Here is a 60,948-nt window from a genome sequence, read left to right on the forward strand (position 1 = left end):
TCCTCCACAAAATGCAGAGCGCTTCACCGACATTGCTATAGCGGATAGAAGAAATCCGGAAAGCAGCGGGCAAAATTTGGTCAGTGGACAAGCATATCAACGGGGGGTGGGTTGGGGGAGAAGGGGGAGGAAGACAATAAGCTCTGATTCTGCTCGCCTGGCGGAGCCTAGGGGTCTTTTCAAAAGGACAGCACCAAGTGGCGGTTGTCGTGCGCGCGCCTTCCTGTTCCTTTGTACAGACATGTGGAAACAAAGGGGGTCTTGCAGCGCAACCAGATGGTTTTGTAACTTTGACGAATGGCCGAGTATCTCCAGTAAGACCCCTCCCCACTCTCTCTGGTTCCGAATCTAGGGAGCTTTGGGGATGACATCCAATGCAGCAGAATTCCACAAGGGCGGCTCACCCCCTCCCCCAATTCTGCAGACAAATCTTGTCTATGCAAATCCAGGCAAATATGTACAGCCTGGCAGGGAATAGCTTTGTCTTTAGCATGGTTCACACACTCAGACTATGCACATTTAAGCTGGGGCGAAACTACCCGGGACAAAGACGCTGTTTGGCAAAAACAAACAAAGAAACATTTGCATCCATCCACCCACAGGCGGGGAGCCCCTCGGGCAAAAAACCTGGCTACCTCCCCTAGCTACAGCTTTGGTTTAAGGGACCCCCCCCACAAAGACTTCTGGGAACTTTACACTTCACAGAGCTACAATCCCCAGCCCCTGAAGAAATCACAGCTCCCATGATTCTTTAGAGGGGGGGGATGTGCCTTAAATACATGGGGTATACACAATTCTATGGAAGCAATGGGGCAGAGCCTGGCCTAATGTGCAGGTGACAGGTTTCTGGACATACCGGATGGTTGTGATATCTTCAGACCCTTCTCTGGGGATAGGCAGATCTTCAGAAATGGAACTTTGCACAGTTTTATTTCATTTTATAGCAATTACACACACACACCCCACACCTTTTGCCCCAGAAAAGGCCCCAATACAATTTGCAATACAGAACATTAAAACACAATAAAATGCAGTAATAACAAAAGAAAAACAATAACATGAAATAGGAAATAGAAACATCAGATAAAACAGCAGGGGAAGGGCCAAACCAAATTAGACAGCGGATAAAAGGCACTTAAAAGCTCTCAAGTTCTGCTAAAAGCCACTAAAAGCATAGGCCTCATGTAATGCATTGCAATACCCAGTACACTGGGATTGGGGGCGGGGTATGTGTATGCACACACAGTGCACTGAAGTGTCCTTGGAATTGAACATCAGTGAACAGCAACAAATTCTGCAGCCTGAATCAGTCCTGAAAGTAGGAACTGCCCACTTGTCACATAAACCTTGTAGTTGGCTGGGAGGCAAAATATACATCTTCTGCCCTAGGAAATATTCAAAATGAATATTTCTACATTTGGCACTATCACATGGTGGATATTTTCCTGGACTTTAGTGCTCAGGCTACAGGTAGGAGAGGCTGCAAGGTTCATCCCTCTCTCTGTCTCTCAGAAAATCCCTGACTCCTTGCCCATAGAAAACTAGCAGTACAGTACAGGGAGAAAACTTCAGCCAAGAGGTCTCCCTGACATCTCCCCCACTGCCACCATGTCCAGGGAGTGTAATTCATGGGGAGATCATTCAAACAATGCTCTCATTCTCAACTGCAGCCTGCAGTAGTCAAGCCCCAGGAAAAACTTTACTGCCGGAACCTGGGAGTTGCATCAAGTGACCCCCTCAAGTGACCCTTCTGAGAATTCTTACATGTGACTGCAGGTAAATGGTCTTCGTAGGAGACTTTTGGCAATCTTCTTGTGTGAGTTTTCAGTATTTCTCAGTGCACTGCTAAGTTGGACTGCGAGGCAGCAGTTCCTTGTGGGAATAGCAAGCCTCATGCAAGCAAGAGTACAAGTTGGAAGAGGAGGGGTACAGGAGGAGGCTAGGCAGGAATTCCTCTCCCCAAACAGGAACTCAAATGATGCTGAAGCTCTGGGTCAAGGATTCCAAACTGATAATCTGGTGGAAATCCAGAGTCGTGTACTGGTTAGAGGGTTGGAATAGGAGCAGGGAGAGCTGAGGTCCTCATTCAGCCATGCTAAGCTCACTGGCTGTCCTTGAGCCAGGCATTTTCTTTTAGCCTGTCCCACCTTACAGGATGGTTGAGAGGACCCCTTGGGGTAGCAGGGGAACCGTGTGTGCTCCCTTCCACTCCCTTCCGCTTCATTTGGAGGAAACAAGACTGCTGGATTGCTGACAGCCTGTTACTACTGTGTCCAGTTCTGGGCACCACAGTTCAAGAAGGACACTGACAAACTGGAACGTGTCCAGAGGAGGGCAACCAAAATGGTCAAAGGCCTGGAAACGATGCCTTATGAGGAACGGCTAAGGGAGCTGGGCATGTTTAGCCTGGAGAAGAGGAGGTTAAGGGGTGATATGATAGCCATGTTCAAATATATAAAAGGGTGTCACATAGAGGAGGGAGAAAGGTTGTTTTCTGCTGCTCCAGAGAAGCGGACACGGAGCAATGGATCCAAACCACAAGAAAGAAGATTCCACCTAAACATTAGGAAGAACTTCCTGACAGTAAGAGCTGTTGGACAGTGGAATTTGCTGCCAAGGAGTGTGGTGGAGTCTCCTTCTTTGGAGGTCTTTAAGCAGAGGCTTGACAACCATATGTCAGGAGTGCTCTGATGGTGTTTCCTGCTTGGCAGGGGGTTGGACTCGATGGCCCTTGTGGTCTCTTCCAACTCTATGATTCTATGATTCTACTAGCAAGCCAGAATCTCTTCTGAGCTGGGCTGCTCTCTTCTTTTGCTTGCTCTCCTCCTCCTGCATTATAGGTGAGCTTCCTAGTATCCCACCCACCTCAGCCCACACACCCCACCTGTATCCTGCCAACGTGCCCCAGGTGCCAGGTTTCAGCTCATTCTGGGGGACTTGAGCCTGTTGGCAGAAAGTAAGTTTTGGAAGCCTTTTGAGACAGCCTGTAGATTTCTGAGCTTGGGAACAAACAGTACAAATACTGTGCCCAGTTGAGTCATATTTGGAGAAAGGCTGCCACCTGGTGGTCAACTCACATGGCTAATGGGAATCAAACTCATGACATATAGCAGGAGTTTTTATTGTGGACGATAACTGAACAAGGATTGGGTTGTTAGGGTCCCCCTGGCATGTGTGCACGTTTTTGGGGGGGATTTATTGTGCAACTTGTCATTGATGCACTAATTGTGCATTAGTGGCAGATTTATATTGGACCATCTGCACATCCTTCTGCTTTATTAGTTGTTCTCTGATGCTTCTGTAATGCTACCAAATTATTTCTGCTTGGAAGGGCACCCTTGTTCTATAGTGCCAAAAAAGTGGGATGGAAACACTCACCCCTGGGAATATTTGTGGTGTGGAAAATTATAGGATTTCAGCCAGAAGCTACAGGACAGGCATAGACTGAAAACAAAGCAGCATGTCTGTCCCAAAATATCTGCGGGAACAAGCAGCATTGAAAGCAGGAACTTGTATAACCCCCCCCCCCAAAAAAAAAAAACCCCAGACCATCCTGAATGCAGAATGGAAACCATGTCTGGAGAGCCCTTTAGTCATCTATAGGGGTTCTATGGAATAGTATTTGGAAGTTATTGAACTATTTGAGTGTGAAGACAGTTGTTGCAGTTGGTTCTTCACCCAGCCTGGCCACCTGCATTGCATACCAGCTGGTCAAAACCCTGGATCATCCACCAGCCTTGCCCCTCCTCTCCCCCCGACTGCTGGGTAGGCCACGGTCTCATTTAAGGCAGTGATGGGGAGGACACCCTCCAGGCCTCTTTACCAGGCTCTTGAGATGCTCCGCAGGCAACCCGCCCCCACTCCTTACCCACTTTTGCCTGGCAAGAATGAGTCCTTGAATTTTAAACATGCTTTCTGCTTGCCTAGATGGAGAGATGTCAGAATGTGGCCTCAGAAGTCGCCTCTTCTGCTCCCCATGCTTTTGCTTCGATTCCCATCCTCTCCTGCCACGCTCCTCTTCACCCTGAAGGCTGCCCTTCCAAGGTGGCTTAGAAAAACTTCCCACCCCTATTTTTAAAGCTATAGAGTGCACATTGATTCATGTCCTTGTCAGTGTTTCTCCTGCCACAATACATACATGTTTTAAACAGCTGGGAGCTTAGAATGTGGGTGACATGATGGGAGTTCGCCCAGAGGCCCCCTCCACACAGGGTCGGATTAAGACCTTTGGAGGAGCTAAGCATTTAAGATTTGGGTGCCCCATATATCTCTAATTCAAAATATAAACAATTTTATTTTTTGAAAGTTGGAAAATAATTTTTATTTTTGTATCCTTCCACTTTATTTATGTTTGAAAAAATCTTCTCCTACATTTTCTAATTGCAAACTCTTTGATCAGATCCTCAAAACTAATCTTACATAACACATCTGCTTCTATACTTAGTACTGTAGAGATAATGCATCCAGCCTGCTGTGTTCAGTTGGGATTTTTAATAAACTTCAGGTGAGAAAACGGACGCTCATCTGAGCAATATGTAAACATTAATGTTTAAAATCCAGCAATGGAAAATGCCCATGGTTCCCCCTTCCCTTGATGCCCTAAGCAGGTGCTGAATTTGCTTAATGGTTCATCCAACGCTGCCTCCACAGCTGGATCTCCGCAGGACCAGCTCTTTTTTTTGCTCCAGAACCTCTTCTCACCCCACTCATGAAAACAAAAGGTTACATTTGCTCTGAATCATGGTAAGGAAGCCTTTAAATTGACCCCAGTGATCTAAATTTTTACAGTCCTCTTCATTCTGAAACAATGCCAAATTCTTTCTAGGACGTATTGTGCATTGCCCACCTAATCCCATGAAGTTCCCCTGGAACACCTGAATGGTACACCTGGCTGCATTATCTATAGATTCTTCCCCCTTTTCTGCTTCCTTAGTCCCATTTTCAATCCCATCTCGTTCCACCACTGTTTGCTCAATTCCGTACCCCATGGGCCAGTCTTGGGCTAAGGCACTTGCTTCTCCTTTAATGCTTGGAGCCATTTGCTCCCTTGCAGGTTTGGGATGTCGGCTGTGTGTTGTTCCTCCTCTGCTGAGCCATGGGATCTCCAGGACAGCTTGAGATGACCCAACTGCACAAGTGACCAAAATATTGCTTGAGAACCTCATTTTATTGCCTGTTGCCAAGGCACCTCCATTTGTTCTCCAAGGTTCCATGCAGCCTGTTTATAGCTGCCACATCAACAGGGGCTGGCAACCAAGGTGAGGAGTTCTGTGTACACCTGACTGGTACACCTGATTGGCAGAAATAGAGCCAGGAGCTGCAGGGAGAAGCAGTTTCCCTTGCACCAGCTCAATTGCCCAATCTCCCACTGTTCTTGAGGGCACATTAAGAGGACGAAGGAACCAGGTTTCCATGTGTCAGATACACATGTTCCAAGCAAGGGTGGTAATAATCCCTTACCAGATGACAGAGAACCCTTTAATGCAACTCTATGGCTGTGAGGGCTCCTGGGGCATACTGCTTGGATGGGCGATTAGTGTCTGGGGCACCAAAATGTCATGGGTCAACCTGAATAACGGGATAGGTCTGTCCCATTCACTTTTGGATACATGCTGTCAGGCCCCTGACTCAGGGGGTGGAACCAGTTGGATCTGCCTGACTGGTAGTGGAAGCTGCAAAGATGCCTAACCCAACACGTCATCCTCAAGTGCCTGGGGATGGGGAAGCCTGAGACCCTCAAAATGCTGATGGACTCCAACTCCCATCAATCCCAGCCAGCATGGCCAATGGTCAGGGACAATGGGAGTGGCAGTCTTCTCCTTATCTTTGCTCCTCCACCAGCATGCTGACCTCATGGCAAGGTTCCCTCTGATAACCAGGGTTTCCAAACTGTTGTCCACGAACCACCAGTGGCCCACAAGCTTCATTCAGGTGGTCCATGGCATGTTCATGGATGTGTGGTTTAAGATGGGAGATGGCACATCCAGCGTATTAAACATTTGTCTTGGTTATTAATTGTATTCTTGTGGCTTCTTTTATTTCTTATTTATTTATTTAATAAAAAGTATACCCTGTTTGATTGTTTTTTTAAAAGTGGTTTACAAAGAGAATAAAACAATAAAAATAGCAGTAAAAACAGCAAAAACAATATTTTAAAACATTTAAAAGGGGGAAAAAACCAGCAACTGAAACCAGTTTAAAACATACACCAACATTCTACACGTCTGGGTAGGCAGGTACCAAAAAGAGAACAGCGAAGATGCCTGCCTGCTCTCAATAGTTCCAGAATGTTGTAGTTTATTGTATTACAGTCTGGATTCTATGGAATTACAGCTGCTGCTACAACAGGCAGAAAAATCATGAAGTGGTCTGCCAAGATCCTCAGCAATGTTCAAGTGCTCTAGGGTGGGGGGAGGGGATTCTGGGAGCCCCTGGCCTAGATACCCTTCTCTCGGATCCCAGATGTACAAGAACTAGTTGTGGTTTAAAGACCCTTTGCACACGCCAAAAGAAGGAAGCTTATTACATTTATTCAAATATTAAACGTCTGCATCTCAGCACTGAAAATAAAATCTGAGTGATCATAAAAAATGGAGTCTCTTTATTTCACTTTAGGACAACAGGGTTATATCTAATGCAACTGATACTCAGAATGGAGTCATTGAGACACAGCTCCACAGTCCATTAGTTTCAATAGGTCTACTGTTAGCAAAACATAATTGGATACCACCCATAGAGTCCAAGATATGTATGTCTTATTGGGAGAAATAAAAAATTTCATCCCCCCCTTTTTTTCTTGTATACTAATTGCAATTTGAGATAGGACATACAGGAATATTCAAAATTGCATTTGCCCTACCTCTTGACATTTGGAAGCAAAGGCATAAGGTTAAACATTAATGCAGATTTCCCCCTCTCAGTATCACATGAAAGATGCTATATTAGCAGTAGAATATCACCCTGATGTTAGTATCGCCAATTGCTGCTAGAAACCCCTGTTTTGCCACTGCGTTAAATTATTGTCCCAACAACCTTTAGGTTATTATCCTAAAGTATAAAAGTTATTGAACTTTTGATATGTAACTTCACGTTTTTTCTTAAAATTGTGTTTGTTTTTAGAAATGAGAGTGTTTGCGCAGAAACCTTGCAGTTCAAATGAAAAGAGTTGGGCTTGGAAGGCCGCCTTTGCCAACCTGAGCGCTTCAGATGTTTTGGACATTCACAGACCCTCCAACGTTCCTCAGATGAAAATAGGGACTTTTCTCACTCCGCCAAATGACCCCCCCGGCCCCTCATTTTTGTCCCCCACCCCCCACAGAGCATTTCCTATCAGAAGGGCAAGTTTCACCACAACTTCACCAATGGGACGCAGCACGCATGTCCTCCACCCAGGGGTGCCAGCTTGAAGAAAATATGGGGGGGGCATGTAAGTCCTGCCCCATATAATCAATTACATGACACAGCACACAAACACCATTTGAATGGCAATGCCCATCAACTTTGTGGGGGGCTGATTCCTTTAAATATTTTATTGGGGGAGCCGAAGGGACCCAGTGGTGTAGTGGGAGGTGCAGGGGGCATGGCCCTGGGCGCAACCAGTTGCCCCCCCACAGGCGCTGGCTTCTACAGGGATCCCTGCCCCACCCCAGCGAAGGCAGGAGAGCAGCCCAGGCCCACCGTGAGTGGGCATGGAGAGAAGGAGGCAGGCAAGGGGCAACCACAGCATGGCTTGGCCTGGCGCTCCTCTCTGTGGGCATCGGATGGATTTGCCTGCCAAGAGTCACGTTGGCCAGCTGGGCTCCCCACTGCATGGTCAAGCAGGCTGCACAGTGTGGCCCCCCTTGACTCTGGTGGGGGGAGCACTCCAGTGGCGGCTTACCCGCCCTGGGTGCTGGCCACCCACACTATGCCGCTAAAGGAGCCTTGGCCCTTAGGGGTTGCCTCCTATGCCTTCACCATGCTGAGAAAACCTCTCAATCCCTATTTTATTTTATTCTTTGGTAGATTTACAGAAATAAAAGCACACACCAATAAATAAATTTTAGAAAGGGGCAAGATGCACAAAGTGGACACACGAAGCATTCTTTTACAAAATGTCCTCTGCCTGCACCTCAGAGCCAGCCCATTACCTGAGGCAGCAGCAGCAGCCGCCTCTCCTCCTCTCCAGCAGCTGCTAGGAGCTGCCCAGGGGAGGAGGCCAGCGGTGGCAGTCCTGGAGAGGCCGTGGAGAGGCCCCGGGGTGCTCCCTCGCAGCCGCTGCCCAGGACAAGCACCAACTCATCTTCCTCCCTGAGCTCGGTGGCAGCGGGACTGACAGGGAAAATAGGGACATCCCAGGATCAAATCAAAAGCCAGGATGGCTTTCGTAATTCTGAGAGTCTCCCTGGAAGAAAAGGACACTTGGAGGGTATGCAGTCGTGCTGGCTGGGGCTGCTGGGAGTTGTAAGCCAAAACATCTGGAGGGCACCTGGTTGGCAAAGGCTGGGTTAAAGCCTCTGACTAAAAGACAAGAGAGCAGCTGTTTCCCCCACCCCACATGCCTTCGCCACACTCCCTGGAGTTAACCTCCCATGTTCCCTTATATGCTTACAGCCCACTGACTTGTTTTATGGCCTTCAGAATACCAAAGTGGAAAATAACACCCCAAGTGAGCTGACTCAACAGGTGTTGGGGGGTGACCGTAGAGCAAATGTCTCTCCCCCTGCCTTCCACAGAATCCAGAACTTCACTTCCGCTTTGCTTGGGCTTGGTGGCCTTTCAGCTGCTCTCGTCCCTGTCCTGACCTTTGATGCCACTGGGCTTTGCCGCAGATACTGGCTCCTCTCCCAAAGGGGCAGGTGCGGCAGAATCCTCTGAATGCAACCTATTGTGAAGGCCTCTGGCCCGACAGCAAGTTCTGGCAGGATGCACAAATGGAATGAGCCGCAAGTTATGCAGGCGGGTTCCACAAGGCAGGCTAACGTCAGCTGGGAGAAGAGCTTCGGACAGATGGAAGCTCACCATGGCAGTTCAGTATTGTTATTTCCTAGTGAATTCTCTTCAGCTCTCGGGCAGGGGTAGAAACTGACTTGGAATTACTAGGCTGCAAATCCTGTGCCCATTTACCAGGAAGTAAGCTACATTGTAAGCTGCACTGAAATCAATCTGTCCATAATTTATTTACTTAAGACATTAATATATTAAGTCATTCACATTTCTAAACAGTGTACAAAAATACAGACCACAGAAAACGAAACAATAAAATAAAAGGTTTGTCATAAAACTGAACACCATCTTAAAATGCCTGCTGGAACAAGAAAGGCTCAGTCTTGCACCCAATGTTCAGCAAGAGGGGGGTCTGTCTGATCTCAGTTGGGAGAGACCTCCACGGAATGCACAAATTCTAGGAGTTGTGAGCTGCACTCTTCACTTTGAGGGACCACCAAAAGAGACTCTTCACAATATCTCAGTGATCGGGATAAGAAATAAGGTGGTCCTCAAGATATCCTGGACCCAAATTGTGAAGGGTCTTGTAAATTAACACAAGAACCTTGAACCTGGCCCTGTAGCAATGGGACCTGCTTCAGAGCAGAAATGCTTAGGACTGCTCTGTTAGGACTTTGCACCTGTAGAGTCTCATGCTGTTGAGAATCTTTGCCTTGCTGAAATTTCTAGTTTTGGTGCTCATTTCAAACTCAGCATTTTACTTCATGTTTTTTGAATGTAAAAATTAGCCTCACATTAAAGTGCTTTATACTTGTTGGCATTGTTCTGGCAAGCATGAAATATGAAATGTCATAAGCTGTCAGCGGCCAAGTATGGAATACTAAGACATGACATCTATCAGTTTATACCTGGCATGGTGTATTGGTCAGAGTGTCCAACAGAGGCCAGGCAAACCCAGGTTCAAAACAGCACTCAGTCAGGATGCGCCCATCATATCTCTCAGCCAAGGGTGGTTCTGAGCATGTATGCTACCGAGAGCCAGTGGCAACGGGGGGCGGAGAGCAGGCAGGGGTGGGGCTGGTGCATGTCCTGGGGGCGTGGCACGCCACCTGTGGGGGCGTGGCGCCCAGCACACATGGAGGGGCAGCCACGATGGCACCCCACCGGGATTGCACTGCCGGGGGCGGTGCGCTCCCCCCGCACTCCTCTTCCTCTGCCACTGCCAAAAGCTCCTGGGAAGAAGAACAAGATGCAAGCATAATTTTAAAAAGACCAAACTCGGATGGTCTCATGCCTATCAGATTGGAAGCAAATGGGGCCATGTGCTTAAAATACACCATAAAACAAAGGCTGACACTATGAGGGCCATTGCATACTTGCACTATGGCTCTGGGAGTGACTGTGCTGGGGGGATGGAGATGGAGGCAGGAGGGCAGGGAGACAACTAGAGAGTGGAGCTGAAAGGCACCACTTCCCCTTTTCTAAAAAAGATGCGTTAGGAAGTTGGCAGATTAACGCAATGCTATATACAATCTGTATACAACTACTCCACTTGGGTCAGGAACAGATTGTGATGGATACAGCAATGGGATTAGGTCCTTTCACTCGTCTCTGACGACACCCTCCCCTCCCTCATATTCTACTTATCATGTTGGGAGGAGACATGACTGCATCCACTGCATATCTGCACACATACATTAATTGATTTAAATATATGCAGGTAGAAAATTTCTATTTATTAGCCATGAGAGTAGGCATTAAAGAGCCCAGAATCAGTTGGGAGATCAACACCTGTACCCCAGACCACCTACCAACTTGAATACCACTTCAGCTAAAATGAAAAACAAGGCAGTCCACCTTCAAACCAGTGCAAATGAGAACTTTATTTTTTGTTAAGTTGCTCAATGTACTCATGGAAATCAGGGCAAATGCTTGTCGCCTAACTGCTGCCTAAACAAAGGCTCAGTAAAGACAGAATATAATCCAACATCCACATCATCTCTGTGCAAGGAAATGAGAGGAACACTGAATAAGACGGCCATGGGAGAAGTCTTTGTTAATGTTGGTGGCATTTGTATCTTATTTGTAATGCAAATGGACAATCTTGAAAATATGTGACTTCCTTTCCCACTAGTGGCTGATCTAGGTAGTTGTATAATTATTGTTATTTGCAAAATAGTGTCATGAACAGTACAGGTGGCGACCATTTTTTGTGGGGGGTTTGTTCCTGGCCCCCACGTGTGTTGGTGGAGCATGCATAAGCCCAGCCTCTTATGCCCCACCCCTGTTCTGCCCTCTTTTGGTTCCAAAAGGACCCACGGGTTGGCTGTCACGCATCAATTGAACGCACACAAAATAGTCACTCCCTGTACTCAGTGTTTTATTCCATTTCCCAAGAAACTCAAGACAGCATACAAAGTTTTCCCCTGCCCATTTTATCCTCCCAACAACTCTTTGAGAAAGGCTAGGCTTAGAGAGATTGTCTCCCCGGCCCAAGGTCACTCAGGACTGGTTAAGTCTTTGCTGAGTGGGGAATTGGAATCCAGCTCTAGCTTACCCTTGGCTCATACTCTTACAAAGCATTTGCCAACCGGATGCCCTCCGTGCTGGCAGGCTGGGGTTGAGGGACTGCCAGTCTGCAGACTGAAATGCTTGAGGGGTGTCAGGGAACTGACATCGGAGCCAGAAGTGGAGGCAAGGCTCCGAAGCGATGCCGGAGAAGGGCCCAGCAGGGAGAGAGGGGACTCATCGGCTGGGGAAGGAAATCAGCGTAACACCAGGGATAAAGGGGGGCGGATGGGGGAATCGGAGAGGGGGCTCCAGGACTCTTCGCCGGAGACCAGCCGGGAGAGCACAGGTCCTCCGCTACCCACACCCACCCTGCGCAGAAGACTTCCGCGCAGGGAAAGTAGGCGTAGACTTGGCGTCAAAGAACTTCTTTGCTGGAAGAAGTTCAAGAAACGCCCACTGACGGATTCTGCTAGCGACTGAAACAGCCACGAAGTGAAGGGCTGTCCAGCCAGGAAAAGGTTTAACCAGGCAACCTCGCCAGGAGTGGCGGCAACTTACGCACAAGCAACCCCATATAACCATTACAGCAATCCGTCAGTCCCTGACGTTGCTTGTGCACAGTGACAGGCAGGCAGAGCCAAACCGGAGGAGCCGGCGCCACGGAGCAAGCAGCTGGAGTGCAAAATCTGGTGGAGAGGAACCGAGATTTGGAACAGCATGTGGCTTTGCTGACGGCGCGGCTAGACAAAAGGCGGACTCAGGATGCACAGGTCAGACCCACCCCCGTCGCAAGGAAGGTACCGGGACTGGTACACAAGTTTGGGGGGAAGGACTATAACGCGTTCCGAACGGAAATAGAGTACACTTTGGAACTGCAGCATAATGACTTTGCTGATGATGGGGAAAGGGTGGCCTATATTGTCAGGCATCTACAGGATGGGGCCCAGGAATGGATCAGGCCCCTAATGGCGACGCAAAATGCTGCCTTGAAGGACCTTAGGAAATTTTTTGGAGCGATGGATGCAATGTATTCCAGTGAAGTGGAGCAAAATGTGACTCGACGGGAATTGATGGGGTGCAAGCAGGGGAGCCAATCAGTTAGAGACTACTGGTCGCGTTTTGCGATGCTGATCCACCAGCTCGGGTGGGATCTGGACTCGGAACCCATTCAAATGTTGTTTGAGGAAGGGTTGTCCCCAACGGTGAAGGACGAGCTCTCCCGCGCGCCCCGCCCGCAGTCGATGGATCAGCTGACCAAGGCTGTGCTTGCGATTGGAGTGAGGCAGGAAGCGCAGGCTCAGGAGAAGTGCGAAGGGAGAGGGGAATGTTGCCATGACTACCGCATTCCTGAAATACCGAGGCAGCCTTCCCAGCTGGCTGAGCCAATGGAAATAGATGGCACGCGCGCGAGGTTTCAAACTCCAGTGAAGGTCGCAAGAAGGAGGGAAAGGATTGGAAAACCACCAAGAAGTGTTTTCTCTGCCAACGGACAGGACATTTTGCCAGGGTCTGCCCTCAAAGAAAGGCATGGCAAGGGATGGTGGGAGCCGCTGGCTGTGAGGAGGAGGGGGGAAAGGAGCAGGCGCAGGGAAACGCCAACGCTTGGCTGCCAATCAGCGGGCACAGCAGCCAGGCCAGCAACCAATAGAAGTGCCCCAGCCAGACCCCCCCCAAGGCAGCTATAGCCATAGAAGTGGTGCTAGAACTCCCGAATGGGCACCCAGTTAAGGTGAAGGGGCTGCTGGATTCAGGCAGTTCCTGTAATTTCTTCAGCAAAGACTTCGCTCTGGAACACCAACTCCACCTGCTGCCCCTGGATTTTCCCTTGCAAGTGACCACCATCAATGGCAGAGAACTTCTGGGTGGGGAAGTGATGCACCAGACCCCACCAATGAGAATGAGGGTTTCCACGCACACGGAGACCATTGCCTTTCACGTAGCCACACTGGCAGGACCCCCAATAATATTAGGGATGAGCTGGCTGGCACTACATGATCCAGTAGTGGCATGGCATCAGCAGACAGTCACCTTTGGGTCAGCTCGCTGCTTGGAACACTGTCTGGGGGGGGGAACCCAAGGATGACCGTGGCCAGGGTGGCTGGGATGGTTGTGGAGCCAAAAGGGGAGGTACCACCACAATATGCTGACCTGCAGGAGGTCTTCAGCGAGAAGGAGGCGGATAGATTACCCCCCCATAGGTCCTTTGACTGCCAAATCAACTTACTCCCAGGGGCTCAGCTGCCAGTGGGTAAACTGTATGCCATGTCGGACCGGGAAATGCAGGAGTTGCGGGAATTTATTGACAAGAACCTGAAAAGAGGTTTCATAAGAGAATCAAAGGCGGTGGGGGGCAGTCCGGTGTTCTTTGTGGACAAAAAAGATACTAATCAGCCCAGGCTCGTTGTGGACTACCGGGCTGTCAATCTGGTGTCAGAACCCGTGACCTTCCCAATGCCCAGGATTGATGACATTTTAACATGGGTAAGGCAGGGGAAAATTTTTACCAAGCTGGACCTCAGAGGAGCGTACAATTTGATTAGGATGAGGGAGGGGGACGAATGGAAAACCACCATGTTCACCCCCCTGGGGGCCTTTGAGTACTTAGTTATGCCATTTGGATTACAGTCGGGCTCCGCCTGTTTTCAAGCTTTCATGCACCACGTGTTGGGGTCCCTGCTGTACAAGAACTGCGTAGCCTTGTTGGACGACGTCTTAATCTATTCGTACAATGAGAAGCAACATGTCAGAGACGTCAGGGAAGTGCTAAAGAGACTGCAGAAGCACCAGTTGTGGGTCAAGCTGGAAAAATGCCAATTTCATGCCAGAGAAGTCGAGTTTCTGGGGTACAAGTTGTCAGACAAGGACCTAGCTATGGACCCCAGCAAGGTGCAGGCGGTGCTGGAATGGAAGACCCCCAAAACCCGGAAGGACGTGCAGAGGTTCCTAGGGTTCAGCAACTTCTACCGGAAGTTCATCAAGAACTTTGCCCACTTGACAGCGCCCATCACAGATTGTCTCAGTAGCAAAAAGAAGTTCGTCTGGACAGAAGGTGCCCAGCAATCCTTTGAAAGGCTGAAGAAGGCGTTCGCTTCGGAAGAGCAGCTCCTGCACGTGGATCTGCAGAAGCCAATGAGGCTGGAGACCGACGCATCAGACCGGGCCATCGGAGCGGTACTGTTGCAGCCGGGGGACCAGCAGAGCTGGAGGCCGTGCACCTTTTTCTCGAGGAAGCTGAGCAAGTCGGAGCAAAACTACACGGTGTATGACCGCGAACTGCTTGCAATTTATGCAGCATTTAGACGATGGAGACATCTGCTAATAGGGGCGCAGCACAAGATCCAGGTGTGTACGGATCACAAGAACTTGGAATACTGGAGGACTGCGCGAGTACTCAACCAGAGACAGGTTCGATGGGCACAGGAGTTCTCCAAGTTTTTCTTCGAGATCCGGTACGTGCCGGGAGAGGAAAACGTAAGAGCAGATGCTCTCTCCCGGAAGCCAGAGTACATGGAAGGAGAGGGACCGCCAGAAGTCAGACACGTGTTCCCTGAGAACCGATGGGTGTGTGTGGGAGTGTTGGTTGGGAAACGAGAACTAGCCGGGCTTACTAGAAACGACGAATTCGCTCAAACAAAAATCAGGGAACTCAGGGACGGAAGGGAAAACCATGGAGGGTTTGAGGAAATGGAAGGGGTACTGTACTACAAGGGAGCGCTGTACGTACCGGGGGAGACCTTGAGGGGAAGGGTACTCAAACAACTCCACGACAACCCAACAGTGGGGCATTTTGGTCAACACAAAACCATGTTGCTTGTCACCAAGCAGTTCTGGTGGCCAAGGGTGAGGGAAGATGTACGGGAATATGTACGGGGGTGCGACCGCTGCCAGAGGGCAAAGGGGGAGAGGGCTGCACCCGCAGGGTTACTGGAACCCTTACCCACACCGGGAAGACCCTGGGAGGTGGTATCCATAGATTTTATGACAGATTTGCCCAAGTCAAGGGGGAAGACAGCAGCCATGGTAGTAGTCGACCTGCTAACAAAAATGTGCCATTTCATTGCTTGCTCGCATGCGGTAACGGCAGAGGAAACAGCCAGGTTGTTTGTGGATCACATCTTCAGGCTGCATGGGGATCCCTCGAGGGTCATCTCGGATCGCGGGAAACAATTTACTTCCCGGTTCTGGAGGAAGCTCATGAGCTTGTTGCGGGTTGAGGTGGGCTTCTCGACGGCGAGACACCTGGAAACCAACGGGGAAGCAGAAAGAGTGAACAGTACACTCCAGCAATACCTACGCTGCTACGTCAGCGAGAGACAGAACGATTGGGTAGAGAAACTAGCGCTGGCCGAATTTGCATACAATAACGCTGAACATGTGTCCACGGGAATGAGCCCGTTCATGGCCAATTATGGGTGTCACCCCAGGGCCTTCCTGGGGAGGGGGGAGGAAGGGGGGAGCGTACCTGCGGCAGAGCAGTTTGTGGAAGAAATGGAGGCCTTGCACCAGCAACTTAAGATGAACTTGGAACGGGCCAAGGAAATTTACAAGAGGCAGGCAGACAAGCACCGTCGGGAAGGGGAGACCATACGGGTGGGAGACCGGGTGTGGTTGTCAACCCAAGGGTTACCTTTTAAGGGAGGGTGCAAGAAGTTGCGGCCAAGGCGGCTGGGACCTTTTGAGGTAACACAGCAGGTGAACCCCGTGGCATTCAAGCTCAAGTTGCCGGACAGCATGAAAATACATCCGGTGTTCCATAGGTCCCTACTCTCACCGTACAGGGAGGGGCGGGAATTCCCAGGGCGAGAGGGAGAAGTCACCACACACCCGCAGGTAGAGGAGAGGGAACACCACAACCAAGCCACGGAAATACTCGATTCAAGATGGCGAGGGCGCCAGGTGGAGTAATTGGTATCTTGGGAGGGAGAACCCGAGTCAGAAAACACGTGGGTTCCCGCGGAGGCTATCAATGATGGGTATCTTATGGAGGAGTTCCACAGCCTGTTCCCAGATAAACCTAAACCACTAGCGAGATTCTGGGAGGAGCAATTTGGAACCACAGACGATGAAGAGGATTTTGTGGGTTTTCCTGCCTCCGAAGAGGAGGGAGGTGAGGCGTCAGAGGAAGAGGAATCGGACTGGGAGGAATCGGACTGAGAGATCGGAGCGGGTGGGAAGCGGAGTTTGAATCCTCAGAGGATGGCGACAGCTCCTTCCGGGGATTCCCCACATCGTTGGCCGAGGAAAGGGACGAAGTTGGGTCAAAAGGTCGGGCCGGGGGTGGAGGGGGTCCTGGGGGGGAGGTGGATGTCAGGGAACTGACATCGGAGCCAGAAGTGGAGGCAAGGCTCCGAAGCGATGCTGGAGAAGGGCCCAGTAGGGAGAGAGGGGACTCATCAGCTGGGGAAGGAAATCAGCGTAACACCAGGGATAAAGGGGGGCGGATGGGGGAATCGGAGAGGGGGCTCCAGGACTCTTCGCCGGAGACCAGCCGGGAGAGCACAGGTCCTCCGCTACCCACACCCACCCTGTGCAGAAGACTTCCACGCAGGGAAAGTAGGCGTAGGCTTGGCGTCAAAGAACTTCTTTGCTGGAAGAAGTTCAAGAAACACCCACTGACGGATTCTGCTAGCGACTGAAACAGCCACGAAGTGAAGGGCTGTCCAGCCAGGAAAAGGTTTAACCAGGCAACCTCGCCAGGAGTGGCGGCAACTTACGCACAAGCAACCCCATATAACGATTATAAGGGGACATATAAAGGGTAAGGCCATTGTGCAAGGAAACTGGTCGCAAGCTCATCTGCAAGTCACCAGCTGTTCCTTTTAGCTAAAGATGTTGGGAGTTGACTGATCCTGGGACTTTCTGCAAAGCATTTGTTCTGTTACTTCCTCCCCATACCATGCATATCAGTGTTTAAAATAAATTTAAAAAATTAAAAAATTGTCCAGTAGCACCTTTAAAAAGGAATTAGCTCAAGTTCAACATGGCCAAAAAAGGAACTCATCCCAGTTCATATCTGTTCCTTTAATGAGCTGGTTCAGTGCACATTCAGCTCACAGTTAAGTTCAAGGTCATTCAAATGATGCTTGGCAATAGAAAATAGAAAATAGCATTCAGAATGTTACAAGTGTGGGAATGTTCAGGGGTGCAGGAGAGGATATATTGTGAGATTATATCCTAATCCAACTTGTGCTAACAAGTTCCCAAAATATCAGCAGAGTTTATAAACATTCCCCTTTAAGTTCACAACGGTAACGTGTGCACAGGTTCGCTAGAACCTCTATAATAATTACTCTGGTAATTTCCCCTTTGTTCCCTCTTAAAATACAAGACACAACACAGTCTTTATAAAAGTATAAAAGAGTTTACTCACGTTCTGGTCACAATATGATCCCAGAAGGCACACAGGCTTAAAAAGGTAAAATACATTTAGAATCTATCTTGTAGCAAGATAGTCCTTATCTCCTCTCTTGGCTGGGAGCCAAGAGAGCATCCTTAGATGTTTCCTCATCGAAGGAAGATGGCAGAGAGAGAGATGGCAGAGAGAGAGAGTGGCTGCCTGCCCTGTGCTTTTGTCATTACCTGCACAGGTGAGGCCACACCCACCTCTGGTCACATGCGGAGGAAGTCCGTCCCCAGGAAGTTTACCTGCTTGCTAGACAGACATCCCTCCCCATGTTCTAACATGTACACTCTAGGAATGTTGTCATTGACTGCTCCTGTGTTTACATCCCACAACAAGCTGGCTATTGAGTGGAATGTGAATTGTTTAGTTTATTCCTCCCCCCCAAAAAAAATATATCATGATCTTTAAGTTTAAAGGCCCAAAGAGTTTAAAGAGGGAGGGAAACCCCACATGTGAGATAACTGAAGATCAATTAGAAATAATTTAAAGTTCTACCCCCAAAATGAACTTAATTCATGTTCAGTTCAACGAGCAACTATGGAAACTACTATCAGGTGTAGTTAAGTATTTTTGAACTTATCCAGTGAACTTTGCTAAACTGAACTAGTTCATTCCACGTGCTGTATGAGGTAGATCCATGCACAGGGGCCCAACACTAAAAATATTACTTTTTGATTACCAAGATAGGTAAGATGTCTGGAGGCAAATCAGGGCTGACCAAGTGTTGGGGATTTTCAAATGGCATTCATCTCAGTGAAGACTATGCAGGAAAACTTCCTGCTCACAACTGAGTCCAGTGGGACAGATCCCAAAAGCTAACACCTTTAGGATATATATATATATAAAATAAAAATAAAAATAATTGTCCAGTAGCACCATAGAGACCAACTAAGTTTGTTCTTGGCATGAGCATCTGTGTTCTCATACCAAGAACAAACTTAGTTGGTTTCTAAGGTGCTACTGGACAATTTTCGAAAAAAAAATTAAATATATTTCTACTGCATCAGACCAACACAGCTATCTACCTGAATCTAGAACCTTTATTTATTTAATGGCAATTATTTATCCATTTTTAAATATCTATATCTCATCTTTCCACTTAAAGAAAAGTATTCAATGTGACTTATGACATACCATTTGATAGCACAACCATGATTAATAAAAATTATCAATATACGCAATCTCACTTTAAATTTCTGAAGTGTTGATTTGCCCTCTAGTGGACAGATGTACAATAGCACCTTATTTGAAAGGAGGAGGGAATTATTAGGAAAATTTGTGACAGCTCAGAAGAAGGTACAGAATGACTTTTATAGAATTTAAACTATATTAAAATTAACATAGAGGGATGCAGGTTGCACTGTGGTCTAAACCACAGAGCCTAGGGCTTGCTGATCAGAAGGTCGGTGGTTTGAATCCCCGCAACGGGGTGAGCTCCCTTTGCTGGCTCCCTGCTCCTGCCAACCTAGCAGTTCGAAAGCACGTCAAAGTGCAAGCAGATAAATAGGTATCGCTCCAGCAGGAAGGTAAACAGCATTTCCATGCGCTGCTCTGGTTCGCCAGAAGTGGCTTAGTCATGCTGGCCACATGACCCTGAAGCTGTCTGCGGACAAATGCCGGCTCCCTTGGCCAAGAAAGCGAGATGAGCGCCGCAACCCCAGAGTCGTCTGCGACTGGACTTAACTGTCAGGGATCCCTTTACCTTAAAATTAACATAATAGCATTCAACAGAGAGAAATTTAAATTTATACATTTAGGCAAAAATCAGGTGCAAAGTTATAGGATGGTGGAGACTTGGCTTAGCAGCAGAACATGTGAAAAAGATCTCAGAATTATAGGAAATCTCAAGCTGAATATGGGTCAACCATGAGATGCAAATGCAAAACAAGCCTAATGTGGTTTTGTCTGCATTCAGAGAACCATAATTTTGAAGTCGTGGAAAATAATTCCACTTTATTCTGTCTGTTCATACTTCAGACAGGGACCTGCTTTAGGCACCATATTTTAAAAGGAATATAAAGGAACAGGTTCAAAGAGGGGCAATGAAAATGATCAGATATGCGGAAAACATGTTCTATGATAAATGGATGGGGGAGCTAGGTATATTTAGCGTGGCATAAAGAATAATCAGAAGGTGGTGCTCTTCAGAATTGTCATATAGAAGACTGGCATAGAAGACAAACATGTTCCATCAATGGGTATTAATGACATTTGGTGTCTGGTGGCTAATTATAATGCAGCATTCCTGGTTGATTGTCTCATCACTGCTGTTTTAAAAAGCCACTGTGGGTTTTTTTTGCATACCTTCTTGGTCTAATTTAATTATCGCTATCCATACTGTTTGCATTTCATTCCCACAGCAACCAACTTGATGTGGAAAATGTTTCTTGATGGGAGAAAGTTTCAAAAGCTGTGCTGCAAGAATGTAACATAAGAAAAGTCTGCTGAATCAGTACAATGGTTCATCTCTGTTCACACAACCAGATGTCCTTATTTGAATCCAAGCAAAACCTGAGTACAACACTATCCCTAAATGTGAAATTTAGATGTTTTGCCCCAGTGTGCATCAATTTATACTTGCTTGCTTTGAATTGCATCTGCCTAATTCTGGAGAGATCCTTTTGGGGCTTTTTGTTTTTACCAGCCTGATTGTTTATTGGAGCTTGTTTTGATATTGTTGGTATAAGTTGCAGAGGCCGGAACCTTATGGTTTGAGTACTTCATACTCCTTCCTCTCAGCTTGATATCTCTAGGCTGCAATGCCCTTTCTCCAATGTCGTCTCCATGAAACGTAGCAAGTATGCTATCAGCATACTCATCCACCGTCAGTAGCCTTGGATCTGATGGGGTTAGATCAAGAATGGAAAAAGACTCCTCAATGTCCATTTCCTTCTGTCTCTTTCTCCTCTGGGCGGTGGGTAGAAGACACCAAAAAGAGCAAAGGTAGGAAAAGATAGAAGAAAGAGAAGGAAGAAAAAATAATGAAAGAGTGAAAGGAGGGAAGTAAAAAGGACTTCCACTTCTCCACCTGTGTTTCATATGGGTCATTGTGTCCATGGATGGGTCACTACTCTGCACTCGCCTCCTGCTAATCAGGAGTTACATCCAAATTAGTGACATGCAGTAACAAAGGTGCTTGGTGGGCTTCCTAATTTAGTTCAGAAGCGTGTTTCATCTATCATAACTTGGGACACCCTCACTATTAATGACTGCAGAAGTGCAAATACATCATATTAATGCAACAGCAACATAGCCATCCTATGCTTCCAAGGTCTGGTGAGACACCTTTTGCTGGATATATCTTTATTCAGAAGTTAATCCTGTAGAACTCTGCACTCCCTAGGCATGGCTGCCGGGAATAGGGAGTTTCTGTGCACAGTGCTTTCCAGTGTGTCCAAAGCACTTCCCTTGCATTCCTTCACTTGTATACTATCCCACCTTAAAATGGTTGCCTGTAAATATTTTAAATTAATAAGTTGAGGTGCTGCTCTTCCGTTTTTAGGAAGCTTTGTAAATATTTCCTTTTATAATTGAGAATTTGTTAGAGTTGTTATTGACAGAGCTGGACACAGAACAGGAGGTTGTAGCTTAGTTTGTTTGGTTTAATGAATTAGTTTGAATGAATTATTTACCCTTTTTAGTTTTAGTTTTGTTGGTGTGATAAGCTGTCATGATGTGTATATGGAAAGTTGGCATATAAGCAATTTAACTGAATAAATAATAATGGGGGGGGGAATATTCCCACCCTGTGCATGTCAGGCAGAGGCTGAGAGTTTTATGTCACCTCTGATGTGAAGTGAAATTCAGGGGCTCCCAATTCCCAGCTCTGCCCCTTATCTGGCAGGGTGATATAGTGGGCAGAGCATCACACTAAAACCTGGGAGACCAGAGTTCAAATCCCCACCTAGCCATTAGGGCTGTTCATAAAAAACTTTTTTTGAAAATGTCTGCTCCAAAGGTCTTATCTTACTGCAATAGGGATTATATAGCTATATCTAAAACTTCATGCATATCAGTTAATATCTTGACCCTCCTCCACTGAATTGAAATTTCAGCCTTCATGACATAGGAAAACGGCCAAGTAAACAGCTATTTTCGTCACTTTATGACTAATTCAGCTTTATTTTGCAGGAATTGCATTTTTTAAAAGAACAATAAAAGATACAGAATACAAATTGATACATCAGTACTTTTTAAAAAAAAAAAACTTTTAATGATGATAGTATTGACATTTAAATGCAAATGTGACTCATACGAACATACATCATTATTATTTCTACATTTAAGCAACTGGATACATGAATATTGAATACCAACTTTTATTATGACATAACTTAATACTAATAATGACATGTAAAGTTACATTTACATTACTTCAAGAACAAATTAAAAAATAAAGCTGTGAATGTGAACTATTTTTGGACAAAATCCTTCGATTCCTTTTCGGGTATTTGGCCCAATTCTCCATTGATGTCTTTATAGTTGCATCACGTCACTTCATACCAACTACATTCTGGCTTGCTTTTGTCACCTCCTTGACACCATTTATGTGTGACACTTAAATTTAGGTCTTAATTAATAAGTCTTAAAAAATAAGTCTGAATTATTTGCAGGACAAATATCTTCCTCTATTGTTTCAACTTTATCTTCACCACAGTCACCAGTATCAACAATATCAACATTATCGGCAGCAACAATTTGAAAGTGAGATTCTCGTTGTTGTCATTCCAGCGCAGCCCTGGTTCCCTCTGCTTTCTTACTTAACTCTTTCTGCTGTTGTTTCCTGGTAGCCTTTATCCACTGTACTACTTATGGTCATCTTCCGAACGGATTGCTGATCTTTGAGAAATTCACTCTCTATCTTTGGCACATTCTCATTGTCAACAACTTCGAACAAACAGGAAATTCCTTTCAGAAACACATCTTTCTTATTTTTGAAGAAGTCTGAAAGATCATAGGGATTTGGACACTTTGGATTTTTATACCTTCTGGCAGCTGGTATTCTGATTAAGCTTTGACGCTTATCATACACTTTCAGAACACGGGCCTTAATTGTGTCTTTTCGGACTGTTGGTATGGATGCACATTTGTAAACACTTTCAACTTTCGACACAACAATCTCTGCAATAATAGAATTGTCTGGTTCCTTTTTTGCAGAGTTTTCAATCATCCATTTTTGTTTCTCATGCAAGAAGCACTTAGCAATATCCAATTCTGTTGGAAGTACGCTCACAGGCAAATCGGCCGGCTGACCAAACGCCAGTTGATCTGTAGATATTCTTGTGGCTATTGATGGTGAAGCTGCCATTATCTAATATTTCTCACTCCTTAAATGTCTTTCACTTAATACAGACTGTCCTCAGACTCTTCAATCAAAATATTAGAGTTGCACACCTGTGAACAAGACAGAATATTAATATTTTGAGATATAATAAGAGAAAAACATATTAATATTAATGCTAATAATGCTAATGATAATGCTAATGCTAATAATAATAATAATTTATTATTTATACCCCGCCCATCTGGCTGGGTTTCCCCAGCCACTCTGGGTGGCTTCCAAAAGAATATTAAAATACTGTGATACATCAAACATTAAAAGCTTCCCTAAACAGGGCTGCCTTCAGATGTCTTCTAAAAGTCTGGTAGTTGTTGTTCTCTTTGACATCTGATGGGAGGGCGTTCCACAGGGAGGGCGCCACTACCGAGAAGGCCCTCTGCCTGGTTCCCTGTAACTTGGCTTCTCGCAGTGAGGGAACCGACAGAAGGCCCTCAGCGCTGGACCTCAGTGTCCGGGTAGAACGATGGGGGTGGAGACGCTCCTTCAGGTATACTGGACCGAGGCCGTTTAGGGCTTTAAAGGTCAGCACTAACACTTTGAATTGTGCTCGGAAACGTACTGGGAGCCAATGTAGGTCTTTCAAGACCGGTGTTATATGGTCTTGGCGGCCGCTCCCAGTCACCAGTCTGGCTGCTGCGTTCTGTATTAGTTGCAGTTTCCAGGTCACCTTCAAAGGTAGCCCCACGTAGAGCGCATTGCAGTAGTCCAAGCGGGAGATAACCAGAGCATGCACCACTCTGGCGAGGCAGTCCGCAGGCAGATAGGGTCTCAGCCTGCGTGCCAGATGGAGCTGGTACACAGCTGCCCTGGACACGGATTTAACCTGTGCCTCCATGGACAGCTGTGAGTCCAAAATGACTCCCAGGCTGCGCACCTGGTCCTTCAGGGGCACAGTTACCCCATTCAGGACCAGGGAATCCTCCACACCTGCCCACCTCCTGTCCCCCAGAAACAGTACTTCTGTCTTGTCAGGATTCAATCTCAATCTGTTAGCCGCCATCCATCCTCCAACCGCCTCCAGACACTCACACAGGACCGTCACCGCCTTCACTGGTTCTGATTTAAAAGAGAGGTAGAGCTGGGTATCATCCGCATACTGATGAACACCCAGCCCAAACCCCCTGATGATCTCTCCCAGCAGCTGCATGTAGATGTTGAAAAGCATGGGGGAGAGGACAGAACCCTGAGGCACTCCACAAGTGAGAGCCCAGGGGTCTGAACACTCACCCCCCACCACCACTTTCTGAACACAGCCCAGGAGGAAGGAGCGGAACCACTGTATGACAGTGCCCCCAGCTCCCAGCCCCTCAAGACGGTCCTGAAGGATGTTATGGTCAATGGTATCAAACGCCGCTGAGAGATCCAGCAGAACTAGGAAACAGCTCTCACCTTTGTCCCTAGCCCGCCGGAGATCATCAACCAGTGCAACCAAGGCAGTTTCAGTCCCGTGATGAGGCCTGAATCCCGACTGGAAGGGATCCAAATGGTCCGCTTCTTCCAAGCGTGCCTGGAGTTGTTCAGCAACCACTCGCTCAATCACCTTGCCCAAGAATGGAAGATTTGAGACTGGGCGATAGTTGGCCATCATGGCCGCATCTAAAGATGGTTTTTAAAGAAGCGGTTTAATAACCGCCTCTTTCAGCAGGCCTGGGAAGGCTCCCTCACGGAGGGAAGCATTCACCACCCCACGAAGCCCATCGCCCAGTCCTTCCCGGCTAGCTTTTATAAGCCAGGATGGGCAAGGATCAAGGAGACAGGTGGTTGGTTTCACTCGTCCAAGCAGCCTGTCCACATCCTCAGAGGTAACAGATTGGAATTGATCCCACGCAATTTGACTAGACAGGACTCTAGCACTCTCCCGCCCCGGCCCTGCTCCTACGGTGGCGTCTACCTCTTCCCGAATCTGAGCGACTTTATCTGCAAAAAACTTTGCAAAATCATTGCAGGAGATCATGTGGCCCATACTGGGCCCCGATGTAGCAGGTGGTTCCGCTAAATTGCGGACCACCTGAAAAAGTCTCCTGCTGCTGTTTTCTGCAGATGCAATAGAGGTGGTGAAGAAAGTCTTCGCCGTCACTACCGCCACTTGGTAGACTCAACATTGAGCTCTAACCTGTGTCCGGTCAGCTTCAGAATGGGTCATCCGCCACTGGCGCGCTAGCCGTCTCAACGACTGTTTAATTGCCCTCAGATCTGTGGAAAACCACGGGGCTGTCTGGGCTCCATGCAATCAGAGAAGGCGCTTCGGAGCCAAACAGTCAATAGCCCTGGTTAACTCCACATTCCAGCGGGCCACCAGGGAATCAGCTGAAAGGCCATCAACATGGGATAAAGCATCCCATTTGTATCCATTAAGTGGCGGGGGCGGACCATCCGAATCGGTCCCACCTCCCTGCAGAGGGGAAGGGTCACGGAGAAGTCAAGTTGCACCAGGAAGTGGTCTGACCATGGCACTTCTTTCATTTCGCTTTTACTTAATGTCACATCACCAACATCCATGGAGGTAAACACCAGGTCCAAGGCATGTCCACGGCTATGGGTTGGGCCAAACTTATTCAGGGACAACCCCATGGAGGCCATGCTTTCCATGAAGTCCCAAGCAGCCCCTTGTAAGGTCGTGTCGGCATGGATATTAAAATCCCCTAGGACAACCAAACTAGGTGTCTCCAGGAGAACATCCGCCACAACCTGAAGCAGCTTGGGCAGGGAATCCTTGGTGCAGCAGGGAGGTTGGTACACCAAAAGGAATCCTGTACTGCCCCTATTGCCCAACTTCCAGAACATGCACTCAGAGAACTGGGTCTTCCCAATAGGATGCCTGGTACAAACTAATGACTTCCTAAAAATTACTGCAACCCCTCCTCCCCGCCCACAAGGCCTGGGTTGCTGTGCGTAAGAGAAATCTGGTGGACAAGCAGCGGCAAGAACAGGCCCATCTGCTTCATCCAACCAAGTCTCTGTTACACATGCCAGGTCAAATCCTCCATCTGGAGGCGGCGCCATCGGCAATGGCGGATTCCCTCTAGTCTTGAGGGAGTAGCTCCGTGGAAATTGTGTCTTGCCGCTACGGCGAAGCGGGGACCCTTTTGAAAATCACAGGCGGGTGAAGCCTGTGACCGTGGGACTCGGCGGGCACCTTCAGCGCCCCCCCAATCCGCGAGGGAACCCTGCGACGGGCTCCAGAGCGTAACGGGGAGTTTGGCGCGGTGCTGAGAGTCAATTGCTTCTTCCGTGGAGTGAAGCCGCGCAGCTGTTGCCGGAGAGCGCCGACCTTTTTCCTGTGACAATTCGGCTACTAAACAACTACCCGTGAGTAGGTCAAGCTTAAAGATTGGGGATCAGAGGGAAAAAAGGATTAATTTGGCACTGAAGCGGGAAGGTGTAAACAGGAAATCCGCCTTCCGTTTTCTGTATACAGATCAAAGCAAAGACTGTCTAAGCTAAGACCTGGAGAGTTGCGTTTAAAAGTCTTAAATCCTAACGTCAGATCAAAAGAATTCCCTCCCTGAATTGCAGGAGAGGGGAGGGAAGAGGGGAAAGTATTTCGTTTGCCTGCAAAAAAAGAAAAGGAGAGAAAAAGGAATAAAGACCACCACTTAATCCTTGGGAACGGATTGCCAGGATTATTAGAACTGCTGTATTGAGAGCCGCACTATTTATGGACAATGTAACTTTTTGACAGTTAACTCTGCAAGGGAGATACTTTTTGAAGGGCTTCTTTGGACTTGAAACTGTTGCCTATTTTGTTGAAGGAGGACTTTGGAAAAGTTTGAAAAAGATATTCTATTGCAATATCATTGACTGTTACTGTGTCCCCCTAGAGGAACACTGAAATTGTTACAACTAGTTGGGGAATTTTCCACTCTTAACTAGCTTGGGGAATTTCCACTGCAAAACAAGCTTTGGCCGTGGGACTGACCTTGATTCTCAGACAAAGTGTGATGGATGAAAAAACAACAAGATCGGGCAAGGTTAGATTGCAGCAGACCAGTGCAGCATCGCAGCAGCGTAGAGCATCTGCATCCGGCCCTCCTGCACCACAGGGGGAAGATCCTGTACAAGCTGGGTCAAAAGGAATGGCCTCTGAAGAGGGATTTACTTCAGTATTAAGTAAAATTTATGAAACATTGGAAAAACTAAGCAAACAAGTTACTGAAGCAACAACTAAAATTGACCAAAATACTACTAGCATTAACAACCTGGGGCAGAAGGTGAACTCAAACACAGAATCTATTGAAAAACTGCTGCAAGAATCTACCTCAAATCGAAAGACAGCTGAGGAAGCAAGGGAAAAAGCAGCGGCTGTAGAGGAAAAGATAACACCGATATGCAAACAGCTTGGGGACCATCAGTCGCTTTTGTCTATGATTGAACTGAAGGAGAAACAGACCAATCTGAGGATCAGGGCGGTACCTGAACTTGAAAAAGATAGCCTAAGTGATTTTCTTACACAGGAATTTGCAGACTTTTGGAACTTGGATGATAAGCAGGACTTCAAGATAGTAAGTGCTTTTAGACTTGGAAGAGGAGGGAGAAAGAACAGGTCGAGAGACTGTTTGATTAACTTCCGATCAAAAGAGGAGAGAGACAAAATACTGAGTCTGCACTTCCAGAAGACCTTGGAAATAAACGAATCAAGAGTGGAGATATTTAAGGACATTCCGAAACATCTTTTGGACCTTAGGTCTAATTACGGAGATTTGGTGGCCCTGTTGAGAGGAAATAGAACCATTTTTAGGTGGGATTTCCCCCAAGGCCTATCTTTTACCTTTAAAGGGGAAAAGTTTAAAATAAGATCAGTGGAGGATAAAGAAAAAATAATGAGAGAACACGGAGAAGACCTGCAAAAAGAAGCTGTAGAAGAGCCAAGAGCTTTAAAACCAGGAATACTAGACATAGTACCACTACCTTTGGGATTGGACAAGCTAGAGAAACTGATACCACCGTCAGAACAAGAGGAATTATTGGGAGCAGTTGGAGGAAAAGCAAAATAAATACACCATGTCCCTGCAACTATTAAGCTGGAATATTCATGGACTTAACTCCCCGGAGAAAAGGAGGAAAGTCTTTCATTTACTGAAAAAGGAACAATTGGACTTGATTTGTTTACAGGAAACACATGTGATAAGGCTACACAGGAAAGTATTGATTAATAAAAGATTGGGTCAAGAGTTTATTTCATCGGACAAGGTTAAAAAGAGAGTAGTTATTTATGCAAAAGAGAGCCTATCACCGAAATTTGTTTTTAAAGATGATCAAGGAAGATTTGTGGCAATCGAAATTCAAACACAAGGAGAAAAAATTTTGATAGTAGGAGTATATGCACCAAATGAGGGGAAATCTGATTTTTTTAAGAAGTTGCATGAGACATTGTTAGACTATATGGATTACAACATTATTATGATGGGAGATATGAACGGAGTGGTATCTACAAACATGGATAAGTTACAAAGACAGGTAGTTACCAAAGATGGCATATTACCAAAAACCTTTTTTGAATTGACTGACAATATGGACTTGATTGACATTTGGAGAACTAAGAATCCCTTGGGTAGAGAGGGAACCTTCTTTTCTGAAGCCAAAATGACATGGACAAGGATTGACCAAATCTGGATAACTAGAGGACTGGCACCTAAGACTCAAAAAGCGGAAATTTGCCTTAAAACTTGCTCCGACCATAATGCTGTGAAAATGGAGATGAAATTAACACCAACCGGTTCCTTCAGATGGAGGATGAATGACACCTTGTTTAGAGATCAAGAGGTTATCAAGAAGGCCCAAAAAACCTTGAGAGACTATTTTGAGATAAATTTGAACACCAATACTGAAAAAAGAGTAATCTGGGACGCAAGCAGTTATGAGGGGGTTTCTGATTCAACAGAATGCAATAAAGAAGAGAGCCCAAAATGAGAAAAAAGAGAAAATTTTGGAAAAAATAAAAGAGGGTGAGAAGAAACTGAGAGCGAAACCAAAGTCACAAGAGATTCTGAGCGATATAAAGCTATATCAAGTGCAATATATGAAGATGATGAATCAGGAAATTGAATGGAAAATTAAACAAATAAGACAAAGGACATTTGAATCGGCTAATAAATGTGGAAAACTGTTAGCCTGCCAAATGAGAAAAAGACAAAAGCTTAATACTATTACTAACTTGGAAGTGGAAGGAAAGAACATTCAGAATCCAGTGGAAATTAGAAAATGCTTCCAGTGGTATTTTAAACAGTTATATACACAAGGGCCACAGAAAGCGTTTGATATAGACCAATTTTTAAAAACAAATGGATTACAAAAAATCTCTCAAGAAAACAAGATAATGCTAAACCATAAAATTACAGAACAGGAGGTAGAAGGTGCCATTCAGAATATGCAGTTGGGCAAATCTCCAGGGCCGGATGGCTTAACCTCAAAATATTTTCTGGTTCTGCTGGATCTCTCAGTGGCCTTTGATACAATCGACCGTAACATCCTTCTGGACCGTCTAGAGGGGCTGGGAGCTGGGGGCACTGTTATACAGTGGTTCCGCTCCTTCCTCCTGGGCCGTGTTCAGAAAGTGGTGGTGGGGGATGAGTGTTCAGACCCCTGGGCCCTCACTTGTGGGGTGCCTCAGGGTTCTGTCCTCTCCCCCATGCTTTTTAACATCTATATGAAGCCGCTGGGAGAGATCATCAGGGGGTTTGGACTGGGTGTCCATCAATATGCAGATGATACCCAGCTCTACCTCTCTTTCAAATCAGAACCAGTGAAGGCGGTGAAGGTCCTGTGTGAGTGCCTGGAGGCGGTTGGAGGATGGATGGCGGCTAATGGATTGAAGTTGAATCCTGACAAGACAGAAGTACTGTTTTTGGGGGACAGGGGGTGGGCTGGTGTGGAGGACTCCCTGGTCCTGAATGGGGTAACTGTGCCCCTGAAGGACCAGGTGCGCAGCCTGGGAGTCATTTTGGACTCACAGCTGTCCATGGAGGCGCAGGTCAATTCTGTATCCAGGGCAGCTGTCTACCAACTCCACCTGGTACGCAGGCTGAGACTCTACCTGCCCGCGGACTGTCTCGCCAGAGTGGTGCATGCTCTAGTTATCTCCCGCTTGGACTACTGCAATGCGCTCTACGTGGGGCTACCTTTGAAGGTGACTCGGAAACTACAACTAATCCAGAATGCGGCAGCTAGATTGGTGACTGGGGGCGGCCGCCGAGACCACATAACACCGGTCTTGAAAGACCTACATTGGCTCCCAGTACGTTTCCGAGCACAATTCAAAGTGCTGGTGTTGACGTTTAAAGCCCTAAACGGCCTCGGCCCAGTATACCTGAAGGAGCATCTCCACCCCTATCATTCTGCCCGGACGCTGAGGTCCAGCGCCGAGGGCCTTCTGGCGGTTCCCTCATTGCGAGAAGCAAAGCTACAGGGAATCAGGCAGAGGGCCTTTTCGGTAGTGGTGCCCGCCCTGTGGAACGCCCTCCCATCAGATGTCAAAGCAATAAATAACTACCTGACATTCAGAAGACATCTTAAGGCAGCCCTTAAGTTTTTCAGGGAAGTTTTTAATCTGTGATATTTTACTGTATTTTTGGTTTCTATGGAAGCCGCCCAGAGTGGCTGGGGAAACCCAGCCAGATGGGCGGGGTACAAATAATAAATTATTAAATTATTATTATTATTATTATTATTATTATAGATCTCTGAAGGACTGGATAATTCAACCACTAAAGGAGGTTTGTAATGAAATTTTGGAGGGGGGAAAAGCGCCAGAGTCATGGAAGGAAGCCTATATTATGCTTATACCGAAAACTGAGTCTGAAAAGACACAACTTAAGAACTACCGCCCCATATCCCTGCTCAATGTGGATTACAAAATATTTGCTGATATTTTGGATAAAAGATTAAAAAAAGTATTAGTGGAAGAGATACATAAGGACCAAGCTGGCTTTCTCCCAGGTAGACACTTGTCTGACAACACGAGGAATATAATTAACATTTTGGAGAAGTTGCAAGTGAACATCAATACTATAGCAGTTTTAATTTTTGTAGATGTGGAGAAAGCCTTTGATAATATTTCTTGGAGTTTTATGAAGAAAAATCTTCAGGGGATGGGGGTTGGTCAAGGGTTTGAAAATGGTATAAGTGCAATTTACTCAGAACAAAAGGCTAAACTAATAGTTAACAATGTGGTGACAGAGGAACTCAAGATAGAGAAAGGGACACGACAAGGCTGCCCAATTTCCCCATTGCTCTTTATTTCGGTCCTGGAGGTTTTCCTAAATATGATTAGAAGGGACCGTCTGATTAAAGGTATATAGGTCGGAGCCAAACAATACAAACTGAAAGCTTTTGCAGATGACTTAGTATTGACGTTACAGGAGCCAGAATCTAGTACTAAAAGAGTATTAGAACTGATTCAAGAATTTGGTCATGTGGCAGGATTTAAGTTGAACAAGTTAAAAACTAAAGTTCTTGAGAAAAATTTAACACCGATTGAGAAAGAGAGGTTTCAGAAGGAGACAGGTTTAACATTGGTTAAGAAAGTAAAATACCTGGGGGTTAATATGACTGCTAAGAACTTAAACTTATTTAAAGATAACTATGAGAAATGTTGGTCAGAAGTGAAAAAGGACTTAGAAATATGGTCAAATTTGAAGCTTTCCTTGTTTGGTCGAATTGCTGTTATAAAGATGAATGTATTGCCAAGAATGTTATTTTTGTTTCAATCATTGCAAATTTTGGACAAAATGGACTGTTTCAAGAAGTGGCAGAGAGACATTTCTAGATTTGTCTGGCAGGGCAAGAAGCCCAGAATAAAATTTAAAATACTAACTGATGCAAAGGAAAGAGGTGGATTTGCCTTGCCAGACCTTAAACTTTATCATGAATCAGCAGCATTCTGCTGGTTGAAAGAATGGCTGCTTCTTGAGAACACAGACATTTTGGATTTAGAAGGTTTTAATAACGTTTTTGGGTGGCATGCATATTTGTGGTACGACAAGGTTAAAGCACATAAAGCATTTAAAAACCATATTGTCAGGAAAGCATTGTTTAATGTCTGGATAAGATATAAAGACTTACTTGAAAATAAAACCCCAGGGTGGTTATCACCGATGGAAGCAAAGGCTCAGAAAAAGCTCAATATGGAGGCCAAGTGGCCAAAATATTGGGAAATTTTGGAGCAAGAAGGAGACAAATTGAAATTGCAGAGTTTTGAGAAATTAAAAGACAAAGTGCGAGACTGGCTTTACTATTATCAAATAAGAGAGGCTTATAATTTGGACAAAAAAATTGGCTTCCAGGTGGAAAAATCAAAATTGGAAACAGAACTGTTAGATCCCAAAACAAAGATACTTTCAAGAATGTATAACTTGCTGTTAAAATGGAATACGCAGGATGAAACGGTTAAATCTGCTATGATTAGATGGGCACAAGATGTTGGACACAACATTATGTTTGCTGACTGGGAACAGTTGTGGACCACTGGTATGAAATTTACGGCATGTAATGCCTTAAGAGAGAATATTATGAAAATGATATACAGGTGGTACATGACACCAGTCAAGCTTGCAAAAATCTATCATTTGCCCGATAATAAATGTTGGAAATGTAAAGAAAATGAAGGTACATTCTTTCACCTTTGGTGGACGTGCCCAAAGATTAAGGCTTTCTGGGAGATGATCTATAATGAAATGAAAAAGGTATTTAAATATACCTTCCTGAAGAAACCAGAGGCCTTTCTCCTGGGCATAGTCGGCCAATTGGTGCCAAAGAAGGATAGAACTTTCTTTATGTATGCAACAACAGCAGCAAGAATACTTATTGCAAAGTATTGGAAGACACAAGATTTACCCACCCTGGAAGAGTGGCAGATGAAGGTGATGGACTATATGGAATTGGCGGAAATGACCGGCAGAATCCGAGACCTGGGAGAAGAGTTGGTGGAAGAAGATTGGAAGAAATTTAAAGACTATTTGCAGAAATATTGTAAAATTAATGAATGTTAAAATGACGCTGGATTGAAATTAAGTGGCATTAGCAACAAGGTCAATAAGAATATGCAAAAATGGATTGACAATGGATGAAAACATATAGCTATAATATGTTAAGATATAGAGTTAAATGAAAGAGGGTAAGGATTTGCTGAATTGATTATGTAAATAGGAATACAAAAAGGGGAGGTGTGAGGAGGTCAAGGAAACAAGCAAATGAGCTTAAAGATATCAAAAGAATGGATTTGTTTTTAAGTTTTTCCTATTTGTTTTTTGTATTTTCTTTTTTTCTATGTATTTTTGTATTTTTCCTTATTTCTTCTTTTTTTGCTTTCCTTTCATTTTGTAAATCTCTGTTTTTTGTAAAACCTTAATAAATATTTTATTAAAAAAAAACAACCTCCATCCATGATCAAGTCATGGATGGCAGTGGTCTTATGAATCATTGACCTGGCATTGCACAGCAGCACCTTCAGGTCATCTGGGTATTCCTTGCTGATTTTAGTATCCGTTCAGTCAGGACCAAACCCGGAGGCAGGGATAGTCCTCAGACACCTCCTACCCGAGATCACTGAGATCGGTTGTCCCAGCGCATCCCCCTCTGTGGAACATGCCCCAGCCATTTTGTTGGCTGGGACCCACTCCCCGGCAGCCCTGACCCCTCCCCTTAAGAACAAAATAAGACCTTAAAACAATAAAAACAAAAACAAAAAAACCCCGGAAAACAAAAAATACAAATAAAAAACTATAAAAATTACAAATCCATCAAAATCAAACAAATTCCCAACTAAACATCCATCCCACCCCCATCCCCGTCTCCGCATATACAAAAAAAAAAAAAAAGGAAAAGGAAAAATTTAAAAACATTTTAAAAAGAACTCTGCGCCCCTCCGGATCCCCCTGGGCCGCAGCAGCAACCGTCCCTGTGAGGCCTGTCAGGACCTGCCCTGGGCCAGGTGGTGAGTGCCAGGAGCAGGGCCCTCAGGCACTCACACAGGGGAGTATTGAAAATAGCTGGAATAAAGGAAATCATATTCAGCATCTTGTTCTTTAAAAAATGCAATTCCTACAAAATAAAGCTGAATTGGTCATAAAGTGATGAAAATAGCTGTTTACTTGGCCGTTTTCCTATGTCATGAAGGCTGAAATTTCAATTCAATGGAAGGTCAATATATTAACTGATATGCATGAAATTTTAGATATAGCTATATAATTCCTATTGTAGCAGGCTTTTTTTTAAAAAAAGTTTTTTTTATGAGCCACTCTACTAGCCATAAACCTCATTGTAATTGGGCCACTTGCTCTCTGCCTAACCTACCTCACAGGGTTGTTGTGGGAATAAATGGGGAGAAGCACACGTGCCCCCCTAGTATTATTCCTGTAATAAACCGACCAGATACTTTTTCAGCTCACAGGATGCCCCACCAAGCATGTGTATGTATAGAAGGGTAGGATAGCAAGGATGCATGCGTTGCGCATTTTCCTGGGAGTAAGTCTCTCTCACTTGACGCTACACGTGAGTAAAGCCGAACCGGGCTGCGCCGGAGGCGATGGGCGCAAAGAGAGCCTTTTCCTCAGCAGGACCTTGGTGGGGGCTTCCTTCCACGGAAGAAGGCGCGGCAGGGGGAGCTGCTGCTGCTGCTGCTACTACAGTTCTACTCTGCCCTTCATCCAACCGAGGATCGCAGGGCGGCCTACAAGAGAGACCTTTGCGAGGGGCTCTGCCAGGCGCCCGCGCGGTCTCCCTCCTGCGTCAGGGGAACCTTTGCGCCTTGTTTGTGCAGTTTGGCGGGGGGGGGGAGTGGAAGCGCCTCCCCCTGATGTCTTCCGTTTTCAGACGAAATAGAAGGCGCGATTGTCTTATGGCGAGACTTAATGAGGTCTTCAGGCTAGAGACCCACCGAGCGCTCGCCTCGAATATGAGGGAAAGAACACCCCTCCCCCGCGCAGGCCGCCACCTCCATTTTTCTCTCTGCGCGCAAACAAACAAGCAGGGGAGGGGGAGACAATATGGGCGGGAAACTCTCCTTCCTCCCGATTGGTTCAAAGTGCTGTTATTCAGTTGATACCGCCTCCTGTACGACCGCTTTTGTCGTTTACTGGTCAAAAGGGTAGTCACTCCACACTCTTCCCACCTACGCGGAGCGACGCCTTGTCCCGCCCCCTTCGCTCTCTACGTGCCGTGTGCAAAGGAAGAGGGGGGTGGGGGGTTGATGATTGTAAAAAAAAAAAAAAACAGCCGTTAAACGGACCGAGGGGCGGAGCTTACGCGAGGAAGTAAGAAGCAGTAATTGGATTGGTCAAGGCGGGAGGTTCAAACTAGCATGGCTTGCCCTGATTGGTTCGCGGTGGCCGCGGCAGGCCAGGCTCCCTCCTCGCGCTCAGGCGGGTTATTGTCTGTCGACTTTCTGAGGCGGCTCTAGCTCGGAATCGGGACCGGTCCTCACAGGGCAGCGACGGAACCATGGTAAGCGGGGAGGAGGAATAAGGACGCGGGGCAGGGGGAAGCGAACCTCGCGGAGAAATAGCTCCGGACCCCCAGGCAGGAAGACCGCGCGGGGTCCCGACTTATTTCCAGCGCCGGCGCCAAGGGAAGGGTGTCGGGGGCGGGGAAGGACCCGCGCAAGTTGCGCTCCCGGCTCCTCCTGCGGCGTCCTGGAGCTGGGCTGCTTGGCGTGTCATGGGGCTGGGACGCGTGAGCTGGAACCCCCGTTGGCAAGGGCTGGTGGGGAAGCGAGGGATGACGCTGCCGCCTGCCTTTATTTTACGAGGCGCCTTGGAAGCCCCGCCTCCGCCGGGGCCTCTTCCCGCTTCGGAGTGTACCTCGTTTTCTGGTGGTGGTGTTTGTTTTTTTAAAAGGAAGGTGTGAACGCGCGTGATGCGAGTCTCAGGCGGATACTCTTGGTGGTGGCGGGATCCGAGAGCCGCGCGCAGCAACTTCCAGAGTCAGGGATGTGCGCGCTTGGTGGCAACCCGGGGTCTGCCTTGTGTCACGTGTGAATCCTGGCTCTGGGTCAGGGAGGAATCTTGTGGAGCATGTGCCATCTTCTCCTGTCCCAGACGCGCCGGAGAGGACAGGCCGAAGGGCCTCGTCGCTTCTCCAGGCAATTGGAGCTGATAGGGGGCAGCTGCCAAGCGGTGCCAGCAGGCCGGCTCGTCACCACCTCCTCGCCTCTCTAAGGCGCATCTGGGAAGAGATTTCCTAGCAACGTAATGCTGTGTAAACGTCAGGCGCTCCGGATTTATTTCCTGACGCGGGCTTCAGCTTGAGTCTGACGGGTCCCGCCAGAAGCGGCCCTCGATGTGACAGCCTGGCGCACTGGAGCCCCTGCCTGCCGCTTCGGGAAGTGGCCTTTCTGCTCCTCCCCCCTCGCCAAGTCAACGGGGTTGTAGGCGAATGACGTCTGAAGATGTGCTGCCTTCCAGTGCAGCGTGAGCCTATGCGTGTTTACTTAAAAGCAAATCCTACTGGTTGCAGGGGACATAACGCCCATCTTAACCATGTTTAGGGCTGTTTAATTGGCGCTAAGTCCAGTTGGTCTCAGTGGGACTTCATTTTTATAAAGGCTGCAAATGGGCAGTTGACACTTCCCGCAGGCTAAAGATTAATTTTAAGTTTCACTGCTGATGTGGTTGCAGTGCTACTTTAAGGTTTTAGTTTTCCAAGCAGGAATTTTTAAAAGTATTTTACTTAATGGTGAGATACCTTCCAGTGAGCAGGTTAATAGGCTTTGGCTGCAAGTGACTTGATCTGTTCTCTTTGTATTCAAAGTTAATGTAAACTGTTAAATGATACAATATAATTTATATATTCTTATAGCTGAATGCCCAGTAGAAAAACATTTTAATCACGGTTATTTGCATAATAAACCTAAGGTAGAGAATGTCCCAGTAAGATGGCACTGAAGTTTGCCTGTCTAGTTTAAAAGCTATGCATGTAGAGCTTAAAAGTTTTTCTGGCAGATCTGGCAATTATTATTCATTCTGCTCAGTTCTTCTATATCACTTGGAAATAACTTAATATATTTCAATCTTACTTTACAAGTCTGCAGTAAACAAGTTTGATATAGCATTCTAAATTCCAAAGAAATTGCTTGCAGTTTGTTAACTTACTGTCTGCATACAGTTAGCATTGTGTCCTTAGAGGAATCTCAGGTAAGATTCTAACTGTTGACTGTTTTTGTCCCATAATATAAATATAATCTTAAGCATAGCTCATAGGGAGCATTGAACTTGGGGCAGTTTGGACTAAACAGGCTTAGTACTGACAGTCTGATCTAAGATCTTATCTTTCTACTTCATCATAAGCTTACCATAGAATACAGGGATCATGTTTTTTGGTGCAGCTGATGTGACTGGGTAAATGGTTAATTCAACTGCTGAATGTAATGTGACAGGACTGATAATTGGCAAAATTACCAATTTTGGTTTTATAACTCATTGAGCCTGACTTTTATTACATAATTGGCTTTCATTTTTCTTTAAAAAGCTATAAACTAATCGTAAAGTCAGTCTTTCAGCAAGCTGTAAGATATATTTTGTACTCTGCCTTTTGATTAAACATGTTTAATACAGCTTAAAAATAAATTAAACAGTTCAATACAGACACTATAAAAATAGTAAAACATTGAGAAGTGAAACCAACACCAGGATTTTAAAAACTAGCAACTTAATAAGGTTTAATCTGGTGATAATTTAGTTCTAGGTAAGCCTGTTAAGATATCCCTTAATTTACACATCCCCTAACACATAGCTTTGCTTGTACAAGATGCATTTTGACTCAACAGAAAATTCAGATTTAGTTTTGAGAAGTCTTGGGAAATATGGATATAAAATATACAGCTTATTTAAAAAAAAATGTATGGAGACAAGGGAGCAGCAAGACATTAACTGCAGTTAAAATGCCCAAACAGTTGGCAAGGTTCTCAAAATGTGCAGGTGTTTACATGCAACACCTACCCGTATCTGAGGGTTGCACACAAGCAATCATCAGGAATGAGGAGCCTGCGTCTGTCGGCTCCCATCAGTCTCAGTCAATATGACCAATGATCAGGGAGATGGGAATTGGAGTCCAACAACATCTGGAGGGCAACAAGTTCCTAATCCCCTGGTTTATGCAATATGTGAGCATCTCAGTGCTGTGTCAACAGCTTTTGAATAGCTATTTGCCTCAGGTTGTGAATATGCCCCATTGAAACAAGTGGTTGTTTTGGTGTAGGGTTGTTTGACCTGACACAGAGGTAATCTGAAATGATTATTGAATGAAATAGTCTTAAATCACATGTTCATAAGTTTCAGTAGCATTTAAGTGAACACAGTCTAGTTACGGCCATGTAGTTAAAAGGTACTGTATTTACATGAATCTAATGTGCCATCAAATCAATTTTCAAAACCTTGAAACCAGAAAGGTATTTGCTGGTGAATGTAAATGTGCCATCAAATCTTATGCACGCCCTAAATTTTGGAACTTATTTTAGTAAAAAATTGTGCATAAATACGATAAAATATCTCTGGTATTATCATTTGGCATCTGTACCACTTTTCCTTCTTCAATAAAGTAGATAAAAATAATTTCCTTTGCTAAAAATATATATGTGTGTTCAGTTAGATTATCTAGCTTGATTGGAGTCTCTTAATTGGCTTATCAGTACGTAACTTGAGTGCTAGGGTCCCAAAACCAAGTCCACATCCATCACTGCTCCTGCTGTGGTACCAGCACAGATGTGCTGCCAAAGGTGGAGAAAATATATGGTTCTCATACATTTCTTCCTTACAGAGCTTGTGGTAGCCCTTTAAAGCTTGTTGGTGGTCAGTGACACCCTTCATTAGCTAATATTGGGGGGGGGCTTGTTTACAGTGCAGCAGCTAAAGCATATTTGTAGGATCGGGTTGACTGTTATACCTTGTGGTTTTGAAGTACATCACTGGCAGTGTATTTGACATAGATTCTGATTCATTGTATGTAAAGCTTCACTTGGTCCTGTCACAGCTTTTCTCCTTTGATTAGTAAAGGTAAAGGTACCCCTGCCCATACGGGCTAGTCTTGACAGACTCTGGGGTTGTGCGCCCATCTCACTTAAGAGGCCAGGGGCCAGCGCTGTCCGGAGACACTTCCGGGTCACGTGGCCAGCGTGACAAAGCTGCATCTGGCGAGCCAGCGCAGCACACGGAAACACCGTTTACCTTCCCGCCAGTAAGCGGTCCCTATTTATCTACTTGCACCTGGGGGTGCTTTCGAACTGCAAGGTTGGCAGGCACTGGGACCGAGCAACGGGAGCGCACCCCGCTGCGGGGATTCGAACCGCCGACCTTTCAATCGGCAAGCCCTAGGCACTGAGGCTTTTACCCACAGCGCCACCCGCGTCCCTTCTCCTTTGATTACTATCTGGATAAATGGGTCTGGCATGAACATTATTAAGTTAACTCTTGTGTAGGCCATATGTTCTCTTGTTGGCACTAGAGTTTTACATTATAAAATGCCCAGATTATTAACATTCCTTAAAATATAGGGTCAAAACCAAGTAGTCTAAATTATTCACTTTCCTTACCTTATTTAATTCAATGTATAAGTTGCCAAATATTTTATAGGTGACTGAAGTTCATGAATGCAACTCTACACCCTCTTGGCACTTGTGTGGTCCTCAGAAACGTAATAAAAACCTGGATATTTTATAGTGTAATCCTATGTACAGTGGTACTTCAGGTTACAGACCCGCTAACCCAGAAATATTACCTCAGGTTAAGAACTTTGCTTCAGGATGAGAACAGAAACCGTTCTCCGGCGGCAGCAGGAGGCCCCATTAGCTAAAGTGGTGCTTCAGGTTAAGAACAGTTTCAGGTTAAGAACGGACCTCCGGAACGAATTAAGTACTTAACCCGAGGTATCACTGTATTTTTATTCAGAAGTAAGTCTTTAAGTGTTCAGTAGACCTTTTACCTGGACAAGTGCTTAGGAATGTAGCTATTGGGAGACCGCTGCCTCAGGAGAGTGAGGAAAATTCTTAGGGATACCCTGGCCAGCACTTCTTTAATCTCCTACCTTCAGGCAGGAGATACAGAAATATAGTCAGCCGCACCAACAGGTTAAAAAACAGTTTTTATCCATGGGCTGTTGGGCTGCTGAATGGAAAAAAATAGTGGTGTAATTGACTTCTGACAAGCACACAGAGCGCAAACAAGATTGAGTGTATGTGTCGGGGGGAGGGGGGCTTGTTTAATTTCAGTGCACACAGGTGTAGGGACAATAAAGATTTATTATTATTATTATTATTATTATTATTATTATTATTATTATTATTATTATCTTGTGAAAAGAGAATTTCTAGCTTTCAAGATTCCCAGAAGCTCTTTGTGCAAACTTAATTTGATTTGAGTATTATAGCACACAACTAAAGTCAGCTTGTTTGTGAGCAATATTTTTAATCCTGAAAAGTGTGTATAATCTAAAACATTTAGTTTCAGGATTTGAAACATCCTAGAAAATATGTGAAAAAATACACAAATCAGGGTAGTTTGCATTAAAAAAATTCTGATGTCCCAAAGAGACATCTAATTGAGCATGTTTATTTCGCTTGCATTTGGTGAACAAAATAAAAAACTTTGAAACTGCCAGACTTAACTAATAGAATTTGTAGTTGTCAACTACATTTTGTTACTATTCTAATGAATTTATAAAACAGAACACTTTCTAGAAAATTTTCCGTCCCACACCACTGAGATGTATTAAAATGAAAAACTCCATATCGGCCTGTTCACACCTGTGTTTGCAAACCACTTAACAGCTTTACATGTTCCTTCTTATGCATGAGATGATTTGAATGTGCTTCTCTGTGAACTAGGCTTCATGTAGATACAGCCAATAGCTGTCATTCTAATTACAGTAGCACTTCTGGGACTACCTTAATAATGCTGGCCACTGCAAGTTGTATCCATGCATCATCTGTTCACATGAACATGTCTTCATATGATCTTGCATGTAGAAAATAGCTGCTGGTTCAGTTTTATTAATATCAGGCATGTATGACATTTTAAATTTGTAAATCACCTCTTGCCATTTGGTAAAGGATGGTATAAAAATCCCCCCTCCCAAATAAATTAAACAAACTAGGATTGTAGCCCTAATTAGATTTAGTTAAAAATGTACGGTATTTAAAAGTATGCTTAGAATTGTGGCCCAATAGCTTGTATACTCTACATATTGACATATTTAAAAGCAATTTAGAGTCTTTGGGTTCTTTTAAATTTCCTTCCTGCACTTGTTTTAACAGAGAATGACCTGAAGAACAAAATTGCATTCTAAATATTCCATCAAGACTGCATGTTTTGAATTCATAGGAGACCTATAATTACATTTTTTACCTCAACAACCATGTATTATCAACAGTGGTGATAAGATAGGATTTTAAAAGCTCTTCTCTTTTCAGCTGACTTGTTCAATAGATCTAGTTCATGTTTTTATTTCTTATTTAGGCTGGAGGCAAGGCTGGCAAGGACAGTGGAAAGGCTAAGGCAAAGGCAGTGTCTCGCTCACAAAGAGCTGGACTTCAGGTAAGTTCATTTATTGTAATAACTATTGCAAATGCCTGAAGATTTACCAAAGCTAATATAAGGTTTTTCTATGGAAAAGGGGGCCAATATGTTCCGGCAGCCTCCCGGGTCTTTGCTGCAAAAATATTAACACATCTGACATATGGCTCTCAGATCTGCAGCTTCTTAAACCTTGCTCCCTTAGAATCATTCCAAACTAAGTTCTATCGCTGCCTGCTAGGGATCCCTTCTTGTGTGTCTAACATAGCTGTCTGCCTGGAGGTCCGGCAAATCCCTGTTAGCGCTCGGATATGGATTCTGAAGATCCATTATTGGTTAAAACTTATATTTTTCCCTGTTGGGTTGGCACCCTTAACCCTACTGGATTTCTACCAATCCAAATGGAAAGCTACACTGCATGAAGAGCTAAGAGGCTTTGGGTTTTCCCCACAGGCCCTGATAGCTGTAGGTTATGAGAAAGCTAGAGCAATAATCCGCCAACGAATTTGGGATGTGGAACTGCAATGCCACGTGAGCAAGATGAATAAACACCCAGTAATAAAAGATAATGGGAGAGGATTTCCCCCAGCACATTATTTGTCAAAATTACAAATACCTAAATACAGATGGTCATTTACCCTCACTAGATTGAATGTGCTGCCATCTGCCTTATGACAGGACAGATTTGAGGGTAAACCATACGCTGAACGAGTCTGCCCCTGCGGCTTGATGGAGGTAGAAACTGTCTCACGCCTTGTTACGCTGCCATTTTTATGGGGATATACGCTCGGTATTTATTACCCCTGCTATGCAAAAATCTCCAAATGAATCCGAACTTCAATGTCTAAAATCCCTGGTAGAGGACAAGGATCCTGAGATGTTAAGGGTAGCCAAATTCTGTGTGATTGCCATAAAACTTAGGGAACAAGCTGTGCTATCATAATGATTAAGGCTTTAAATGATAATTTTAGGTTATATGTTAGTGACTAAGTTTTAATTTATATATATATATATTTAACTGTATTGTCCCTGTTATACCTAATTGCAAATTCAAATGTATCCCTATCATGTTTTATGACTTCCTTGATATTGTATGTGGGGTGGAACTGGTCTGTGACCGAAATAATAAATTTGTCATTCGAAATAACTATGATGTATACTGTACATCATAGTTGATGGCACTGTGGGTAAAAGCCTCAGCGCCTAGGGCTTGCCGATCGAAAGGTCGGCGGTTCGAATCCCCGCGGCGGGGTGCGCTCCCGTTGTTTGGTCCCAGTGCCTGCCAACCTAGCAGTTCAAAAGCACCCCTGGGTGCAAGTAGATAAATAGGGACCGCTTACTAGCGGGAAGGTAAACGGCATTTCCGTGTGCGGCTCTGGCTCGCCAGAGCAGCGATGTCACGCTGGCCACGTGACCCGGAAGTGTCTCCGGACAGCGCTGGCCCTCGGCCTCTTAAGTGAGATGGGCGCACAACCCCAGAGTCTGTCAAGACTGGCCTGTACGGGCAGGGGTACCTTTACCTTTACTTTTATACTGTACTAGCGATCTTGAACTTGTCCAGACCCAAAACCCACGTTAGACTCCCAACCAGGAACATGGGACCCACTTTCACATTTTTGTGTTTTAATATTATAAACTACCTTGTAATCCTTGGATGAAAGGCAGTATTATTATTATTATTGTTGTTGTTGTTGTTGTTATTTGTTTCATTCTTGATACTTAATAGTGCTAGCGTCTCACCACATACCATGCACCAATGTGCTTCATTTCTCTTTCTACTAATGCCTTCTTCCACATTTTCTTCTCAGAATTTTTTATACTTTCCTTTTCTCACCTTCTGTATCATTCCACCTCCTATTTCTTCCCTCTCCATCTCACCTCACCTTGCTTTCTTCCACCTTGTATCATCTTTAATTCAGTTCTGCATGATTCTTGCTCCCTCCTAATATCAACTTGCCTGAAATAAAAATGGATAGGATTTCTGGGAAAGCTTTACCATACTTAGAACCTAATATAGGTGGCGGCTGTTATCTGTTGCCCCTTGGTTGTATGATGAAGTTTGAGGAACCTCCCTAGATTCTCCCACACTGAAGAAACATACAGTTTTAGTTGTAAAGGAAAACAAAAAGGGTTCCTGAGAGTTAGCAAAAGTTTTGTCATTTTATAAGTCTTTTAAAAATTCAATTAAATAAAACTAATTTTCATTCCAAATCAACCCTGAAATATTAAAGTTGTAGTCCTGTGCATGCTATTTGAGGGTAAATTCCTTTAAATTAAGTGGGCTTTACTTCTCAGTAGACATGCATATGATTTGTACATTCATTAAAATTAACTTGGTTCCTCCTTCCCTGGGGAGCTGAGTCTCCCCTCCCGTTACTGCATTTTTTTCTGTCACCTTCCACGATTGCCTTTCTTTCCCTCTCTCACAACCACCTGTCTCTCTGCTCTCTCCTTGTGCACATTTCCCTGAAATCAGAAATCAGGGTTGTAAGGCAGTTCCATCTCTTATAAGAGGAGGAAACACAAATCAGACCATCTGCACATTAAGCATTTTCTAGCAGGAGTTACATGATGCCCCCTTACAGTCCATTGACTTTCAGCCTGGAACTTGACACTAGTTCTCTAGTTTCTGACCTATTCAGATTGTTAGGGGCATGCTGTCTAAGCTTTAGCCTAAAAGACTGTTTCTGGTATTTTTAACACCAGGTAGATGTGTCGTAGAATTGAACATGCTTTGAGTAGCTAAAGAGATATTGTGTTTTCCCCTAATCCTTACTGTAAAGTGCTCTGACTACAACCTTTAGCTATATTCCGTGTAAACTATCTTTCCTAAGTCAAATGAGCTCTTTATTTCCCTTTTGCTGAGATCCAAAAACTGATAAGGATAGGTCTGGTACATCTTGGATATCTAGAGCATCCTGAAGTTTTGTATTGACCACACGTGGGTTTTGGTGTGGTGTTTTGCAATACTGTATTATTCAGAGAGAAATCTTTTGACAAGCTCAGTTTTGGCAAATGGTTCATTGAATGCATTTAAGTATAAGAGTAACAGATACAAGATAATTATCTTAGTAGCCTTCCAGGTAATATTCCTGCCATGGACATCTGTAGAGTAGAAACCATTAGACACCTGAGTTTTGGCAGACGCAGCCTTAAATAATAGCTAGTGATACTGCCATCCATGAGAATCTCTCATCAGAGCTGCTATTTCAGTTCAAAATGTCTTATTGCTCCTAATATGTGGAAATCTTGTTCACTTACCTATAAATCTTGTTAGGAGCAAGACCTAACCCACCAATATCTCATTTGGAGGCCATGGGAAGCAACTGAGTCTAGCTTTGTAAAATGCTAAGTGAGCTCTTGGGGGCTGTCATCTTTTTGGTCATGTTTTGCCTGTTTGTTTAAATCATGTTTTCCCTTCTCCAGCTTGTTTGCCATTTTGACTCTTTTTATAATCCTAAGTTTTTGACTTGTTTGAGGTTTTCCATGTGCTTCCTCTGGCTTTGGCAAATAAGCACCCTTCCCTGTGAGGAAGTTACCATTTTTTCCTGCCTCTTCGACCAGAAGAGGCAACTCTTCTGTCTTGTCTCTTCTGCCCCCAACTTCCCACTCCTGGCAAAAATCTGTTTTTTTGTTTAGTTTTGTTGAGTCATGTGTTTATTTAAGGAGAAGTTAAGCTTCTTGTATTAAGGAAAATAATAGTGTGTCTGATTGGTCAGCTGCAGGGACTTCGTTGTCCTTAGCCTTTGCCAGTTATTTGAATGCTTGCCCAATGAAAATTTTTAGAATTTTATTAAATTAAGAATATAATACCATATACACTGTGGAAGCTGTTACACTGCCTTAAGAATAAGACACACAGCATACTTTCTAGTGCTGAAAATTTGTTTTTACATTTATGAATGACCTCATGGAGCTCATTACTGGTTTGCAAGCATTCTCAAGAAGCCTGGTGCCAGGCAGTTTGGCCTGTGAATCCCAGCTTGAACTGCAACGCAGACCACATCACTCCCTCCCATTTCCAGTTTAAGATAATGCAGTGCAAGAACTGTGTGTGACTTGGCATTTGATGACCAGTCTGTTAAAAAACAAAACTGCAACTCCAATCCTGACTCTAGTTCTATTAGATGAGGTGCCTGTATTAAATGCACCCTCTCTCTCTCTCTCTGGAAATAGTTCACTGAACCAGATGTCAGAATTAATTACCTTTGGAAGAGCCGTGTTGGCTTTGACCATGTATGCTGAACAGGTCCTTCTGCTTTCAGTTCCCAGTGGGTCGTATCCATAGACACTTGAAGACTCGCACCACAAGCCATGGACGAGTTGGTGCTACTGCTGCTGTGTACAGTGCTGCAATTCTCGAATACCTCACTGCTGAGGTAGGTTCTGAAAATTGATCTTGTTAGACTACATGATCTGAATGTAATCAAAGACCCAGATAATAGATTGGTCTGTGGAGCCTGGCAGGAACCTCCAGAGTAGCATAACCTAGCTGCTCCTGCTCTCTTTAAAAACCTGTGTTTTAGCTACCCAGATCAAATAATTCTGCAAGAGCTTTAATGGTTAACATACTCTATTGATTATGTTTTCTCTCTGGCTTAGTTTTTTTGCGTGGTTGAGTTTGGGGTGAGTATGTGTTTCTGCTAAATCCAGAAAAAAAGAATTGCTTTCTTGCCCTACACTTTTAATTTAGTTGTTTACTTTCCATCTAACATATTCCTGGGGTGGGGGGGGGGAATATGACACACATTAGAACACTGTGAGGAATACTGTAGGTGTGTGTGTGAGAGAGAGAGAGAGTGAGAGTGATAATAAAATGAAATTGTGTGTTTTAGGTAAAGGCAGAATCTGACCCAGAGATTATTTGCAGTTCTGAACACTTGATACATTTGTATCCTGAATATGAAAGCAAAACATTTTATGGGAAAAGCTCACTACCTATGGGGGAAAACATGCAGCAAGGGGTGGGGAACCCTTTTCAGCTCAAGAGCAACCTTCTGTGCCAGTGGTGGGTGGGGGCCAGACAAAAGTGTGTTGTGCAAATAATGTAAATTTTACATGCTGAGACACCCTTCTTCATTTAGACAAAAAAGAAGCATTATCAGAATTCAAGGACATATTCCAGTCAGGCAAAAGCACTTGAGGTATGGCACCAGGCCTATGAGGGGTGTGGCCCAGGAAGAATTGCAAGGGCCAGATCTCTATCTGGAACTGATGTCCCCCACCCCAACTTAAACTGACTTACTTGTTTAGAATACTGGTCCTACTTTATAGCCCCCAAAGGCTCTTGAAGCGGGTACTGAATTATGTGGAGTCATAAGCATAGAATTGTAGGGTTGGAAGGGACCATGAGGGTCATCTAGTCCAACCCCTTGCAGTGAAGGAATCTTTTGCCCAATGTGGCTCAAGATTATTCAGGCAGCACTGCTGCCCTCATCCTGGACCTTCCCTGATCAAGAAGAGAAATAGTTCCCACCAAACTCATCTGAGGCAAGGGAGTGGGGCTGAGCCTGCTGGATCATGTTCAAGGAACAGTAGTAGATGGTCATTTTTTAAAAAAGAAAAAGAAAATTTAGTTTTAGGTACCTTCAGTATTTTCAGTATTTTACTGTTCAGTATTTTCCTAGGAGGCTGGCATACAAAGCTCTGTTTCTTCCAACAGGTTTTGGAATTGGCAGGTAATGCCTCCAAGGATCTCAAGGTAAAACGTATCACTCCTCGTCATTTGCAGCTTGCTATTCGTGGTGATGAGGAATTGGATTCCCTTATTAAAGCTACCATTGCTGGTGGAGGTATGTAGTATTAGAGCTTCTGGAAAGCTTGGATATGAAAAGTATATTTGGAGACAGGGTGGCTAAACTTAAATGTATCCCTTTAAGTACTCTGCAGGATATTATAGATAAGCAGTTTGCCAAGTGATAAGTAGAATCGTGATATGCTTCTTACCTGGATTTCTGATTATGCCAGGGTGTTTGGAAAACTGCTTATTTTGCTTGGCAGAATGTTACACAGTTGATTTACGTTGTAGTTGCATGTACTGCCATGGCAAGTTCTTACCACTGTATGAACCAAATGGGTACTTATCAGTATAGTTTTTAGTTCACTGACTTAGTAGTAGCTTTGATAGTGATGGGTTCTTGTATTTCATCCTGACTGCTGTACTAGGTGAATCTGGTATAGAGTAGGTCTCCTGTAAACTGTGTTTTGCACCATCTGTTTTTTGTTGTTGTTGTTTTTGTTTGTTTGTTTTTTTGGGGGGTGAGCATTCTAAGTACTCCTCCCCAGTCATTTATAACTCTTTAATTGAGGCTCCAAACCAGGCCAGGGAATACAGTTCCGCTTCTCAGTATGTCCCAGTAAATCTTCACATCCATCTTGGTAACATGAGGGAACCTAACCTGAAGAACACAATCCAGATTATTCCCTCCTTCTCCCCACCCACACCCCAGAGTATAGTAACTCTGTATGGCACCATTTAGTTGTTTTTGTAACAAGAAAATTAGGCCTTGAGTCAACATTTGATCTAATACAGCTACATAGCTGCACCCCAGTTCTCCTCTTAGTGTGTTCAAGTGGATTTTTATTGAAGGGTTTGGTAAGCATAGTTCTAACAGAGTTAGCAAAATATGTTATTTGAGAATGTATTGATATGAGTGCTGAACTATTGTGTATTCTTCAGTTCTAATCCATTATTCTCTTTACAGGTGTAATTCCTCACATCCACAAGTCTCTGATTGGAAAGAAGGGGCAGCAGAAAACTGCATAGAGAGGAGTTTTAAACAGCCCTCTTCCTCCCTGTCATTGTACTGTAACTGGGACAGAAGAAATATGGGGATATGTGGAATTTTTTAAAAAAAATAGTTAAATGGAAGAGCATAGACAATTGACTGTAGACTTAAAACATTTGTATGTTCTTTAGATTCAAAGTTTGACACAAAAGTACCTTGTTACGTGGCAGCAATTTGTGTGTTGATTGGCTAGGTTTCTCCCATGTGTTTTATACAAAAATGGAACTGATAAAACCATTTTTTACAAAACTTGTTCTTGTGTATCATTCTGGGGTAAAAGGGTCATTGCAGCAAAAAGATCAGTGCCCTAATATCCTATTAGAGATTTTAAAATAAAATAAAATATTTCCAAATTATAGACTTTAATGGTGGCCGTGTTCATAGTTAACTTCTGTGTTCTCTAGCTGATTGATTGTTGTTGATCTAATACAGCTACCACAATTATCTAAGTCCGGCATTTAATTTAAACTTAGTAGAATATACAGAGTTTAATGCAACTGAGGCTGCTAAAGCTCTCCCCCGCCCTGGCCCCAGGATAGAAGTACTGTCTGAACATGTGAACGGTGTGATAATGGGAAAGGTGTGGTGATGTGTATAGTAGGAAGAAGCCAAAATGCATCTTTTCTGCCCTCAGCTGGGGAACTGCCCATGGGTTGGTTGCCTTGCGCTGAATTATGCTGTGTCCTTGAGCTAGCACAATCACTTGCTTCAGTGTCAATGCCTTGTTGTGCTATAATGTACAAAGTTTTCTGTAACACGGTGCTAAACCAGCAGCGCTGCCATGCTTTTATTAGCAACCTTGTCAGTGTGTGATTTGAGCCCTTTGTGTAGTAGTTCTTGGGCTGGCTGTGCATAAGAGTAAGGTTGGAGAACTAATAAACTACTGTAATGTTTTTAGCTCTTGTTAGGACTGCTTCATACAGTGCAATTTCAGGCAATATGGTGACAAATAATAATAAGTGGAAGGTCTCCAATCCTATTCTCGTGTATTTGCTTGAGTGCCTTCCAGGTTCTTGGCATGCCTGAATCAGTTCTCAATCTGTATCCTGGGATTATTGTTTCAGATTGGGACAAACATTCACACTCACTCTGACATATATATATACATGTTGTAACCTTTAAGCTAGGGCATTGTAGGAAATGAATGAGGCTCAATTATTCTCAGTTATATAGGACTCTGATTGTTTATCTATTCCTGTTAGTGATGTGCATGGCTTTCATGAATTTCTGTCCATTGTATCCTGTTCTTTTTTTAAACAATTGCCAAATTGCTGGATAAGGCAAATAATGGTTTAGGTGGGTGATACATAGGGCAAGGCTATCAATGGTTACTAGGCACCATGGCTGTGCTCTGTCTCCATAGCCAGAGATAGTAAAGCTTCTAAATCCCGGTTGCTGGAAACGACAGGAGGCGGGGAGTGTTCTTGTGCTTGTGTCCTGCTTGAAGATACCCTACAGACGTCTGGTTGGCCACTTAGAACAGGATGCTGGACTAGAGGGGCTATTGGCCTGATACAGCAGGTTCTTACATTCTTCTGCAGTTGTTCATATGAATAAAATATGAGATTGGGAGTTTTGGTCATTAGTAATATGGATGGATGTTGGACAAACAAAGCCTAGTTTATTTTAGCATGCATGTGCCAACAAAAGAAGCCAGTGAATTGGACCTGGTTTTATTTCAGTTGCCCCTTTGCTAGAAGCTGTGCCATAATAGAGTAAGCACAATGGTAGAGGAAAGAAAATAAAGTGGTGCAGCACACTTGGTACTGAAGGCTGTAACTGGGCCAGTTAGTTACGTGCAAGTGACATCCTTGGTACTCTTGGCCTACCCTAATCACCACTGTATATTTGACACTTCTCTATATTCCCTCATTGAGCATGCTCATTCTTTCTTGACAGATTATATCTTGTCAGTGAATGCATTTCTATTAGAAAGGACTTTTTCTAAGCAGATAGAGAAGGAAGGAAGACTTATGTATGTGAATCAATGAGAGGAGAGTGGATTGAAATGAAAATTGCCCTTTATTCTAGTTGATGGGCTGACTATAAGGACTTGATATATTTATAATAGATTCAAGATATCCAAATGGGTATATCAGACTTATCTGTCCTGTATTCAGTTACACAAGTCAGATCTTACGGAGTACAGTACTGTACTTCAGGAACTCTTGTCTTTGGAACTGCTGCCCTATGTTGAACAGAAAAGGAATTACTTGGCTTTCAGGTGTTGGGCATTAAGTGGATGGAACAAAAGTTCCTGCAGCTGGTTGTGTTGTGGGAATATTGGAGAGGCAGTAAACGCTGAGAACAGATGGCTTTTCACCCTTTTTTCACACAATTGCTGGGAATAGACGCCAAACAAGATGTGGATTATATTTTGGACTGCAGTTCCCACTAGCCTCAGCCAGCATGGCTAGCGGTGAGGGATAATAGGAGTTGTAGTTCAAAGCATCTGGAGGGCACCAGCTTGGGGAAGGCTGGCCTAGAATATAGCATTTCCTGGGCACACAGCTGCAGAGGATATAGCTCCACTTGCTGTGAATTTTTTTTGTCAAAGCTCTCTTTCCAGTCTCCAGTGTGAAAGCTACTTCTGTTGTGCTGTTTTTCTCTAAACATGTGTACCACTGAGCAAAGCCCATATTGATAGAGCTCTTTTCCCAGCCCAGTCAAAAGAAGAGAGTACAGACCTCTACCACAAAAAACTTTTTCTAAACATCTGGAGGCCATTCTCTGATTTTCCTCTGTCCCAACAGAGCACCCCTGTAAGCCCCAAAGCAGAACTTAGCACCAGTTGAACGTTCGACCCACCATGGCAAAGAAGTTCTCGTTGTGCTCACTGAAGTAGGTGCAGAGTTGCTCAAGCAGTACTTCATCAATGGTGGGATGAGGTCGTCCTTTGGATTGGTCTAGGCAGTGCTGATACCCCTTTGCTTGTAGGCAGTAGAAGCCCTTGGTCTGGTTGAAGTAAAAGTTGTCTGGGCCAAGGTAAGGCTCCAGTCCCAAGAAGTGCTCTACGTGGCGCATCTCTGAGAGAGGCTCCCGGATCAGGGTGCCTCCATCCACCACGTGAATCTGTGACCGGGGAAAGAACTCCAGCCACCGAGCCAGGTGTAAGGCATACAGGCTGCGCTGCATGGCTTTGTACCGGGTGTTAAGTTCCTGGCCCTGCCTCAAGAGAATGTGCTCTAGAGCTTGGTAGGGCTTGTGCCGTGCCTTGCGGTTGTGAAGGATTTGTGTGTAATCAGACACCAACCTTTCCACAGGGTCCCGTACAATCAGCAGGAGCTTCATTGAGTTGTCCATAGCATGGATCCTTTCCGGGGCTTTGAGAGATGAAAAATAGCCTGGTGTCTTTTCCACGGTGATTTGAGTGGTGTGTGAAATAGGCATCTGCTGACTGTACCAACCAAGTCCTTTGCGGTAATTCTCCTCCACATTGAAGAAATGCACCTCGGAATGGGCAGCTGCCACCTGGGGGTGCAGACTCAGCATCTCCAGCAGGGCCCGTGTGCCTCCTTTCCGCACTCCAATAATTATGCTTTGGGGCAGTCGTTGCTTCCAATCTTCACTTGAGACCTGAGTGTTGTTTCTTTTCCATGGGGCTTTCCAACCCCAGGGGATCTTTGTTTCCTCCTCCGTGTTGATTCCACACATCTTCAGAAGCAGGAGCAGTAAGCAGGCTCTAGCCATCTCTAAGTCCGCTGAGTGAACGTGTGCTGAGGAAAATTGTGTGTTGTTTTTCCTATCTGAGCTATTCCATCTCCAGGCTTATTAACTGGGATTTCACTGCATGCAGGCAGTTGTGCTCTTACCTAGGCATCTTCTGTCTTCACAATGGCCTCTGCTTTTGTTCTAGTTCTGGATTCCGCTGCCAGGAGCTTCCTGCAATGTGGATCTCCAAAATCACTTCAACAAAAGGTGATTTGCTTACCAACAGCCTAGCTCAGGGAAGTTGCTGCCACCTGAGAAAATGAGAATATCATTGTGGGTGGCTCAAAAGGTGCTGAGCAAACCAAAACATAACAGGCCTTGTTTGGAAACTTTCATAATTTAAGCACACACACATGTGAATGAATAAAATCCAGGTACCCATTAGCCACTTCTTCCTAAAATGGGTTTGTATCTAGTCCCTGGTAGGTACCATCATTTTCTAATGGAAGAGGAGGGACACAGTTTGGCAGGTGGGACACAATATGGAAGGTTACAAATGTTAGTAAGGAGGGAGTAGCCAGCTGCGGTTTATTTAAATGCATTTAACCTACAAATAAGCCTGCTCCACCAGATTAAGGTTCCAGTGTTGCTTCCAGTGCCCCACTACTGGGGCTTGAAGGCAACACGGTCTTCTTCTGTTTCTATCCAGCATTCAGTGTTTGGCTGCCTCTGAAGATGGGAGTCCTAATTAGCAGTTGTGGCTCATAGCTGTTGATAGTGGCTTCTCGGTTAGGAATTTGCCTAATCCCCTAAAAGCCATCTAAGCTAGTGGCTATTCTACATCTTATGTCTACAAATTATGTGTTCAGTAAAATAAAATGCCATGCTGGTAGCAAGCATGAACTACCAGAAAGTTGGGGAGAATATCCTGTGCCCAGGTTTTTATTTATTTTTTCTTCCATTGAGATAGAGCCCAGATTTTGTGATTTACAGCTGGCCCCCCAAAATCATTGGCACACTGCAGCTGTCAGATATGCACAAAAGTCACAATCCAGAGAATCATGCACGTGAAAATTGGCACCGTGTGCAGAATTTGGCACACATTTCTTAGCATAATGGAGGGCGTTGCAAAACCAATGCATGCATCTACTGGGACAGCTGTATTTGCATGCTTATTTGTATCTTTATACAACCAGTACAGTAAGTCACACCAAATCACCCAAGTCTTGCACTTTTCATACCCTGCCATATGTTTGAATTGCAGCTGTGGTGCATTTATGGCACAGACTTGTTATGCTGGAATTGCCCACAGTTTTCTCTGTCTTTGGCACCCCTCAGTCAGAAGAGTATACAGAGCACAGAGATGTGCACTTTTTGGGGTCTGGATGCAGAACACACACAGCAGTGCTGGCTAACTGGAGGAGAGTAAACTGCTGCTATGGCACACGTAATTAAGTATATACCAGAGAGCGGGATGCCTGAGAATTTCAATATTATTTTGAATGAAAAGAAAAGCAGGTCTTGTTTGTGTTTATCCATGAGAAGAAAAAGCAGATCTGAGTGTGCGCAGGCTCTGTCTGTAAAAGGCTGTGTTTCTCTTGGGGTGTCTCTTTTCTGCACAAGCACTTGTCCCTTATCACAGCCTTGGGTTTCTATGCCCAAAGCCCCATATCATGTTAGATGACCTGCACCTCAGTGCTAAAATTCTGCAGTCTACAAATTAAACAATTTTGCACAATTTCTCTTATTTTGCATGTGCTGCATAGTAATGTAAAACAGCCTGAACATGTTTACTTCTGATATGTTGTGAGGAAGGGAGGTAGCCTAAACCCTTGGAAATCTCGCAAGGGGCCTTTCTGGCTCCTGAACTTGGACTAGGCATTGTGCACGTTTCTCCCAGATCTTTGCTATGGCCAGGCCTAGAAACTAGAGTCACCATCCAAGCCAAATTTTAGCACCATTCAGGGTCATGCTGCTTGGAAGTCTGAGCTAAAAAACTTTGAAGTGAGACATGGTTCGGGGTGGGGGGGTTCCCCTGGTGGGTTTTCTGCTTAAAAATCTCCCCTGCCCTGCAAAAATAAAAAAAATAAAAATCACCATAGAATGAGGAAGTCTATAGGTGCCTATGACTTTTCCTTAAGCAGCTGGGGTGGGAGGGTGTGCGTGCTCATTACCACCATGAACTTTCCACCTTTTAGACAATTGCGCTCTGGTTTCATTCTTTAAAATAAATTTTAAATTCTGTCTTTGTGAAGGATAGCAGAATATGTAGTTAGTTAGTTGGCTGGGGAAACCCACCCAGATGGGTGGTGTATAAATATTATTATTAGTTAGTTTAGTTAGACAATTAATGCATGCATACATGCCTGCTTCATATGACCATGGTTGATCTTTGACCATCCTCTTGATTTATATAGAGGAGTCATGCCTATAACTCAAAAGGTACTTATCTTGAGTTGGTTTAAGTGCAAACAGATTTTCAGGATGCTGAATTCTGGGAGAGGGAGCTGCTGTTGCATGGAATTGTAGCTCGCAGGCACCCCTTGCTAGTTTCTAGGCAAAGGGGAATCTCTGCTGATCTCCACCAATCCTATTTATCTCCTTAGTTTTGAACCTTTGCTCGGTCTGAAGCTCTTTGGGTGACTGTCAGTCATATTCAGCCTTGTCTACCTCACAAGAGTGCTGGGAACATGGAGGAAGGGAAGGTCTTCTATTACACCATGACTACAAACACACACACATCCTAGGCTGGCGTGTACTGAGCTGATCGTGGAGATAATGGACCTGTCTTCTCCCCACCTCATAAGAATGTTTCAGCTCTCCCTCCTCCTAAATGAGACTCAGGAGGCTGGAGCTCAGGATTCTTGGTGTGTGCATCTGTCTAAATTCCTCTCTAGGGCCTGACGTGGCGTCACTTGGTGCCATACTGCTGCTCTAAACAGTTTGATGAACTCTGCTGGAAGACTCCAGGGGCAACTCCAGTTCCCTGCACATGTTTAACTGAGCTCTGGCAAATTTCGCACTGCGGCTGCCAAGTGGCTGCTTCCTGGGGCTCTTGCAAGTGAAGGCAAGATTACTGCCTGCTGCTAATCAACGGGTGCAAATGGCTGTGCTCATACACTGTGCTCATACAGTTCAATGCATGTAAACAGGTCTTTTGCAGGAGACCAGATCTGAATCCTACTCTGCTGCACTCAGCCCACACCCCATCTTTCCTGCCTGACATGGTTGCCTCACCTTGCTTAAAAGGAGAACTGTGGGTTTCTGCAATTTCCCTGCATTTCGACGGGGCTTGCCCAGAAGATCCTCTCCACGTGTCATCCCCACAAAGGCAATCTCTCAGTCTCTCGCTCTGCCATCCCCTAAAAGAATCAAGCAGCCTGAGGTGGCTGTCTTGCCTTTGCTTAATAAGCAGGGCTGCAGCCTGTAGTGGTAGACCATACACTTGGCATGCAAAATGCCCCAGATTCGACCCTGTCTTCAGATCACAGGATCTCCAAGAGTAGCATAGAGGGAGGAGGTCTTTGAGGTCTGCCACCAGTCAGGCAATTTTACTGTGTTGGAGAGACCAACAGGTCAACTTGCTGGAAACCTGCAGCAGGCATGAGGAACCTTTGGCCCTCCAATATGTTGTGGAACTCCAGTGGCCACAGGGCGACAGGTTCCCCACACCCATTCTACAGTGTTACTTGCGTTGACTGGAAGAAGTTGCCAGGTTGTCAAGATGAGGCTGGCAATGGGCTTGGGACATTCTGCATGTGACAATGTGCTCAGCCATTGAGAGATGGCTTTCTCCACGCAGCAGGGATAGCGAAAATGTGGCCCTCTAATATTGTTGGTCTACAATTCCCCCATCTTCCCTAACCATTGGCCATGACTGACAGCAGCAGGAATCCAGCCCCACCTGGAGGGCAGCAGTTTCCTACTCTCTGCCCTATAGGAACATATGAAGTTGCCTTATGCTGTTAGACCATTAACACAGCTAGCTCAGTGCTGTCTTCGCTACACCAGCTGGAAGTGGCTCCCTTGGGCTTCAGACATGAGTCTTTCCAAGCCCTCCCTGGAGATGCTGAGGACCTAAAGCACATGCTCTACCACCAAGCTACAGCTTTTGCCTGTATATTCATGTGGGCCCTTGTGGCTGCCAACTATGCACTCTCACTACAGGGGCACACAAGCCAGTCCTGTTGGATGTCATGACCTGTTGCTGCTACTGCTACCTGCCCCTGCAGGTGGGCAGTAAGGTGGAGTGACTGATGACAATGGACACTGTTTGGAAGTTGTTTTCCTGGCACCTTGCTTTTCTGTAATGAGAAAGATCCCTCCAGTGGGGAATGATTTCCACTTCCTAAGACTTGCTAATGATAGAGTATGACATGTTTGGGGTCCCTGGGGCGGGCAGCTGGCGTACCAGGGGTTGCCAGGGCAACCAGAGCTGCAAAAAGGTGTAAGGGGACACCGAGAGGAAGGCAGGAGAGAAAAGGAGGGGAGTGTTTCTGAGGGAGATCTTTGCAGAAGAAGGAAGAGGGATTTGAAGGATGGCTGATGGACAGGGAGGGCAGCGCTTCCTAAACACCAGAAGGCCGGTGTGACATAACAGGCCACCAGGAAGAGGCAAGCCAGGTGTAAAGGAGGACAGGTGAGCATGCAGCATTTCTGCAGGCCTCAGCTCAGTGGCAGAGCATCTGCTCTGCACGCTGAGATCCCAGGTTCAATCCCCAGCATCTCCGGTAGGGCGGGAAAGACCCTTGCCTGAAACCCTGGAGAGTCCCTGCCAGTCAGTGTAGACAATACTGAGCCACATGGCCTGGCTTGGGCATAAGGCAGATTCCCATGTTCCAGCTGTTTCCCCCCCTTGAACCTGCCAACATCTCTGGACTCATCTCCCAGTTTGATGGGATCCTGGGCAAAGGAGCTTCGGATCCCATCCCCCAACTCTCTCTGTAAGACATCTTTGGGCATATCTGGCAGCAGTGCTCTGAGCAAGAGGAGAGGCAGGCTGAATTTTAATTTCCCACCATACGATGTCAGACCACGGCAGGACATTGCTCCAATGGCAGGCTGTTCTTCCCCCCCATAACGGGTCTCAGGAGCCCTGCTGGGCCCTGACAGTTGCCCTGAGGACTCCCTGGAAGCCAACTCTTCTCAGCAAACTTTAATGCTTTTGCACCTGGACACCCTAGAGTAAGAAACCTGCAATGTTGCTCCACATGTGGCTGGACCTCAACATCCGTCATGCTGGCTGGGACTCAGAACGAGTAGCCAACCTTGGCAGGCTCGCCTATGAGGAGCAGCACAAAGGATATAGAGGATTGTTCTTTGCTGTGAAAGCAAGAGATCCCAACGCACCCGGAGAGAGCAGTAGCTCTTGCCTAGACCCCTGAGCAACACAAAAAGCAGCTCCACCTGCAAGGGCCAGCCATCCTCTGTGCCCTTCAGCCCACTTCTGGTGATATATAAGCTCCAGGACATCAGGAAAACTGCAGAGGAAGGAGCAAGCGGAATTTGCAGTGTTTGAGGGGGAAGTGGGATAGCTCTGTCAGTGGATCATGAGACTCTTAATCTCAGGGCCACGGGTTCAAGCCCCACACTGGGCAAAAAGATTCTTGCATTGCAGGGGGTTGGACTGGATGACCCTCGTGGTCCCATCCAACTCTACAATTCTGTGATTCAATGGGGAAGATACGGTGTTAAATGTTTATACCGACTGTACCTCTGCTGGCAGTGATGGGTGAGCCCAAGGTTGCTGATTCTATGTGCAGCATCAGAATACAGCAGAGGCATCAGTTCCTAAAAATAGAGACAGGAGGAAAAGGTTAAAACAAAAAGGTTCAGTCAAGCCATGCAATTTTGCAATTCAGATTTTTTAAGAAATGCACTTTTTGAGAATCTAATTAGCATGTGGATAAGTTATTAGGAGTTGGCTAATTTGGCTGCCAGTCCATTCCCAAATGAGCTCTTGCTACAGCTTTATCATCAGTACCTGATAGATGGCTTTCATTTAGTTTCCAGAATGCATATAAGCCTGAGCAACCAGGGAGGGGAATTGTATTACAATTATTTTTTTGTTTTTGTAGTAAGGGTGGGGAGTGCTGCTTAATGTTTTTCTATATTATCTCTTGCAAAAATTCAGTAAAGTTTAAGTTACAGAAACACAGACATAATGCTGGGCAAAAATTCAAAGCACTGCCAAAATACCAACTGTGCCAGAAAGGAGGCATTAGTTTTAGATGTTGTCAAAAAGAGAACTTGAAAGTTAAATTAAAGCTTCCTGTGATTGTGGCGCATGTCAGGTAGCACCAGTCATTTAGGGGTTGCCATCCCCCCCCTTCTCTTTGCTCCATTGCCTTTAACAGCAGCTTTATCTGTACAAGTTTGCAGGTGATCATATTTATCCCCATGGTGATAAAAGCATTAGCAGCTTATTACAGCAGATCAAGCTGCTGGTGACAGATAAATTCAGCTAAATTGACAAAGGGTCTTGGGGCACTTTACTGACGACAGTCCAATTTCTGCCTTGGGCCGGCCCTGAAACCTTGACCTGAAGATCCCAAGTGAGTTGTGGACTGCAAGTTCGGCCCGAGGTTCCTTCCTCAGGCAATACAGCATTTTATCTGAGACACTGAACCAGCAACAGCTCAGTGTTTTCCCTGCTTAAAAGGGAAAATTGGAGAAGAGCCTTTGATACCACAATTTCCCTGCATTTATTATAGGGTGGAGCAGTAGGTCATTGTGTCTGGCTGTTAACCAAACGGTTGGTGGTTCGAGCCCACCCAGGAATGGCTGTGGGCAAGATTAGTACCCTAGGATGCAGCTCATCAGGCCCTGGAGATTTGAGTTTTTAAATGAATTCAATCCTGGCATGAGTTGATGGCAGTTGTAGTCCAAAACATCTGGAGAGGACCAGGTTGGTGAAGGCTGTCATTATCATAACCACTACCATTGCTATCAAGCAAGCTAGTACATCAGGTGGAATATGAGCCAGAAGCCCTGTTGGAAGGTTTGTGACCCAAGTAACTAGGCACACAGGAGAAGACCCAATGTGGTGTAGTGGTTAGACTAGGACCTGGGAAACCCTGGTTCAAATCCCCACTCAACCATGACGTTCAGTGGGTGACCTTGGGCCAATCGCTGTCTCTTACCCTAGCCTACCCCACAGGGATGTTTTGATAAAAAGAGTGGAGGAAGAACCATATACTGCCCATGCCCCTATGCACTCCTTGGACAAAAGATAGGATATCAATGCAGGAATAAATAAATAAGGGGGCAGAGGTCTGAGGTCTGTTGCAAAGGGGCAAGGTGTGTGTACATTTTGTACAGTGCAAAGTGGGGGGGATGACAATAAGCCAAGAGACAAGGAGGAGCAAGGGAATGGAGGATGCAATTTCACATTTGTGGAGGCGAAATAGAGGAACACAAGAAGTTGCCTTATACTGAGTTAGACCCTTGGTTCATCCAGCTGAGTGCTGGCTGCTCTGGCTGGTTTTGGCTCACCAGGATTTCAGGCAGAAGTCTCTCCCAGCCCCACCTGAAGATGCCATTGGGCATTGAACCTGAGGCCATGCAAGAGAAGGAAGATGTTTGGAAGTGAAAAGAAGTTGGCATGGATTATGAGAAGTGCTAAACTGCATTTCTGCAGGAGTATCACACCCTCTCCGCAATGCCAAACACAGAGGAACACAGAAGACATCAAGTGTTCCTCTCCCAGGTGTTGTTTTGCCCTCAGAAGTATAATAATTGGATTTCCATCCAAGAGACCAAGCAGTGCTCTGAGACCACTGTGCTAAGAGCCCCAAGTCTACACCCCAAAATGCTAATGGCCCACATCAGCATCTAAGACTTGTTTAGGAGAGGGGACAGAGCATAGGCAGCAGTGCCAGATAATTACAAAATAAATCAACTCCAAACCCACACCAAAGCAAGATCTTTATTAGGACCAACTAAAATGCCTTGAAATAATGAGCACACTTTTGCCTTCTCCCACTCTCTTAATCAAGGATATTAAAGCTGGGGTAGTGTACAGGGTACCCCAAGTTTGCAAATCATAACAATTTTGAACTACAATGTAAGAAGAAAGGTTTTGCAGACATAGCTGGATTTTGCCTCTCAGGGAGGATTAGCCCCCTTTGAAAGATGCATCCAGGTCAGTGGGACCAAAAATGATGGTAATGCCCTCTCTCATTTTCAATAATATAAAAACTAGTATTTATTCATTTTTTTCTCCTAATTGAAACACACACAGACCCCTTGGGAGGGAAAAAAATAAACAGCAAAATTATGTTTTTTATACAGTATTAGCAAAACTGGAGATCAGTGTGCATTAGCTAAAACTCAAGAGAAGCCAATTTGGCAGCATTGCCCACCAGGTCTTCCCCTGCACAGGCTGGTCTATCGCCTCCATCTCCCCATAATCAAATTCTTACCTGTCCAGTTCCAAGCAAAGGGCTCCAGAGGAAGCAGCGGTCTCCATCAGCCTCTGCGCTCAGGCTGTCTCTGCCTCCCTCTAGCTCCTCTGCCCAGGGACAAGCCTCTTTGTACTGTGTCTCTTGCCCGCCCACAAGCACATGGTGCTCTCTCTGAGCAGAAATCCTGTCCTGCCCTCTTTCCTTGGAGAGGGAGAGAAAGAGAGAGCATTGCAGTCTTCAGGGGACCGTGTTAGAGAGAATAACAAGCAATGCAATGGTCTGTGCAGCTGAGGAGAGGTTGATGTTCTGCTTGCGGCAGAAAGATGAAAGATGGAGGGAGTCAGGGAGCTGGATAGGCCAACCGTGAGCCTGTCAAAATCCCTGGCACAGTCTGGTGCCTGTGGGGCCCAGCTAAGCCCCTCCAGGG

At 45.3% G+C, this 60,948-nt stretch overlaps 2 protein-coding genes across 3 annotated transcripts; one reads left to right on the forward strand and one right to left on the reverse strand.

Annotated features, from left to right (window-relative positions):
• The first annotated feature begins 35,484 nt into the window (after positions 1-35,484).
• Positions 35,485-48,714, forward strand: LOC128420131 (histone H2A.V). 2 transcript variants are annotated; one of them, XM_053401617.1, is made up of 6 exons: positions 35,485-35,618; positions 41,621-41,698; positions 45,943-46,056; positions 46,762-46,821; positions 47,340-47,469; positions 48,382-48,714. In XM_053401617.1, exons 1-6 carry the CDS (start codon positions 35,616-35,618, stop codon positions 48,441-48,443), a joined length of 447 nt encoding a protein of 148 aa, XP_053257592.1. In that variant the 5' UTR covers positions 35,485-35,615; the 3' UTR covers positions 48,444-48,714. The 2 variants fall into 2 exon arrangements, with proteins under 2 accessions (XP_053257592.1, XP_053257593.1); XM_053401618.1 differs by lacking the exon at positions 46,762-46,821 and having other exon boundaries at positions 35,490-35,618.
• LOC128420128 (heparan sulfate glucosamine 3-O-sulfotransferase 1-like) lies at positions 47,935-60,709 on the reverse strand. Its single transcript, XM_053401610.1, has 3 exons — positions 60,540-60,709; positions 57,830-57,906; positions 47,935-52,427 (listed from the first exon to the last, which is right to left on the reverse strand). Exon 3 carries the CDS (start codon positions 52,153-52,155, stop codon positions 51,247-51,249), a length of 909 nt encoding a protein of 302 aa, XP_053257585.1. The 5' UTR covers positions 52,156-52,427; positions 57,830-57,906; positions 60,540-60,709; the 3' UTR covers positions 47,935-51,246.
• Positions 60,710-60,948: the final 239 nt, after the last annotated feature.

The sequence above is a fragment of the Podarcis raffonei genome, chromosome 8, assembly GCF_027172205.1.
Source record: "Podarcis raffonei isolate rPodRaf1 chromosome 8, rPodRaf1.pri, whole genome shotgun sequence".
Lineage (NCBI taxonomy): Eukaryota > Metazoa > Chordata > Lepidosauria > Squamata > Lacertidae > Podarcis > Podarcis raffonei.

Bases quoted from the DNA above. Each gene is read 5' to 3' on its own strand.
- LOC128420131 (XM_053401617.1), top strand. The intron at 46,822-47,339 runs GTATGGCACCAG...TTCTTCCAACAG, and splicing joins GTCAGGCAAAAGCACTTGAG to GTTTTGGAATTGGCAGGTAA. The intron at 47,470-48,381 runs GTATGTAGTATT...TTCTCTTTACAG, and splicing joins AGCTACCATTGCTGGTGGAG to GTGTAATTCCTCACATCCAC.
- LOC128420128 (XM_053401610.1), bottom strand. From the start codon at position 52,155: ATGGCTAGAGCCTGCTTACTGCTCCTGCTTCTGAAGATGTGTGGAATC.